The sequence below is a fragment of the Triticum urartu genome, chromosome 2, assembly GCF_003073215.2.
Source record: "Triticum urartu cultivar G1812 chromosome 2, Tu2.1, whole genome shotgun sequence".
NCBI classification, from domain to species: domain Eukaryota; kingdom Viridiplantae; phylum Streptophyta; class Magnoliopsida; order Poales; family Poaceae; genus Triticum; species Triticum urartu.
Window position 1 is genome coordinate 142,766,393 of NC_053023.1, and position 72,089 is coordinate 142,838,481.

Sequence of the window (72,089 nt, forward strand, 5' to 3'; positions counted from 1 at the left end):
GACTCCGTTTGATATGGATTTACTGCAAAACAAAAAACATGCAACAAACAGGAACTGGCACTGGGCACTGGATCAATATGTTAGTCCCAAAAATAGTATAAAAAGTTGCCAAAAGTATATAAAAGTTGTAGAATATTGGCATGGAACAATCAAAAATTATAGATACGACGGAGACGTATCACCTATTAAAGTTGAATAAAATACTATCACTTATAATGATCCTATTGTTCCTACTACTTATATTGAGAAACCACCTTTCCCAGTTAGAATAAAGGATCATGCTAAAGCTTCAACTGTGGTTCATAAGAGTAATACTAGAACACCTACTCCCTCTGAGCAAATTAAAGTTGAACCTATTATTGCTATGGTTAAAGATCTCTTGGCCGATAATATTGATGGGCATGTTATTTACTTCTGTGATGAAGCTGCTAGAATTGCTAGGCCCGATACTAAAAATAAACATAGACATGTTGTAGGCATGCCTGTTATTTCTGTTGAAATAGGAGATCATTGCTATCATGGCTTGTGTGATATGGGTGCTAGTGCAAGTGCAATACCCCATTCCTTATATAAAGAAATTATGCATGATATTGCACCTACTGAGATAGAAGAGATAGATGTTACAATTAAGCTTGCCAATAGAGACAGTATTTCACCAGTTGGGATTGTTAGAGATGTTGAAGTCTTGTGTGGGAAATTTAAATATCCTATTGATTTTCTTGTTCTTGGTTCCCCACAAGATAACTTTTGTCCCATTATATTTGGTAGACCCTTCTTGAATATTGTTAATGCTAAGATAGAATGCAATAAGGATATTGTTTCTGTTGGTTTAGGGGATATGTCTCATGAATTTAACTTTGCTAAATTTCATAGACAACCCCATGATAAAGAATTGCCTAGTAAAGATGAAATTATTGGTCTTGCTTCTATTGTTGTGCCTCCTAGTGATCCTTTAGAACAGTATTTGCTAGACCATGAAAATGATATGTTTATGAATGAAAGAAGGGAAATAGATGAAGTATTCTTTAAATAGGGACCTATTTTGAAATACAACTTTGCTGTTGAAATTCTAGGGGATCCTCCTCCACCCAAGGGTGACCCCGTGTATGAGCTTAAACCTTTACCTGATACTCTTAAATATGCTTACTTGATGAGAAAGAGATATATCCTGTTATTATTAGTGCTAACCTTTCAGAGCATGAAGAAAAGAAATTATTGAAAACTCTGAAGAAGCACCGTGCTGCTATTGGATATACTCTTGATGATCTTAAGGGCATTAGTCCCACTCTATGCCAACACAAAATGAAATTGGAGAAAGACGCGAAACCGGTTGTCGATCACCAACGATGGTTAAATCCTAAGATGAAAGAAGTGGTAAGAAAAGAAATACTAAAGCTTCTGGAGGCAGGGTTTTTTATCCCGTTGCTAATAGTCAATGGGTAAGTCCTGTCTATTGTCTCCCTAAGAAGGGAGGTATTACTGTTGTTCCTAATGATAAAGATGAATTGATCCCACAAAGAATTGGTACAGGTTATAGAATGGTAATTGATTTCCGCAAATTAAATAAAGCTACTAAAAAGATCATTACCCTTTACCTTTTATTGATCAAATGCTAGAAAGACAATCCAAACATACACATTTTTGCTTTCTAGATGGTTATTCTGGTTTCTCTCAAATACCTGTGTCAAAAGAGGATCAAGAAAAGACAACTTTTACTTGTCGTACCTTTTCTTATAGACGTATGCCTTTTGGTTTATGCAATGCACCTGCTACTTTTCAAAGATGTATAACTGCTATATTCTCTGACTTTTGTGAAAAGATTGTTGAGGTTTTCAAGGATGATTTCTCCGTTTACGGAACTTCTTTTGATGATTGCTTAAGCAACCTTGATCGAGTTTTGCAGAGATGTGAAGAAACTAATCTTGTCTTGAATTGGGAGAAGTGCCACTTTATGGTTAATGAAGGTATTGTCTTGGGGCATAAAATTTCTGAAAGAGGTATTGAAGTTGATAAAGCTAAAGTTGATGCTATTGAAAAGATGCCATGTCCTAAGGACAATAAAGGTATCAGAAGTTTCCTTGGTCATGCCGGTTTTTATAGGAGGTTCATTAAGGACTTCTCTAAAATTTCTCGGCCTCTGACTAATCTCTTACAAAAAGATGTTCCTTTTGTTTTTGATGATGACTGTGTAGAAGCATTTGAAATACTTAAGAAAGCTTTAATTTCTGCACCTATTGTTCAGCCTCCTGATTGGAATTTACCATTTGAAATCATGTGTGATGCTAGTGATTATGCTGTAGGGGTTGTTCTAGGACAAAGAGTTGATAAGAAATTAAATGTTATTCAATATGCTAGTAAAACTCTAGACAGTGCTCAAAGAAATTATGCTACTACTGAAAAAAGAATTTTTAGCAGTTGTATTTGCTTGTGATAAGTTCAGACCTTATATTGTTTATTCTAAAGTAACTGTTCACACTGATCATGCTGCTATTAAATATCTTATGGAAAAGAAAGATGCTAAACCTAGACTTATTAGATGGGTTCTCTTGCTACAAGAATTTGATTTGCATATCATTGATAGAAAGGGAGCTGAGAACCCCGTTGCAGACAACTTGTCTAGGTTAGAGAATGTTCTTGATGACCCACTACCTATTGATGATAGCTTTCCTGATGAACAATTAGTTGTGATAAATACTTCTCATATTGCTCCATGGTATGCTGATTATGCTAATTATATTGTTGCTAAGTTTATACCACCTAGTTTCACTACCAGCAAAAGAAAAAGTTATTATATGATTTAAGACATTACTTCTGGGATGACCCACACCTTTATAAAGAAGGATTAGATGGTGTTATTAGATGTTGTGTACCTGAGCATGAACAGGAATAGATCCTATGCAAGTGTCACTCCAAGGCTTATGGAGGACACCATGCTGGAGATAGAACTACACATAAGGTACTGCAATCTGATTTTTATTGGCCTACTCTCTTCAAGGATGCCTGAGGGAGTCCTGGATTAGGGGGTCTTCGGACAGCCAGACTATATCCTTTGGCCGGACTGTTGGACTATGAAGATACGAGATTGAAGACTTCGTCCCGTGTCCGGATGGGACTCTACTTGGCGTGGAAGGCAAGCTAGGAAATACGGATATGCATATCTCCTCCTTTGTAACTGACCTTGTGTAACCCTAGCCTCCATTGGTGTCTACATAAACCAGAGGGTTTTAGTCCGTAGGACAACATATAATCATACCATAGGCTAGCTTCTAGGGTTTAGCCTCTCCGATCTCATGGTAGATCAACTCTTGTACTACTCATATTATCAAGATTAATCAAGCAGGACGTAGGGTTTTACCTCCATCAAGAGGGCCCGAACCTGGGTAAAACATCGTGTCCCCTGCCTCCTATTACCATCCGCCTTAGACGCACAGTTCGGGACCCCATACCCGAGATCCGCTGGTTTTGACACCGACATTGGTGCTTTCATTGAGAGTTCCTCTGTGTCATCACCGTTAGGCTTGATGGCTCCTTCGATCATCGATAGCGATGCATTCCAGGGTGAGACTTTTCTCCCCGGACAGATCTTTGTATTCGGCGGCTTCGCACTGCGGGCCAACTCGCTTGGCCATCTGGAGCAGATCGAGAGTTACGCCCCTGGCCACCAGGTCAGGTTTGGAAGCTTAAACTACACGGCCGACATCCGCGGAGACTTGATCTTCGACGGATTCGATCCCCTGCCGAGTGCGCCGCACGGTCATGATGAGCATGATTAGCTCTACCATCGGACAGTGTTTAGGAGACCGCACCGGCAACCACTCCGACCCTCAATTCAGAGCCAATTGCGCCATCCATGGACGGGTGGATAGACCCCGCCACGGAGGCCGTATTCTCAGCGGCGATTGAGCCGAGTATCGACCTTACCCTTCACGGGAGCCGTGACACCGAACTACAAGATTCTTCCCCGGCCACGGACTCCGAACCGCCTGCGCCCGTGCCTATCGAACCTGATTGGGCGCCGATCATGGAGTTCACCTCCGCGGATATCTTTCAGCACTCACCCTTCGGCAACATACTGAACTCATTAAGGTCTCTCTCCCTGTCACGAGAGTCCAGGCCGAACTATGTTCGGCAGGATTGGGATGCGGATGACGAAGAAATTCGCTGCCCACCCACCACCCACTTAGTAGCCACTGTCAATGATTTGACCGACATGCTCGACTTCGACTCCGAAGACATCGACGGTATGGACGACAATGCAGGAGACGAACAGGAACCACTGCCCACAGGGCACTGGACGCCCACTTCATCATATGATGTATACATGGTGGACACACCCAAAGAAAACGACGACGAGGAACGGAAGGATGCAGCAAAGGGTTGTTTCGTCGAGAAGCAGTCAAAGCGGCGGCGTAAGCGCCGCTCCAAATCCTGCCTCGGCAGAAACAGCGATCATATAGACCCAGCGATAGAGCAGGGTGAACCATCGCCCAACCACGGCAACACGGAGAATCAAACCGAACAACCCGACTCCGTCGAAGATAACAGTCCGGACGACATCACACCGCACAGGCACCCGGAGCAACAGAATGCCCATCAAAGGCTTGTTGCCACTACGAGGAGTCTGAAAAAGCAGAAGCAAAGGCTCAAGGCTGCACAAGACACATTCAGAATCAGATGGAGTGAAGTACTCAACACTGCAGCGAAGTACGGCGGTAATCGCCACACCAAGAGCTACCTGAAGAGAAAGTTGCTACCTGAATTCGATGAGGAGGCCTTAGATCCCCCGCAACCAAGAAACAAAACGGCCATCCGGTCGGATAGATGACCTCGTGGCCAATATAGAGCGGCAAACGATGACGCACATAAGCCAGTATGCGATCCACGTGAGGGCTTGCATAAAAAGGACGGCGCAACCAGATCCATCTACGGGCCACGCAAGCGCGCTCCAGCATGCAATGCAACACAACAAACATCCCAACACCACGCTACACCCAAATACAGGGGTGCTGCACACCCCCTATGTTTCACCGATGAGGTGCTGGACCATGAATTTCCAGAGGGATTCAAACCCGTAAACATAGAGGCGTACGACGGAACGACAGACCCTGGGGTCTGGATTGAGGACTACATCCTCCATAACCATATGGCTCGAGGAGACGATCTCCACGCCATCAAGTACTTACCCCTCAAGCTCAAAGGGCCAACTCGGCACTGGCTTAAAAGCCTCCCCGAAAACTCCATTGGAAGTTGGGAAGAGCTCGAAGACGCCTTTCGGGCAAATTTTCAAGGGACCTATGTCCGACCACCGGATGCAGGCGATTTAAGTCATATAACTCAACAGCCCGGAGAGTCAGCCCGAAAGCTTTGGAACAGGTTCCTCACTAAAAAGAACCAAATAGTCGACTATTCGGACGCCGAAGCCTTAGCAGCTTTCATGCATAGCGTTCGAGACGAATGGCTTTCCAGACACCTCGGCCAAGAAAAGCCGAGAACAATGGCAGCATTAACAAGCCTCAGGACCCGCTTTTGCACCGGCGAGGACAGCTGGTTAGCCCGATGCAGCACCAGCGACCCAAGTACATCCGAAGTCATGGACGAAAACGGGAAATCACGACGCAACAAAAACAAGCGCCGGAATAAAGAAGACATCCCGAAGAGCACAGCGGTAAACGCCGGATTCAGAAGCTCTCGGCCAGGTCAGCAAAAGCTACCCTCCAAAGGCAACAGAGACAAACTGTCCAGCCTAAACAAGATTCTGGACCAAATATGTCAGATCCATAGCACCCCTGATAAGCCTGCAAATCATACCCATAGAGAATGTTGGGTCTTCAAGAAGTCCGGCAAGCTCAACGCCGAACATAAGGGGCAGGATACACCAAGCGAAGACGAGGACGAGCCTCACAAGCAAAGCACTGGGGAACAGAAGAAATTCCCACCAGAAGTCAAAATAGTAAACGTGTTACACATGACAAAGGGGAGAAACAAAGCGGCACTCCTAGAGACACATGCCCCAGGGCCTATCACCGTGGAGTTCTGCCACTGGTCGTCCCAACCGATCACCTTCGACCATCAGGATTACTCGGCAAGTATCTGGCGTGCAGGATGGGCTGCCTTGGTATTAGACCCAATAATTGATGGATACCACTTCACATGAGTCCTGATGAACGGCGGCAGCAGTCTAAACCTGATATATCAGGACACAGTCCGCAAAATGGGGATAGACCCAACAAAAATTAGCTGCAGCAATACTACCTTTAAAGGAGTAACGCCAGGCCCAGAGGCCCATTGCATGGGCTCCTTGCTACTAGAGGTTATATTCGGCTTTCCCGATAACTTCCGCGGCGAAAATTTAACATTCCATATCGCTCCGTTACAAAGTGGCTATCAAGCACTACTCGGAGCGAAGCTTTCGCTCGCTTTAACGCAATACCGCATTACACTTCTCTCATGCTTAAGATGCCCGGTCCATGTGGCATCATTACAGTAAAGGGAAATATTGAGCGCTCCTTGCGCGCGGAAGACCGTGCGGCTGCCTTGGCAACCGCACACTAAACGGCCTCACCAACTAAAGCATCTGACAGGTCGTTAAGACCACGGACGCGGTTGGACGAGTCCGGCGCAGCTATATATAATTAATACAGGTTTGATGGCTATACCCGTATTACAATACAAGGGGCTCAACGCGCGCAAAACAAGGGACAATTAGGCTCAACTTTACTCATTTTGAACTGCACATGGTTTATTTAGTATAACCTACCTTTTTACACGACAACTTGTCAACTAAGTTCCTCTTTTTTATAGATGACCATCGTGCTACACCCACCCAGGATATGGCACAGTGGAGACACAGGCGCAGACGTGCAGCAGGGACCGTTCTAAGGATTCTTTTTAGATTAAGACCCTACGTAAACCTTTTTTATTGTCACTTGTTGATACACATCCCCCGAATTCTCAGTACAATTGAGAAGGATGCTGACGTATTGGCATGTGGCCACGCCAGAATATTGCACGTACCTGGACACCAGGGGCTTATTACAAAGGGCACTACTTAAGCCTGGTTTACATCATAAAGACGGAATACCTTAGGGAGTGTTTGGCGTCGCGAGTTTGGCCTTATATGCATCAGCTCCGAATCATGTCTTTGGTCAAATGTTGGGTTTTCCCGGCTCCTGTGTTTTGCTGCCTTACGTTCCGCTCTATCGGCTAAGGAGGCACCAGGAGAACTACTGTGATTGTGCCCTGGTTCATCCGGACGAGCACCTCAGTAGAGAAAGCCGAAAACTGACTGTCATGATATATCGTGAGACTGGTCAACCACTTGATGACCTAGCGGAATCTTCGGGATTCCTTCGCCTTAACGAAGGGCCGTTTCCCGGCCAGGCATGTATGCGCCCCGAATCCGGATGAGCGCGGAGCCACCAGGGGCTATATAGTAGCCCCATTGTCAAACTCCTCTGGCTAAGTGAAAGTGTTAAAGCATTATAGTCCGGTTGCCTAGTTCGATGCGCTATCACCTCCTCAATGGACCAAGACGTTGGATCAAGTGTGAACATGCGTCTTCTGCGAACACCCCTGCATTATATGCGTGGGGGCTGAAGCCGACGAGTGCCATCTTTCAGGTTATATGCATATATACATAAACGGCCGCACAGGAGGCATCGTAGCACTTTCGGGCAAAAGTATAAATACAGCCTTGATAAATTCAATAAAACATTGTTTATACAATGGGACTACACATCACTGGAAAATAATATTCTTCGAGCACTGAGCCTCTATCAAACGAGTGCCTTCAAGGACTTCTTCAAAGTAGTGCTCGGCAGCCACTCGGCCTATGGCCGAACCCTGTGCCGCAACAGTGGTGGCCTCCATCTCCGCCCAGTATGTTTTGACATGGGCAAGGGCCATCCGCGCACCTTCTATGCACACTGATCTCTTTACAGCATCGATGTGTGGCACAGCTTCAAGGAATTGTTGCACTAAGCTAAAGTAGCTACTCGGCCTTGGCCCTCCCGGCCACAGGTGATCCACAACGGACCTCATGGCAAGTCCGGACAACCTATGGAGCTCGGCCCAACCGGTCAATCGCTCATTCAGCAGCAGTGAACGGACTGGAGCGTGAAACTGTGACCAGAACAGCTTTTCCACTTCGGGACCTTTCTGATCCTTGAAGTACTTGGCTGCATCAGCAGCACTTGCAGCCAAATCCATGTACGCGTCCGCAGAACTCCATAGCCGGTCTAGAGGAGCAGACTTCGGATCTTCGAACTTAGTCCGCAACAAGAAGGGCTTCCCAGACACGATATATGCAGCTTGATTCAGCTCCTCCTTTGTTGCTCTAATTTTGGAGCGGCCTTCCTTGGCAGCCACCCGGGCCTTCTCCGGGTCCTTCGCCTTCGCCCGGTTTTCCTCTTCAAGAAGCCGGTAACGGTCAGCAGCATCTTTTAACTCCACGGCCATCTTGGCAATTTTTTCTTTGCTCTCGCAATGTGCGGCATGTTCGGCCCTTAACTCTACGGCCGCCTGTAAAGCGGCCGCATTGCTACTCCTTGCTTGCTCCTTGGCTCGGGCAAGCTCCGCCAGAAGGGTCTCCATAGTGGCTGCTCCATCTGCAGTCACAACATATTAAAGATACTGGCATCATGCTGCTCTTATTATGTGATGATCACCAGAAAAATCACTCACCCTGTGCCTCGTCAAGCCGCTTGTTGACAAGCACAATGTCGGCATCTGCCGCATCCAGCTGCCGCTTTAGTTTGGCAAACCCATCAGTCCGGCTAGCCACCGGAGCTTCAACCACCTACACATAAATGCGGTCTGATTATTACCTGGGACTATGATCCTCTGTTTGCCGCCGTTTTCGACGACAACCAGAGTCTCAGGGGCTACTATCTGCACAGGCATACCTAACGTATGTGATACTATTAAAGGCATACATTATTTTACGTACCTCGAAGCCTTTCAGCAGACTCATAAAAGCTTCGTGCAAACCGCTTTCGGCGGATGAAATCCTTTCAATTACCATACCCATTAGCGTATGATGCGCTTCCGATATGACAGCTTTCCCCAGAAGATCCTTCAGTGCGTCCGACCGCATACAGTACGGACCCTTGCTGTCACTCTCCTTAGCAGCCGGATACTGGGGATGCCGGGCAGCCAAAGGGTTATCCTCTGGCGATATTGGATCCGGAGATACCCTTCACGACGATGCTTCAAGGTCGCCCGCTTCTTGAGCTGGGGAGTCCGGGGGAGGCGTTTCACTCTCCATCATCTCCGGAAGAAGATCCCCCGAAGATGAACTCTGTCGAGAAGGGCTACGATCCGGACCACAATTTACAAGCATCGGTTATTGTCTTCGGAAGTAAGGTAGGATATCTTCACTATTAAGTACTTTTTGATTACTTACAGCTCGGTAGAGGGCTGATCCCCGCGCGGACATTATGCGGCAAGAATACCCTCCGAGGCAAGACCCTCTGGCGGAGATTTCTTCTCCCGTTTGGAAGCCTTAGTTTCCGAATCTTCAGAGGTAGTCCTCTTCCTTCCCCAGGGAGAGAGAATGTCAGATTCTTCCCCTTGGTTATCCTCCCTCGCGGAGGCGCTCATTCCCTCGATTGGAATAGGTAGCGATGGAGGCCCGCTTTCGCCCTCTTTATTCCCCCCTTCATCTTCCTTTGAGGGCACTAGACAAGGTGCTGGCTCGAGCATCTTTTCCAGCACCGGATTGTCCAAGCCTTCAGGAAGGGGGGCCGAACACCGGATCATCTTCGCCTTTGTTATCCAGTCCTGGTCAAAGAGTGATTCTTCAGAATGATGTCATGATAAATAAAAGGACAGTGTGTTCGGCCATCGGATTACTTACTTGGGCCGCGGGGCGGTTGCAGCTCAGGCCCACGTCCTCGGTGGTGTCCGGACACTCTATTTGGGGTCCGAAGAACGATTTGTACATCTCCTCGTGCGTCATGCCGAGGAAATTCTGAATAGTGCGCGGTCCTTTCGGGTTGAATTCCCACATGCGGAGGGGCCGGCGTTTGCAAGGCTAAACTCGATGAACCAGCATAACTTGCATTACCATAACCAGACTGAAATCTCCCTCGAAGAGATCTCGGATACGGCTCTGCAGTATTGGCACGTCCTTGGCTAGACACCAGCTCAGCCCCCTGCTGATCCATGACATCAGTTGTGGTGCAGGGCCCGAGCGAAAGGTGGGGGCAGCTACCCACTTGGCACTTCGGGGAGCTGTGATGTAAAACCACTCCCGTTGCCACAATCCGGACACCTCTGGAAAGGAACCCTTTGGCCATGGAGCGTCAGCAATTTTTCTTATTAGAGAACCTCTGCACGCTGCGTACTTTCCGTCGACCATCTTTGGATTCACATCGAAGGTCTTGAGCCATAGGCCAAAGTGAGGGGTAATGCGGAGGAAGGCCTCACAAATGTGACGCCCTCGATTCAACCGTACACTAATCATACACGCAAATGTGTATGATCAAGATCAAGGATCACGGGAAGATATCACAACACAACTCTAGACACAAAATAAAATAATACAAGCTTTATATTACAAGCCAGAGGCCTCGAGGGCTCGAATACATAAGCTCGAACACACAAGAGTCAGCGGAAGCAGCAATATCTGAGTACAGACATGAGTTAAACAAGTTTGCCTTAAGAAAGCTAGCACAAAAACAACATCGATCGAAAAGGCAAGGCCTCCTGCCTGGGAGCCTCCTAACTACTCCAAGTCATCAGCGGCCGTTACGTTGTAGTAGGCACCCTCGGGGTAGTAGTAATCATAAGTGGTGTCGTCTGGCTCATGGGATCCGTCATCTAGTCGCAACAATCGGGTATGGGGAAAAGAGGTAGCAAAGCAGCCGTGAGTACTCATCCAAAGTACTCGCAAGACTTACATCAGATCTAAACTAAGTATGCATCTATATCAAAGGAAATGGGCTGTATCTGTGGACTAAACTGCAGAATGCCATAAGAGAAGGGGAAAGTCTATCCTATCGAAGACTAGCATCTTCAAGCATCTTGCAGCATATAGAAGAGTACAGATCAACATAATATAAAGTAGTAGTAGTGTTATCAACCTCGACCAGAGATCCTTTCGCGACTCCCTGCGAGAAAGCAATCCCAGAGCCATACTATCCAGTTCTCATTTCCATTTCTCATCACAATCCATTTCTCATCACCATCCATTTCTCATCACAAGTATCCAGTTCTAGTTGTATCGATCGGGATACAACTCCAAGTGTCCGTTACCGTAGGACAGGCTATCGATAGATGTTTTCTTCCCTGCAGGGGTGCACCAACTTACCCACCACGCTCGATTAACTCCGGCCGGACACACTTTCCTGGGTCATGCCCGGCCTCGGCCAAACAATACGCCGCAACCCGACCTAGGCTTAATAGAGAGGCCAGCACGCCGGACTAAACCTATGGCCCCAGGTTTCATGGGCCATCGCCCCGAGAACTCCTGCACGTTGCGTGGGCGGCCGGTGAGCAGACCTAGCTACCTCCTTCAAAAAGGCAGGTGCTTACGCAGTCCAACCCGGCACGCGCCGCTCAGTCGCTGACGTCTATTAAGCTTCGGCTGATGCATACGACGCAGAACGCCCATACTATGCCCACGTGATGGTTAGAGCTATCAGGCCAGAGGCCCCTCGGATCAAATATCCAAATCGTAGTGGATTAGGAACGCGCGGTAACAAGCAGAGACTCACGAAAGATGTGACCCCGTCGCCCCATCTTGAGTACTTGCGGCAAGGGCTAAGAATGCCCGGCCACGCCTTGTAAGTATCTCGCGGGCACCTTCCAGGTCAACCCGACTCCACATCACTCACTATTAAGCTCGTGCGAAGTCATAGTAACCATAGTAAATGTGTGTCTAACACCAAGGGGAAAACCCGAGGAATCACCCCCAGTGAATTCCACTCGATGTTGTCATCAAGGTGAACGTAAGATGATCCACCCTCGAGGTTCAGACTTGAGGGATTGCACGACAGGGCCGTAACAGAAGTGGTTAAGGAGGAAATCACCCTCGATGACCCCGACCGGATAGCTACACTACAGAGATCTCATCAGGAGTGATGTAAGAGGTTCCACCCTCGGCACTCGATGGTAACTCTCCAGAGTCGTACAACTAGGGGGGTGATGTGCGGTGTCGGGGCCTGGACATCGATCACGTTGATCGAGTCATCGAACATAAAGCGACGCAACTGGGACAAGGTGGGGTCACTGATGGATCTCTAACCAACCTATACTAAGCAGTTTAGGATAAGCAGGTAAGGTATGAAAGCAGGTAACAAAAATAGGCTATGCATCAAAGTAGGATCATACAGAAAGCAGTAGCAGTTCTAATGCAAGCATAACAGGGAAAGAAATGGGCGATATCGGAATGCTCAAGGGGGGTTTGCTTGCCTGGTTGCTCGGTCGAGAAGAAGGGGTCGTTGTCGACGTAGTCGATCACTGGGGCCTCAGCAGTGGTCTCGGGGTCTACCAGAGAGAAGAGGGGGAAGAAACAGTAAATACAGAGCAAGCAAATGCATAATAGGACAACAGGCAAAGCTAGACGTGTTCTAACGCGGTGCTACACGATACCGACGAAGGGGGATAATATCCGGGAATGCTTTTCGAAAGTTTGGCATTTTCGGAAAAATGAACCGGAGGGGGACGGTTCCAAGTTCAGCATACTAGGGGCATGTGACAGATGAACGGACTGCGTATTCGGATTCGTCTCGTTGTTCTGAGTAACTTTCATGTATAAAAATTTTTCATCCGAGTTACGGTTTATTTTATATTAATTTTCAAAGTCTAAATTAATTTTAGGAATTTTAAATAACTAAACCAAATAATTAGTAAATGCTATGGGTACATAGAAGTGTAGCCAACATCTCTTACTGTGTGCATTACAGGTGGGTCCCCAGTGCTGAGTCAGCAGCTGACTCAGTCAACCTTATCCACATGAACAGTACAGGTGGGTCCCACATGTAAGTGTCTCATCCTTATTATAATTATTTTTTTATCCTATTTCGTTTCTTTCTATCCTTTTTTTATTTGACCCGGCCCCATTGGCCAGGGGACAGCCGGCCACAGGGGGAACTCTACGCATGCACGTAGCGGGAACGGCGTGGCCAGCGGCGAGCCACGCCAGGGCTCGGTCAGGGGAAGGCTGGCGCTGCCCGGAGAGCCCAGGTAGGGTCGCGGGCGCGGCCAAGGGTGGTGGTAGGCGGCGACGGCCGCGGGGCCTGAGGGGAGCTGAGGGGCGCGCGCATCGGCAGCCACAGGGAGGCAGCGCGTGGCTTGGGGATTGGCGCGGCCTTCGCACCGGCAACTGCGAGCAGCTAGTGACGGCGGCCGGCGGGAGCTAGCGGCGCGCGGGGTTACAGGCGGGGCCAGTGAGCGGACCTCCAGGCGCCACGGCACTGCGAACGGGAGCCGGCGAGCGGCGGGCGTAGCGGCACTACGTTGCACCGATACGGCGATACGAGTACGGCGATACGGGATACGGCAATTTCTAGAAACAACATTATGCGATACGACAAGTATATATAAATAATTAATAAAATTACATGTAATAAAAACAAAAATAATAAAATGTGTGAGATGAGATCAAAATACCACCCCATTGGTTGCCTGACTGCCTCTTTTCTTTTCTAGTCTTGAATGATCATCCAGGTCCTCAACTCCTCATGGTGTATGCAAAATAGAAAATACATCAGATGATATTAGACTTGACAATAAATCATGACAAGTGGAAAGCAGTAAACAGGTTGGCTTGTAGCATACCAGATGAATATATTTCCAAACTTCCAAGTTCCAACAAGTTTCAATTCTAAATTCTCAATGGCCATAGAGAAACAATGCAAAAGTTCATGAAGATAACATGATAAATAGGAAGATCCATAGTCAAACAATCCATAATTGTGCATTACAACATAACAATAGCAAGATACAAGGCTCAAGTGGCCATAGATCCAAATTCAAGCAGTGCATAATTGTGCATTACAACATAACAACAACATAAACTAAACGAGACAGCTCAAGTGAGAGCATCCATAATCTCAGCCTCCAGTTCGGGTTCGGGTTCATCAAGTGAGAGCAGATGCCACCTTCTACTTCTATAGACAACAACAACATCAGCAAGTAATAATTTAATCCCACAAACATTAACAAGCAGCACCAGAGCAAGCATACACGGAATCCGGCAAGCAACCAAACATGAAGCATACATCAAGATCAAGCAGCCAAGCATACATTAGATCCAAAATAATATAGTAATACTACTACCTAATGAGAGAGTCTACTACTACGGTGTATGAAAGCCAGCAAGCAGCCAAGGATACATCAAGATCAAGCACACACACCAAGCACACATCAGTACATCACTAGGGGATCGAGGTAATTGCTGTTTACCTTCCGAGTTGCACGGCGGTGGAGAAGAGCAGAATATTAGAGGCGATTCCAGGCGGTGGGGGCGCCGGCGGTGAGCCGTTCTAGGCGGAGGAGGAGGCAGCGCCGAGACACTCCAAATTTTGGCGGCGGCGGCAGACCTGGGTCGCCCTCGAACCCTAGGTCCTGGTGTGGTCGAACAGAGAAGAGAGAATGCGAGAGAGGAATAGGTTTAGTGGTCGTGGCCTCGTTGGCTATTAGGCTCGCTCTCGGCTGCATTTTGTCGCTCGCCGTGTCCCAGCCGTATCGCTAGCGTATCCCAGGCGTATCTGAATTTTTTCTTTTTTTTAAATAAGAAAAGGGGATACTTCTGGGATACGCGTATCGGAGACGTATCAGACGTATCGGACTATTGGAGACGTCCTGAACGGCGATACGGCAACTTCTGAAGTATCGGTGCTTCGTAGCGGCAGCGGTGGGCGCCGGCGACTGCAGCAGGGGCGGCGATTAGTTGGGTCGTGGCCAGCTGCGCGGGCGAGAGAGGCGCCGTCGCAGGGCGGGCGCAGGCCAGGCGCGCAGGGGAGCGCGACCATGGGTGCGGCGAGCGTGTATGGGGGCGAACCCGGTGCGGTTGCGTCAGGGCTTCGGCCACGGTGGGCGCGAGCTCGCGGGGTTACTCTACGGCGACAGATCGACGGGGGCAAGGCCGGGAGTCGGAGAAGGAGCTCACAGGGGGGTCGTAGGAACTCAGGGGAGCCGGAGGTAGTTGGAGTAGAGGGGATCGACGACGAGGCAAAGGTGATGTCCGTCGAAGGGGATTGACATGGACGACGACGGTGTTGCCCCCCGGCTCCGATCCAGGGGCGTAGATGATGAAGATGACGGTTGCGGCTCTTCGGGACAACTCCACAGGCGTCGGGGAGCTCGTAGGCCGCGGGAACGGCGGCGACGGCGCAGTCACCGCTCTAGCTCTTGTGTCGTTTTCGAGCAGACGAGGAGAGACACGATGGGGGAAAGAGATGATATCGGTCGAGAGCGGACTAGGGTTCGCGTTGGTGCAGTTATAAGCCGAGGGAGTCGACGTGGAGGCCATCCATGGCCATGGCAGCCGTGGATGTGCGACACGCATGCCTCCTGCCTCCTGTACCTGAGGATGGAAGGAGAAGGCCCATTGAGTGGGTTGGGCCGCACTGTAGAACCAGGCTTAAAGTAAACAGTAGATTTTGTGTGTTTTCCCTTTCTTTTTCTATAAATCAAACAACTATATATTTGCAATTATTTGGGCTACTAAATGATTTTTGCAAAGTGTGAAACTTGGCACAAAATTCAAGCACAATATTACCAGGTTGCAGAAAAATTTTGGGCCCTTTTGGAGTTGTCTAACTATTTTTAGAAATTGAAAAGGACAATTTTAAATGCTGCTAGACCACTAAATAACTTCAGGGGCACTTTGGGAATCCAAAAGAGGTTGGTTCCAACATGAAAAATATCCAGGAATTGTTTGCCACACTTTGAACATTTTAGTTTTCATGTTTGACAAATTTGAATTTTGACTTTATAATTGAATTTGAGTTTGAACAGTGATTTGGATCAAGTGAAGATTAGAAACAGTAACATGGTGACATGGGACCATTAACAGGGGATTACTGTAGCATGACACTGGGGGTGTTACAAATCTCCTCTACTATAAGAAATCTCGTCCCGAGATTTAAGAGCTGAAGTAAGGGGGAAGAATTGGTTACGGAAGTTCTAACGAGTCTTCCCGGTCTTGGTTGCTCTTTGGAAGAAGATTTGATCCATTATGTTGATGTCTTCATTTCACTGCATCAGGGCATCATGATGAAGTCATTGTCCTCCCTTCAGGATCTTCACCATACTTACGAAAGGATGAGAGGGGAAACTCTATACGGACGAGTTTTAATAAGATTGAGCGTCGGACGATTAACTCGGGGGAAGAAGTATAAACTGTCTCTTGAGTTGATTACATGAAACACCTCGAAAGCATTATAGGGGGGTAAGAAACTTTCAAACGGATAAGCAATCGTTCGATGCATGAAGTAGAGTGTGAAGGGGAGGGGGGTTCAGAGCAACGGGATAAGTATTACATCTGATACCAGAATAGATCATGGTAAGGGAATTAGCTCGTGAATTACATATGAAGCCAAGTGCAAAGGATACTCCGGAATGAAGGTTGTACAGGAGAGTCAAGTTTCGATCCAGTGGAACTGTGGGTTATGGGCCCACCATGTGGGTTAAAAGTAGAAAGGGCGCTGACATCTTGCATGGTCATGATACCAAGGGCGAGGGACGAAGAGAACCATTTTCCTGCTCGTTGAAATGAGGCGGACCAATAGGCAAAGTTCTCGTCCATCGGTGGCTACCGGAATGTTATCAACAATAGTAAAAGGGTCTTACTGACAGAGTGATACAACGAGGTGTTTACATAAGCAGGGAAATATTACTGCTTATATAATATCGATCACAATAAGGTTTAAACAAACCAATGGAAAGGAAAATGTAATTGTTAGATTAAACAGAACAATGGAAAGGAAAATGTGTTTAAACACATATTTCAGGGGTATGTCCTTCCCAAGGACAAGCAGAGCATGATATCCATGACAGGATAGTAGTATAAAACCATTTAGGTAAGGGGAGAGAAATTTCATGACATTACCCATACAACAGTGTTTGGATAATTGATAAAATAAAAATAGTATCGTGCTTCAAATGTTCTTATTGATGTTTGAGTACCACAATCATGCTTCCGGATAGCATTGACATGGTCATTAGGTAAAGGTCGGTCCTTGGATTCACAAGAATCCATCGGGAATTTCTAGAACATATCATGTTATTTTATCAGGGAAAAGATGAGGAGGTGGCCGATGGGTTCAGTAGCAATCCATCGACATGTAAAAAAGGACGTATCCCCAAAATTAATATGATCAAGTTTGTGTTGGGGGGAAGACAAGAATGTTGTTGATGCTGACACAAACCATCGAGAGGCAAGGATGGTATTACTAGCCATGAATTCAATTAACCTCTTTGAAGAAGCCAAAGTGTTGATGGTGATCAAGACAAATTTTGTCGAGAGACTCTATGAAGATGCCATCGAGCAGAAAAGGAAGGATGAAGTGAAAGGCTATGAGAACCATGGATTCGACACAAGCTCAAAGTCAAGCTTGTTGTTCGAGGTGAAATGATAAGATGAGGAAGATCGACGTAAGCTTAGCTCATCGTCGGAAGTTGCTCCGAGCATAAGGACCAGGTAGCACAGTTAAAAAGTTGACAAGATAAAAATATAGCCAATCAGGCTAGGAATGATGTGATGGGGTATAAAGCTTCCCAATATCAAGTACTAGGTGTAATGCCAGAAGGTAAATCGGAGTAGAGGTTGGACAGGGAGAAAAGATTTGCAGAGGATAAGTAATTTTAACTTACCCAGTAAATGGGATCAAGGAGGAAATATGGTCGGGACCATAACTACAAGGGATCCAATTTACGATACCGGAAGAATATTCAAATGATTAAATATCCTTGCAAGAAGCTTTCATGATAAGTCCCACACCGTGTCCGTGGGCATGAACACAAGGTTCAGGGTCGACTCCCACTTCTACAATGCATAACCTTTCATTTTACTTCTCGCTCTTGATGAAGTTGTAGTATTGAAATTTTATCTGACGAAAAGCCAGTAGAGTATAACCCGCATAACTTTTGAGTTCACACAGATTAGGCAAGGCATATGTTCAACCCATCGGGGCATCTTAGGAACATATATCAAAAATTTCAAGAATAGATAACACAAGCTCGGTAGTGGAGCATGCTTGAGAAAGCAGAGGATACAATTTACCAAAAGCATTATGTATCCGAGGAAAGGCTCACAAGCTTATTGAATATGAAGAACGTTGTTGGACAAAATCTGAAAAAAGGTTCTGGTGGTCCACAAGGGATCTGATGTGAGCATCAGTATTCAACCAGAGGAAGAAGGGATGCAAAGGCATTGGCTTATAGAAACGTCTGAATAATTCGATGCTTGAGTACAAAGGAATTATGATTTCAAGACGAAGGATCAGAAGCAGAGGCTCTAATCAAAAGAATAGTAAGTTGAATAGACTTAGAGGTGCACCCGATCAAATCTTGATTTGGCAAGAACGAGCTCATATCCGGAACAATGTCTGAGCCGGAAAGAAAATTTCCAAGGATTAATTGATGATTGTGTGCATTCACACACATGCTGAATCAACAGTATCAGAATGTTAACCCCAAAGGATTTTAATGAATATCGCCAGACAAATGGAATTAACCAGAAAGCAAGTATGCAAGAATTCCAAGAGCAATAGGTTGTAGAGGATTTTTGAAAGATCAGATAGCATTTTAAGGTATTTTGGAAAGCATATGTACAACTGGGGATGAACGAACCCCGGTTAATTGAATTATCCGCAGTTCGAAAGAAGCTGCTAAGCAGAAGGCACAAAGGATTCTCGGAACAACGGAGAGTACTAGTGGTATCTTGTAATAATGGGAGCAACTAGGAATGAAGGTACAAGTGGCAAGGATGTTATTCAGGGGGATTATCGGTGGTCAGGAACTGCAAGGTAGTTGGCACAGGGTCTCGAGAAACATCGAGGAGTATCCGCAGAATCTTCTGGTGAAACAAGCGATCATCGATAATGTCGGGGCTCTCCAGGAGGAAGTGGGTATGAGAACCTAATGTCAGAGTTAGTAAAATGTTTAACCCGAATAGACGAGAGATCAAAGTCCCAGAGTATAGACGAGGAGTAAAAGATACTAATACCACCGAATGGCGTCGTGGGCCCGTAAGACACACAACCAATGTTAGTAAAAGTTTTTCAGTGACTAGACTCAACTTCGGCCAACGAGTTGGAAAGGGGGCTACCTACAGGCAGTCGGCTCTGATACCAACTTGTAACGCCCTCAATTCAACCGTACACTAATCATACACGCAAATGTGTATGATCAAGATCAAGGATCACGGGAAGATATCACAACACAACTCTAGACACAAAAATAAAATAATACAAGCTTTATATTACAAGCTAGGGGCCTCGAGGGCTCGAATAAATAAGCTCGAATACACAAGAGTCAGCGGAAGCAACAATATCTGAGTACATACATGAGTTAAACAAGTTTGCCTTAAGAAGACTAGCACAAAAACAACATCGATCGAAATGGCAAGGCCTCCTGCCTGGGAGCCTCCTAACTACTCCAAGTCGTCAGCAGCCGTCACGTTGTAGTAGGCACCCTCGGGGTAGTAGTAATCATCAGTGGTGTCGTCTGGCTCCTGGGATCCGTCATCTGGTCGCAACAATCGGGTATGGGGGAAAAGAGGTAGCAAAGCAGCCGTGAGTACTCATCCAAAGTACTCGCAAGACTTACATCAGATCTAAACTAAGTATGCATCTGTATCAAAGGAAATGGGCTGTATCTGTGGACTAAACTGCAGAATGCCATAAGAGAAGGGGAAAGCCTAGCCTATCGAAGACTAGCATCTTCAAGCATCTTGCAGCATATAGAAGAGTACAGATCAACATAATATAAAGTAGTAGTAGTGTTATCAACCTCGACCAGAGATCCTTTCTCGACTCCCTGCGAGAAAGCAATCCCAGAGCCATACTATCCAGTTCTCATTTCCATTTCTCATCACAATCCATTTCTTATTACCATCCATTTCTCATCACAAGTATCCAGTTCTAGTTGTATCGATCGGGATACAACTCCAAGTGTCCATTACCGTAGGACAGGCTATCGATAGATGTTTTCTTCCCTGCAGGGGTGCACCAACTTACCCACCATGCTCGATTAACTCCGGCCGGACACACTTTCCTAGGTCATGCCCGGCCTCGGCCAAACAATACGCCGCAACCCGACCTAGGCTTAATAGAGAGGCCAGCACGCCGGACTAAACCTATGCCCCCAGGGTTCATGGACCATCGCCCCGGGAACCCCTGCACGTTGTGTGGGCGGCCGATGAGCAGACCTAGCTACCTCCTTCAAAAAGGCAGGTGCTTACGCAGTCCAACCCGGCGCGCGCCGCTCAGTCGCTGACGTCTATGAAGCTTCGACTGATGCATACGACGCAGAACGCCCATACTATGCCCACGTGATGGTTAGTGCTATCAGGCCAGAGGCCCCTCGGATCAAATGTCCAAATCGTAGTGGATTAGGAACGCGCGGTAACAAGCAGAGACTCACGAAAGATGTGACCACGTCGCCCCGTCTCGAGTACCTGTGGCAAGGGCTAAGAATGCCCGGCCACGCCTCGTAAGTATCTCGCGGGCACCTTCCAGGTCAACCCGACTCCACATCACTCGCTATTAAGCTTGTGCAAAGTCATAGTAACCATAGTAACTGTGTGTCTAACACCAAGGGGAAAACCCGAGGAATCACCCCCGGTGAATTCCACTCGATGTTATCATCAAGGTGAACGTAAGAGGATCCACCCTCGAGGTTCACACTTGAGGGATTGCACGACAGAGCCGTAACGGAAGTGGTTAAGGAGTAAATCACACTCGATGACCCCGACCGGATAGCTACACTACAGAGATCTCATCAGTAGTGATGTAAGAGGTTCCACCCTCGGCACTCGATGGTAACTCTGCAGAGTCATACAACTAGGGGGGTGATGTGCGGTGTCGGGGCCTGGACGTCGATCACGTTGATCAAGTCATCGAACATAAAGCGACGCAACTGGGACAAGGTGGGGTCACTGATGGATCTCTAACCAACCTATACTAAGCAGTTTAGGATAAGCAGGTAAGGTATGAAAGTAGGTAACAAAAATAGGCTATGCATCAGAGTAGGATCATATAGAAAGCAGTAGCAGTTCTAATGCAAGCATAAGAGGGAAAGAAATGGGCGATATCGGAATGCTCAAGGGGGGTTTGCTTGCCTGGTTTCTCGGGCGAGAAGAAGGGGTCGTCGTCGACGTAGTCAATCACTGGGGCCTCAACAGCGGTCTCGGGGTCTACCGGAGAGAAGAGGGGGGAGAAACAGTAAATACAGAGCAAGCAAGTGCATAACAGGACAACAGGCAAAGCTAGACGTGTTCTAACGCGGTGCTACACGATACCGACGAAGGGGGATAATATCCGGGAATGCTTTCCGAAAGTTTGGCATTTTCGGACAGACGAACCAGAGGGGGTTGGTTCCAAGTTCAGCCTGCTAGGGGCATGTGACAGATGAACGAACTGCATATTCGGATTTGTCTCGTCGTTCTGAGCAACTTTCATGTATAAAACTTTTTCATCCGAGTTACGGTTTATTTTATATTAATTTTCAAAGTCTAAATTAATTTTAGGAATTTTAAATAACTAAACCAAATAATTAGTAAATGCTATGGGTACATAGAAGTGTAGCCAACATCTCTTACTGTGTGCATTACAGGTGGGTCCCCAGTGCTGAGTCAGCAGCTGACTCAGTCAACCTTATCCACATGAACAGTACAGGTGGGTCCTACATGTAAGTGTCTCATCCTTATTATTATTATTTTTTATCCTATTTCTTTTCTTTCTCTCCTTTTTTTAATTTGACCCGGCCCCACTGGCCAGGGGACAGCCGGCCATAGGGGGAACTCTACGCACGCACGTAGCGGGAACGGCACGGCCGGCGGCGAGCCACGGCGGGGCTCGGCCGGGGGAAGGCTGGCGCTGCCCGGAGAGCCCAGGTAGGGTCGCGGGCGCGGCCAAGGGCGGCGGTAGGCGGCGACGGCCGTGCGGCCAGAGGGGAGCTGAGGGGCGCGCGCAGCGACAGCCACGGGGAGGCAGCGCGTGGCTTGGGGATTGGCGCGGCCTTCGCGCCGGCGACTGCGAGCAGCTGGTGACGGCGGCCGGCGGGAGCTGGCGGTGCGCGGGGTTACAGGCAGGGCCAGGGAGCGGAGCTCCAGGCGCCGCGGTGCCACAAATGGGAGCCGGCGAGCGGCGGGCGTAGCAGCAGCGGTGGGCGCCGGTGACTGCAGCAGGGGCGGCGAGCAGTTGGGTCGTGGCCAGGCGCGCGGGCGAGAGAGGCGCCGGCGCAGGGTGGGCGCAGGCCAGGCGCGCAGGGAAGAACGACCATGGGTACGGCGAGCGTGTATGGGGGCGAACCCGATGCGGTTGCGGCAGGGCTTCGGCCACGGTGGGCGCGAGGGGGGGGTGGTCGTAGGAACTCAGGGGAGCCGGAGGTAGTTGGAGTAGAGGGGATCGACGACGAGGCAGAGGTGATGTCCGTCGAAGGGGATTGACGTGGACAACGACGGTGTTGCCCCCCGGCTCCGATCCAGGGGCGTAGATGATGAAGACGACGGTTGCGGCTCTTCGGGACAACTCCACAGGCGCCGGGGAGCTCATAGGCCGCGAGAACGGCGGCGGCGGTGCAGTCACCGCTCTAGCTCTTGTGTCGTTTTCGAGCAGACGAGGAGAAGCACGATGGGGGAAAGAGAGATCGGTCGAGAGCGGACTAGGGTTCGCGTTGGTGCAGTTATAAGCTGAGGGAGTCGACGTGGAGGCCATCCATGGCCATGGCAGCCGTGGATGTGCGAAACGCACGCCTCCTGCCTCCTGTACCTGAGGATGGAAGGAGAAGGCCCGTTGAGTGGGCTGGGCCGCACTGTAGAACCAGGCTTAAAGTAAACATTAGATTTTGTGTATTTTCCCTTTGTTTTTCTGTAAATCAAACAACTATGGATTTGCAATTATTTGGGCTACTAAATGATTTTTGCAAAGTGTGAAACTTGGCACAAAATTCTAGCACAATATTACCAGGTTGCACAAAAAGTTTGGGGCCTTTTGGAGTTGTCTAACCATTTTTAGAAATTTAAAAGGAAAATTTTAAATGTTGCTGGACCACTAAATAACTTCTGGGGTACTTTGGGAATCCAAAAGAGGTTGGTTCCAACATGAAAAATATCCAGGAATTGTTTTCCATACTTTGAACATTTTATTTTTCATGTTTGACAAATTTGAATTTTGACTTTATAATTGAATTTGAGTTTGAACAGTGATTTGGATCAAGTGAAGATTAGCAACAGTAACATTGTGACATGGGACCATTAACAGGGGATTACTGTAGCATGACACAGGGGGTATTACAACAAATGACAATAAATGACGAGATGTGAAGAAGGGAATCCGGGGCCAGATCGTGAAAATCCAGCCCCTAATAGAACATAAGACCCCTAACAAAGGGATCCAGAGCGAGGCCTAGTCCTTGGAGGAAGTGGGAGACGAACACAACGCTCTCGTTGGGTTCGGGAGTAGGGACGACCTGCCATCGGGCGGGCAGCCTATGCGAAATTTCGGCGGTCAGATATCTGGCCTCCCTCAACTTCTTAATGTCCCCCTCCATGACGGAGGAAGGCATCCACCAGCCTTGAAGGCTGGATCCGGACATGATTGAAGGTCCAAAGCACCTGACCTGGGCTTTGGGTGTTAGAACTCGAGGCGGGGGAAGGATTCGATTGAGCATGGGAGGGAAAAAAGAAAAAGCCTTGTCCCTTTATAAAGGGGATGAATATCAGGCGTCCTCCTTGTGGCTGTTCGAGACTTACCTAAAGATCTAGGAGTCATACCAACAGGCACGGTTGGGTTACCCACGTTTGTATTGATGAGAATCCCTTGATAAAGGGAACATGATCTCTGCTTTGACAAGACGTGTCAAGAAACCGCCTTGCGTTATGTGCGGGGCTGGTTAAAGAAGAAACGGTTCAAATAATTACCGGGCCGTGGCGTGATGTCATGCTGCCAAAACGTGTCAGCAGATTAGATTTGTGGAAATATTATTCTCTCTACGGTGGTATGTGAAACTTATTTTGCAGGGTCGGACACTATCCTTGTATTCAAACTCTTCCGTGGTGTATTCGGAGGAGGAACCCGCCTTGCAATGCCGAAGACAACACTGCGCGCCGGACTCATCGTCATTGAAGCCTGGTTTAGGGGCTACTGAGGGAGTCCTGGATTAGGGGGTCTCCAGACAGCCAGACTATTGGACTATGAAGATACGAGATTGAAGACTTCGTCCCGTGTCCGGATGGGACTCTACTTGGCGTGGAAGGCAAGCTAGGCAATACGGATATGCATATCTCCTCCTTCGTAACCGGCCTTGTGTAACCCTAGCCTCCTCCGGTGTCTATATAAACCAGAGGGTTTTAGTCCGTAGGACAACATACAATCGTACCATAGGCTAGCTTCTAGGGTTTAGCCTCTCCGATCTCGTGGTAGATCAACTCTTGTACTACTCATATTATCAAGATTAATCAAGCAGGACGTAGGGTTTTACCTCCATCAAGAGGGCCCGAACCTGGGTAAAACATCGTGTCCCCTGCCTCCTGTTACCATCCGCCTTAGACGCACAGTTCGGGACCCCCTACCTGAGATCTGCCGGTTTTGACACCGACAATGCCCGTAAGTTTGTTTTGTCTTGTGATGAATGTCAAAGAATTGGCAATATTAGTAGACGTCAAGAAATGCCTATGAATTATTCACTTGTTATTGAACCATTTGATGTCTGGGCCTTTAACTATATGGGACCGTTTCCTTCCTCTAATGGGTATACACATATTTTAGTTGCTGTTGATTACGTTACTAAGTGGGTAGAAGCTATTCCAACTAGTAGTGCTGATCATAACACCTCTATTAAGATGCTGAAAGAAGTTATTTTTCCTAGGTTTGGAGTCCCTAGATACTTAATGACTGATGGTGGTTCACATTTTATTCATGGTGCCTTTCATAAAATGCTTGCTAAGTATGATGTTAATCATAGAATTGCATCTCCTTATCACCCACAGTCTAGTGGTCAAGTAGAACTGAGCAATAGAGAGCTTAAATTAATTTTGCAAAAGACTGTTAATAGATCTAGGAAGAATTGGTCCAAGAAACTTGATGATGCATTATGGGCCTATAGAACTGCATACAAAAATCCTATGGGTATGTCTCCGTATAAAATGGTTTATGGAAAAGGATGTCACTTACCTCCTGAACTAGAAAATAAGGCATATTGGGCCATTAAAGAGCTCAATTATGATTTCAAACTTGCCGATGAGAAGAGGCTTTTTGACATTAGCTCACTTGATGAATGGAGAACCCAGGCCTGTGAGAATGCCAAACTGTTTAAAGAAAAAGTTAAAAGATGGCCTGACAAAAGGATACAAAAACGTGAGTTTAATGTAGGGGATTATGTATTGTTATACAACTCTCATTTAATATTTTTTGTAGGCAAACTCCTCTCTAAATGGGAAGGTCCTTATGTCATCGAGGAGGTCTATCGTTCCGGTGCCATAAAAATCAACAACTTCGAAGGCAAAAATCTGAGGGTGGTGAACGGTCAAAGAATCAAACATTATATCTCAAGTAGTCCCATAAATGTTGAAACTAATGTTATTGAAACCGTAACCCCAGAGGAATACATAAGGGACACTTTCCAGAACGTTTCAGATTCCGAAAAGGAATAGGTACGTGGTACGTTATGTAAACCGACTCCAAAATAGTTCTAATGGCAATTTTTCTCCGTTCTGGAATATTTAAGAAAATAGGAAAATAAGAAGTTGTCCGAAAAGGACACGAGGCTTCCACGAGGGTGGAGGGCGCGCTCTACTCCCCTGGGCGCGCTCCCTGCCTCGTGGGCACCTCGTGTGCTCTCCGGACTCCTTTTTCTTGCACGATACTTCTTTTGGTCGGTAAAAATTCGCTATATAATCTCCCGAAGGTTTTGACCACCATATCACGCAAATATCCTCTGTCTTTGTTTCGAGTTGTTTCTGCTGCAGATTATAGCAATATGTCATCCCAAGATTCGGAGGGAGAAAGTTATGTGGCTGATTACCTTGCAGATCATAAGGTCTACGGGGACTTGGAGCATTGTGGTTGGACCACGGAGGAAGCAGAAGATTGTGAGCCTAGGGGAAAGGAGGAGATGAGCTCAGATGAAGATGAAGTCCCATTACCTCAACCTGGGGACATGCATGTGGAGTTCAAAAAGTCAAGCCTCCCCAATAGAGCAAAGAAACCTAAGATCGAGTTTATCCCTTTTCATCTCTTGCAGGAGAACAAACAAGAACTATGCAAAAAGGTATTAAGCCTTGAGCGGGAGATCGAGGGCCTAATGGAGCAAAATTCTATCCTCAAGCGCAAATTAAGGAAGAAGCACACGCCATTAACAACTCCATCATCACCATCCCCGAAGAAAGAGATATAAACACATGGGTATGGGCACTCCCCTTGGCAATTGCCAAGCTTGGGGGAGTGCCCCGGTATCGTATCACCATCACACTTTTATCTTTACCGTTTTTCTTAGTTTGATCCTTTTAGTAATATCTTGATCTAGTAGAATAAAGTTTTAGTATGATCTAGTTTTGATTTTTGCTTTATTATCCTTCTATGTAATCGAGTCCGTGAGCTATATATAATAAAGATTAGTGTTGAGTCAAGGGCTTTGCCATCTTGCTATGATCTTGAGGGTATAAAAATAAAAGAGAAGACAAAGAATGAAAAGAAATAAAGAGATCATATGAATCTTATGGAGAGTAATGACTTCACATATAAAGAGTATGATGGATAAAAGTTGTTGAAAGTTGACAAAGATAGTTTTGGTCATCGTTGCAATTAATAAGAAGTAATAAATAAAGAGAGGCTTTCACATATAAATATACTATCTTGGACATCTTTTATGATTGCGAGCACTTATTAAAATATGACATGCTAAAGAGTTGATGTTGGACAAGGAAGACAACTTAATGGCTTATGTTTTCTTATATCCGAGATAAAGTATATTGTCATGGATCATTCAACATGTTGAGCTTGCCTTTCTCTCTCATGCTAGCCAAATTCTTTGCACCAAGTAGAGATACTGCTTGTGCTTCCAAATATCCTTAAACCCAGTTTTGCCATAAGAGTCCACCATATCTACCTATGGATTGAGTAAGATCCTACAAGTAAGTTGTCATCATTGCAAGAAATAAAAAATGCTCTCTAAATATGTATGACTTATTAGTGTGGAGAAAATAAGCTTTGTACGATCTTGTGATGTGGAAGAAATAAAAGCGACGGACTGCATAATAAAGGTCCATATCACAAGTGGCAATATAAAGTGACGTTCTTTCGCATTAAGATTTTGTGCATTCAACCATAAAAGCACATGACAACCTCTGATTCCCTCTGCAAAGGGCCTATCTTTTATTCTTGTCTATTACTTCATACAAGAGTCATGGTGATCTTCACCTTTCCTCTTTTTTATATTTTATCCTTTGGCAAGCACAATGTGTTGGAAAGATCCAGATATATATAGCTAATTGGATGTGAGTTTTCATGAACTATTATTTTTGACATTACCCTTGAGGTAAAAGGTTCGGAGGAAAAACTATAAGCCCCTATCTTTCTCTGTGTCCGATTAAAACTTCGTACCCATAAATATTGCGTGAGTGTTAGCAATTGTGAAAGAATAAATGATAGTTGAGTATGTGAACTTGCTAAAAAGCTCTTATATTGACTCTTTCTGATGTTATGATAAATTGCAATTGCTTCAATGACTGAGATTATAGTTTGTTAGTTTTCAATGAAGTTTCTGATTCATACTTGAAATTGCGATTGAATCATTACTTTAGCATAAGAAATCATATGACAATATATATATATTGTTGTTCTAAGAATGATCATTATGCTATCATGTCTGTATTTTATTTTTATCGACACCTCTATCTCTAAACATGTGGTCATATTTTTTGATTTCGGCTTTCGCTTGAGGACAAGCGAGGTCTAAGCTTGGGGGAGTTGATACGTCCATTTTGCATCATGCTTTTATATCGATATTTATTGCATTATGGGCTGTTATTACACATTATGTCACAATACTTATGCATATTCTGTCTTATTTTACAAGGTTTACATGAAGAGGGGGAATGCGGCAGCTGGAATTCTGGGTTGGAAAAGGAGCAAATATTAGAGACCTTTCTGCACATCTCCAAAAGTCCTGAAACTTCACAAGAGCACGTTTTAGAATATGTAAAAAATATTGGGTGAAAGAAGTACCAGAGGCGGGCCACCCACCATCCACGAGGGTGGGGGCGTGCCCTACCCCCTAGGCGCGCCCCCTGCCTCGTGGCCCCCTTGGCAGCCCTCTGATGCCCATCTTTGGCTATATGGAGTCTTTCGTCGAGAAAAAATAATCATAAGCAAGCTCACGGGATGAAACTCCGCCGCCACGAGGCGGAACCCTGGCGAAACCAATCTATGGCTCCGGCGGAGTTGTTCTGCCGGGGAAACTTCCCTCCGAGAGGGGGAAATCATCACCATCATCATCACCATCGATCCTCTCATTGGGAGGGGGTCAATCTCCATCAACATCTTCACTAGCACCATCTTATCTCAAACCCTAGTTCATCTCTTGTATCCAATCTTTGTCCCAAAGCCTCAGATTGGTACCTGTGGGTTGCTAGTAGTGTTGATTACTCCTTGTAGTTGATGCTAGTTGGTTTATTCGGTGGAAGATCATATGTTCAGATCCTTTATGCATATTAATACCCCTTTGATTATGAACATGAATATGATTTGTGAGTAGTTACGTTTGTTCCTGAGGACATGGGAGAAGTCTTGCTATAAGTAGTCATGTGAATTTGGTATTCGTTCGATATTTTGATGAGATGTATGTTGTCTGTCCTCTAGTGGTGTCATGTGAACGTCGACTACATGACACTACACCATTATTTGGGCCTAGAGGAAGGCATTGGGAAGTAATAAGTAGATGATGGGTTGCTAGAGTGACAGAAGCTTAAACCCTAGTTTATGAGTTGCTTCGTAAGGGGCTGATTTGGATCCATTTGTTTCATGCTATGGTTAGGTTTACCTTAATACTTCTTTTGTAGTAGCGGATGCTTGCAATAGGGGTTAATCATAAGTGGGATTCTTGTCCAAGGAAGGGCAGTACCCAAGCACCAGTCCACCCACATATCAAATTATCAAAGTACCGAATGTGAATCATATGAGCGTGATGAAAACTAGCTTGACGATAATTCCCATGTGTCCTCGGGAGCGCTTTCCTTTATAGAAGAGTTTGTCCAGGCTTGTCCTTTGCTACAAAAAGGATTGGGCCATCTTGCTGCACCTTATTTACTTTAAACTATTTGTTACCCGTTACAAATTACCTTATCACAAAACTATCTGTTACCGACAATTTCAGTGCTTGCAGAGAATACCTTGCTGAAAACTGCTTATCATTTCCTTCTGCTCCTCGTTGGGTTCGACACTCTTAGTTATCAAAAGGAATACGATAGATCCCCTACACTTGTGGGTCATCAGTCGTCGATCATTGAATTCAGCTCCGCGGACATCTTCCGGCACTCACCTTTAGGCGACGTGCTAAACTCATTAAAACCACTCTCCCTAGCGGGGGACTCACAACCGAATTATATCCGGTTTGAACTGGAGGCCGATGACGGTGAATTTCGCTTCCCACCCCCCCCCACTTAATAGCCATTGTCGAAGACCTAACTGACATGCTCGATTACAGCTCCGACGACATCGATGGTATGGATGACGATGCCGGAGAGGAAGAGGCCCAAAACCCACAGTTTACCGGACGCCGGACGGCCACTTCCTCGTATGACGTATACATGGTGGATGCACCAAAATAGAATAGCAGCGATGACAAGGAAGATCCGGTTGAGGATAAACCTCTCGAGATACAACCAAAGCATCGGCGTCAGCAGTACCGCTCTAAGTCACGCCGCGGCAAAGACAGCAACAACAACATAGGAGAAGATAACACTCCGGTCGGTGCCGAAGACAATGAAGACCCCATTCAGCCAACTTCCGAACAGGACCAACAGGAAGATGGGTGAGTCAGCCCTGACGAACAGGCCGTACACGAAGACTCGGAGGATAGTAATTACCTTCCACTCTCAGAGGATGAGGCAAGCCTCGGCACCGAGGATTTCATCGTGCCTGAGGAGCCCCTCGAGCAGGAGCGCTTCAAGCGCCGGCTGATAGCCACTGCAAGGAGCCTGAAAAAGAAGCAGCGACAGCTTCGAGCTGATCAAGATCTGCTCAATGACAGATGGACTAATGCCCTCAGCGCCGAAGAATAGGGCCTCAAGCGACCACTCAAAAGTTACCCGAAGCAGAAACTACTGCCTCAATTCGATGACGAGGCGCAAGAGCCCGTGCCATCAGTGCACAATATGGCCGACCGACCACCACGTGTCCAGGACAAAGCGGCAACACAAGCCGAACACCAGCCCGCCTTACCTCCCCATGAAGGCAGAGACAAAATCGCTCAGGAATACACGTATGATCTCCGGCAGGGCCTGAAGAATAAAACAGGTCCGGCTTGATCGATCGACGGATCACGGGGGCGTGCCTCGATGTGCGACAACGGCTATCAAGCCGAACATGGCAAGTACAATTACGTCTGAGCCGAAAGCCGCAGACGGACTCCATCCGAACTATGTCACGAACTTGGCCGATATAGAGGCGTTGCACACCCTCTCTGCCTCACTGACGAAGTCATGGAACATGAATTCCCAGAAGGATTCAAACCCGTGAATATCAAATCATATGATGGAACCACAGACCCCACGGTATGGATTAAAGACTTCATTCTCCATATTCATATGTTCGACCTCCGGATGCCGATGATTTAAGTCACATAATTCAACAGCCCGGAGAGTCGGCCAGGAAACTCTGGACTAGGTTCTTAACTAAAATGAACCAGATCGTCGAATGTCCGGATGCCGAAGCCTTGGCAGCCTTCAAACACAGCATCCGGGACGAATGGCTCGCCCGACACCTCGGCCAAGAGAAGCCGAAGTCCATGGCAGCCCTTACGGCACTTATGACCCACTTTTGCGTGGGCGAAGATAGCTGGCTAGCCCATAGCAATAACAGGACAAGCGAACCTGGCACTGCGGAAGCCAAGAATAGCAATGGCAAACCCCGACGCAACAAACACAAGCGTCGAAACTAAGGTGACAATACCGACTACACGGCGGTCAACACTGGATTCAGCGGCTCCAAGTCCGGCCAGCGGAAGAAGCCGTTCAAAAGGAACAATTCTGGCCCATCCAGCTTGGACCGCATACTCGATCGCCCATGCCAGATACACGGCACTCCTGACAAACCAGCCAATCACAACAACAGAGACTGTTGGGTTTTTAAACAGGCCGGCAAGTTAAATGCCGAGAACAAGGAGAAGGGGTCGCAAAGCGAAGACGATGACGAGGAGCCCCGGCCACCGAACACAGGGGGATAGAAGAAGTCCCCCCCCCCAAGTAAAAATGGTAAACATGATATACGCTACCCACATCCCCAAGAGGGAACATAAGCGCATGCTCAGGGACGTCTACGTGATGGAGCCAGTCGCCCCAAAGTTCAACCCATGGTCTTCCTGCCCGATCACTTTTGATCGCAGGGACCATCCGTCCGTCATGGCGGTTCAGCCGCACTGGTACTCGCCCCAATCATTGATGGATTTCACCTCACGCAAGTCCTCGTGGATGGTGGTAGCAGCTTGAACCTACTCTATCAAGATACAGCGCACAAAATGGGCATTAATTCATCAAGAATTAAGCCCACAAAGACTACCTTTAAAGGAGTCATACCAGGTGTAGAGGCCCGTTGTACGGGCTCAATCACACTAGAGGTTGTCTTTGGATCTCCGGACAATTCCTGAAGCGAAGAGCTGATCTTCGATATCGTCCCCTTTCGCAGCGGCTATCACGCACTGCTCGGACGAACCGCATTTGCACGCCTCAACGCGGTGCCACAATACGTTTATCTTAAGCTCAAGATGCCTGGTCCACGCGGCGTCATAACAGTCAATGGGAACACGGAGCGCTCCCTCCATACCGAGGAGAACACCGCCGCGTTAGCAGCAGAAGTACAGAGCGGCCTCCTCAAGCAGAACCTTAATTCGTCGGCCAAACTCCCGGACACTGTCAAACGAGTCCGGACTACTCTACATCAGGACAGCCCAGCTCGTCAAGAGCTCGACTAGCAACTCGGCCTCCATCCCTATCCCAACCAAGAAGTGGCATTCGTACCGCGCGTACATAACTACGCACTCAAAATACCATGGGAATAGACGGAGGCATAACTATTTTGTGATCCATAATATGGCTCGACCGCTCCTGGACACACACACTTCCCATTTTTATTCTTTATCCTTTTCGGGTCCTTTTTCCGCAGGTTTCTTCTAACGACCTGATCATCGGTCCTCTCGGCAGGATGGATACACCAAGATGGCAAGAAGCACTTGTGTACAAGGGAATTCTTAGATGGTCTCTTTAACAATCATTCTACCTGCCTTCAGGACCCGCGCGCAGCTGTCCCTTGGTTAGGGCATGTTAAATATCCCGGTTGCTTATCGCACCACTTGTACGAATACGCTTTGACGTATTAATCAAACTATAATGGAAACAGTTTGCGGGCCAACTTCTGCGGCACTAGCTTACTACCCTTTTTGCCCTTTTTCTTTGATGATTTTCTCAAAGTTGCGACCGTACACTTTGGTACGCTTTAATCTGCCAGGGACTTTATTACGCCCCACATTATGGCAACAAGTCTGAACACTTCTACAGTATAGTTCGGCACCCCGAATTTAGCATTGTATGCATTGGCTCTGAATCATGTCTTTGGTCAATAGTTGGGTTGCCCGGCTCCTGTGCTTACTACCTTACGTTCCGCTATATCGGCTAAGGTAGTAAAGGGAGAACTACTGCGATTGTGTCCTGGCTTATCCGGATGAGCACCTCAGTAGAGAAAGCCGAAAACTGGCTCTCACGATGCGGCGAGAGCCGGTCAGCTCTTTGGAGGTTTCAAATCTTTAGCGATTTTTTCCACATTATGCGACAAATCGGCTTTTTACCCGATCAGGTGGTTATGGTACCCTAGTTCGGATACTAGGGGCTGCGCCTAAATTTTCATTGTAGAACTCCTCTGGCTAAGTGAGGGTGATAAAGCCACATAGTCCGATTGCCTGGTTCGTTGCACTAAACACCTCCTTTAAGGACCAAACAAATTGGATAAAGAGTGTTTAGATTCCATCCCGAACACCCCCGTACTACCTACGTGGGGGCTGAAGCCGACGACTGGCCAACCCTCAAAATTTCATAAACATGGCTGCATAGGAGGTAAAAAATTAAGTCATTATATTGCATAGCCGAGCTTGTTTTTATAATACAGGGCGAGACAATATAGCAGTATTCATTCAAAGATTACATCCTTCATACACTATTCCGCCACAATGCGGGATCCCTCAAGGACTTCGCCAAAATATCGCTTGGGTGTGCGGTACTCCTTGCCCGCAGGCGGTCCTTCGGTCGCGACCATGGCATCGTTCATCTTCGCCCACTGCATCTTGACACGGGCGAAGGCCATCTGCGCACCTTCGATACAAACCGACCGCTTGATGACGTCAAGCCGAGGGCAGGCATCGACTAGCCGCTTCACGAGACCGAAGTAGCTGCTGGAGATAACTTCGGCTGGCCACAGCCGGACTATCAAGTCCTTCATGTCTAGTTCGGCCACCCTATGTAGTTCGACCAACTGTTTTAGCTGGTCGCTCAAGGGCACCGGATGTTCGGGTGTAAGGTATTCCGACCAGAACAGCTTCTCCATCGAGCTCCCCTCTCCGGCTCGGAAGAACTCAGCAGCGTCAGAAACGCTGCGCGGCAAATCCGCAAACGCCCCTGGAGAACTCCAAATACAGGTCAGTAGGAGATACCTCTTCTTCACTTACTTGCTTTGCATAATAAAAGGCTGACGTGTCGTGATCTTTTTGGCCTCCTGGATTTCCTGGAGGGCGCCTTGGGCTTCGGCTCGGGCCTCTTGTGCGCTCTGGTGAGCCTTCCCAAGTTCGGATTCTTGGTCTGCATGCTGACGCTCCAAGGACTCATATTTCCTCAAAGCGTCTTGAAGCTCCTGCTGGACCTCCCTAACCCTAGCCTCATGCTTTTTCTGGATGGCTTGTTCCTTCGCCGCCCTCTCCTCGACCTCGGCCAGTGCTTTTTTGAGGGTTTCAACCTCAGTCGCCGCTCCTACAAATATCACGGCACTACAATCAATATACATTGTTTATTCTTTCCGAACATATAGCAAGTCTCCACACACCTTGCTTGTCCTCCAGCTTCCTTTTCACAAGGCAGAGCTCTTCTTCACCCTGGTCCAGACTCTGCTTTAGTCCGGAGACCTCATCGGCATGAGAGGTGGTGGCCAGCAGCGATGCATGTGTTCATAAGACATATTTAGTTAGTTTCCTGTGAAAATTACTTGATCCTCCATCCGGCTTTTCTTTCTGAACACCAGACAATGTCTCAGGGGCTACACTGTCTATATTGGGACTTACTCTTTTACGTCGCTTACCTCAAAACCTGTCAGCAGGCTGTTACAGGCTTCGGTTAGTCTGCTCTTGATGGACTGAAACCTCTCAATCACTGATGTCTACTACACAACCTTCTTCTTGTAGACGTTGTTGGGCCTCCAAGTGCAGACGTTTGTAGGACAGTAGAAAATTTCCCTCAAGTGGATGGCCTAAGGTTTATCAATCCGTAGGAGGCGTAGGATGAAGATGGTCTCTCTCAAGCAACCCTGCAACAAAATAACAAAGAGTCTCTTGTGTCCCCAACACACCCAATACAATGGTAAATTGTATAGGTGCACTAGTTCGGCAAAGAGATGGTGATACAAGTGGTATATGGATAGTAGATATAGGTTTTTGTAATCTGAAAATATAAAAACAGCAAGGTAGTAAGGGATAAAAGTGAGCATAAACATAATTGGATCACATAACTATCCCTCAACATGCAACAAAGAGTCACTCCAAAGTCACTAATAGCGTAGAACGAACGAAGAGATTATGGTAGGGTACGAAACCACCTCAAAGTTATTCTTTCCAATCAATCCGTTGGGCTATTCCTATAAGTGTCACAAATAGCCCAAAAGTTCGTACTAGAATAACACCTTAAGACACAAATCAACCAAAACCCTAATGTCACCTAGATACTCCAATGTCACCTCAAGTATCCGTGGGTATGATTATACGATATGCGTCACACAATCTCAGATTCATCTATTCAACCAACACATAGAACCTCAAAGAGTGCCCCAAAGTTTCTATCGGAGAATCACGACGAAAACATGTGCCAACCCCTATTCATAGGTTCATGGGCGGAACCCGCAAGTTGATCACCAAAACATACATCAAGTGAATCACGTGATATCCCATTGTCACCACAGATATGCACGGCAAGACATACATCAAGTGTTCTCAAATCTTTAAAGACTCGATCCGATAAGATAACTTCAAAGGGGAAACTAGATCCATTACAAGAGAGTAGAGGGGGAGAAAACATCATAGGATCCAACTATAATAGCAAAGCTCGTGATACATCAAGATCATGCCAAATCAAGAGCACGAGAGAGAGAGATCAAACACATAGCTACTGGTACATACCCTCAGCCCCGAGGGAGAACTACTCCCTACTCGTCATGGAGAGCACCGGGATGATGAAGATGGCCACTGGAGAGGGATTCCCCCTCCGGCAGGGTGCCGGAACGGGTCTAGATTGGCTTTCGGTGGCTACGGAGGCTTCTGCCAGCGGAACTCCCGATCTATTATGCTCCCAAATGTTTTTAGGGTATATGGAGATATATAGGCGGAAGAAGTACGTCAGGGGAGCCACGAGGGTGGAGGACGCGCCCAGGGGAGGTGGGCGCGCCCCCCTACCTCGTCGCCTCCTCGAAGCTTCCCTTACATGGACTCCAAGTCTTCTGGGCTTCTTCTGATCCAAAAATAAGTTCCGTGAAGTTTCAGGTCAATTGTGTTGGAAATATGCCCTAGAGGCAATAATAAAAGGATTATTATTATATTTCCTTATTCATGATAATTGTCTTTTATTCATGCTATAATTGTGTTATCCGGAAATCGTAATACATGTGTGAATACACAGACACCAACATGTCCCTAGTAAGCCTCTAGTTGACTAGCTCGTTGATCAACAGATAGTCATGGTTTCGTGACTATGGACATTGGATGTCATTAATAACGAGATCACATCATTAGGAGAATGATGTGATGGACAAGACCCAATCCTAAACATAGCACAAGATCGTATAGTTTGTTTGCCAGAGTTTTTCCAATGTCAAGTATCTTTTCCTTAGACCATGAGATCGTGTAACTCCCGGATACCGTATGAGTTCTTTGGGTGTACCAAACGTCACAACGTAACTGGGTGACTATAAAGGTATACTACGGGTATCTCCGAAAGTGTCTGTTGGGTTGACACGGATCAAGACTGGGATTTGTCACTCCGTATGACGGAGAGGTATCTCTGGGCCCACACGGTAATGCATCATCATAATGAGCTCAAAGTGACCAAGTGTCTGGTCACGGGATCATGCATTATGGTACGAGTAAAGTGACTTTCCGGTAACGAGATTGAACGAGGTATTGGGATACCGACGATCAAATCTCGGGCAAGTAACGTACCGATTGACAAAGGGAATTGTATACGGGGTTGCTTGAATCCTCGACATCGTGGTTCGTCCGATAAGATCGTCGAGGAACATGTGGGAGCCAACATGGGTATCCAGATCCCGCTGTTGGTTATTGACCGGAGAGCCGTCTTGGTCATGTCTACATGTCTCCCGAACCCGTAGGGTCTACACACTTAAGGTTTGGTGACGCTAGGGTTGTATGGATATGAGTATGCAGTAATCCGAAAATTGTTCGGAGTCCCGGATGAGATCCTGGACGTCACGAAGAGTTCCGGAATGGTCCGGAGGTGAAGAATTATATATAGGAAGTGAAGTTTCGGCCATCGGGAGAGTTTCGGGGGTCACCGGTTACCGGGACCACCGGAAGGGTCCCGGGGGTCCACCTGGTGGGGCCACCCATCCCGGAGGGCCCCATGGGCTAAGTGGGGAGGGGAACCAGCCCATAGTGGGCTGGTGCGCCCCCCTTGGCCCACCCCATGCGCCTAGGGTTGGGAACCCTAGGGTGGGGGGCGCCCCACCTGGCTTGGGGGGCACTCCACCCCTTGGCCGCCGCCCCCCTAGGAGATCCCATCTCCTAGGGCCGGCGCACCCCCCTAGGGGCCTATATAAAGTGGGGAGGGAGGGCAGCCGCACCCTTGAGTCTTGGCGCCTCCCTCTCCCCTGCTACACCTTTCCCTCTCGCAGTAGAACGGCGAAGCCCTGCTGTGGTGACCTCTGCATCCACCACCACGCCGTCGTGCTGCTGGATCTTCATCAACCTCTCCTTTCCCCTTGATGGATCAAGAAGGAGGAGACGTCACGCTGACCGTACGTGTGTTGAACGCGGAGGTGTCGTCCGTTCGGCGCTAGGATCTCCGGTGATTTGGATCACGTCGAGTACGACTTCCTCATCCCCGTTCTTTGAACGCTTCCGCGCGTGATCTACAAAGGTATGTAGATGCAATCCGATCACTCGTTACTAGATGAACTCATAGATGGATCTTTGTGAAACCGTAGGAAAATTTTTGTTTTCTGCAACATTCCCCAACAGTGGCATCATGAGCTAGGTCTATGCGTAGTTCTCTTTGCACGAGTAGAACACAATTTGTTGTGGGCGTAGATGTTGTCAACTTTCTTGCCGCTACTAGTCTTATTTTGCTTCAGCAGTATTGTGGGATGAAGCGGCCCGGACCAACCTTACATGTACGCTTACGTGAGACCGGTTCCACCGACTGACATGCACTAGTTGCATAAGGTGGCTGGCGGGTGTCTGTCTCTCCCACTTTAGTTGGAGCGGATTCGATGAAAAGGGTCCTTATGAAGGGTAAATAGAAGTTAACAAATCACGTTGTGGCTTTCACGTAGGTAAGAAAACGTTCTTGCTAGAACCCTATTGCAGCCACGTAAAAACTTGCAACAACAATTAGAGGACGTCTAACTTGTTTTTGCAGCAAGTGTTTTGTGATGTGATATGGCCAAAGTTGTGATGAATGATGAATGATATATATGCGATGTATGAGATGTTCATGCTATTGTAATAGGAATCACGACTTGCATGTCGATGAGTATGACAACCGGCAGGAGCCATAGGAGTTGTCTTTATTTTTTGTATGACATGCGTGTCATTGAGAAACGCCATGTAAATTACTTTACTTTATTGCTAAACGTGTTAGTCATAGTAGTAGAAGTAATAGTTGGCGAGCAACTTCATGGAGACACGATGATGGAGATCATGGTGTCATGCCGGTGACAAGATGATCATGGAGCCCCAAGATAGAGATCAAAGGAGCTATGTGATATTGGCCATATCATGTCACTATTATTATTTGATTGCATGTGATGTTTATCATGTTTTTGCATCTTGTTTACTTAGAACGACGGTAGTAAATAAGATGATCCTTCATAATAATTTCAAGAAAGTGTTCCCCCTAACTGTGCACCGTTGCGACAGTTCGTTGTTTCGAAGCACCACGTGATGATCGGGTGTGATAGATTCCAACGTTCACATACAATGGGTGTAAGACAGATTTACACATGCAAACACTTAGGTTGACTTGACGAGCCTAGCATGTACAGACATGGCCTCGGAACACAGAAGACCGAAAGGTCGAGCATGAGTCGTATAGAAGATACAATCAACATGAAGATGTTCACCGATGTTGACTAGTCCGTCTCACGTGATGATCGGACACATCCTAGTTAACTCGGATCATGTTATACTTAGATGACTGGAGGGATGTCTATGTAAGTGGGAGTTCATTAAATAATTTGATTAGATGAACTTAATTATCATGAACTTAGTCTAAAATCTTTACAATATTTCTTGTAGATCAAATGGCCAATGTTGTCCTCAACTTCAACGCGTTCCTAGAGAAAACCAAGCTGAAAGACGATGGCAGCAATTATACGGACTGGGTCCGGAACCTGAGGATCATCCTCATAGCTGCCAAGAAAGATTATGTCCTAGAATCTCCGCTAGGTGACGCACCCGTCCCACAGAACCAAGACGTTATGAACGCTTGGCAGACACGTGCTGATGATTACTCCCTCATTCAGTGCGACATGCTTTACAACTTAGAACCGGGGCTCCAAAAGCGTTTTGAGCGACACGGAGCATATGAGATGTTCGAAGAGCTGAAAATGGTTTTCCAAGCTCATGCCCGGGTCGAGAGATATGAAGTCTCCGACAAGTTCTTCAGCTGTAAGATGGAGGAAAATAGTTCTGTCAGTGAGCACATACTCACAATGTCTGGGTTACATAACCACTTGACTCAGCTGGGAGTTAATCTCCCGGATGACGCGGTCATTGAAAGAATCCTCCAGTCGCTTCCACCAAGCTACAAGAGCTTTGTGATGAACTTCAATATGCAGGGGATGGAAAAGACCATTCCTGAAGTATTTGCAATGCTGAAATCAGCAGAGGTAGAAGTCAAAAAGGAACATCAAGTGTTGATGGTGAATAAAACCACTAAGTTCAAGAAAGGCAAGGGTAAAAAGAACTTCAAGAAGGACGGCAAGGGAGTTGCCGCGCCCGGTAAGCAAGCTGCCGGGAAGAAGCCAAAGAATGGACCCAAGCCCGAGACTGGGTGCTTTTATTGCAAGGGAAATGGTCACTGGAAGCGGAACTGCCCCAAATACTTAGCGGACAAGAAGGCCGGCAAAACGAAAGGTATATGTGATATACATGTAATTGATGTGTACCTTACCAGTACTCGTAGTAGCTCCTGGGTATTTGATACCGGTGCAGTTGCTCACATTTGTAACTCAAAGCAGGAGCTGCGGAATAAGCAGAGACTGGCGAAGGACGAGGTGACGATGCACGTCGGGAATGGTTCCAAGGTCGATGTGATCGCCGTCGGCACGCTACCTCTACATTTACCTACGGGATTAGTTTTGAACCTCAATAATTGTTATTTAGTGCCAAGTTTGAGCATGAACATTGTATCAGGATCTCGTTTAATATGAGATGGCTACTCATTTAAATCCGAGAATAATGGTTGTTCTATTTATATGAGAGATATGTTTTATGGTCATGCTCCGATGGTGAATGGTTTATTCTTAATGAATCTCGAGCGTAATGCTACACATATTCATAGTGTGAGTACCAAAATATGTAAGGTTGATCATGATAGTCCCACATACTTGTGGCACTGCCGCCTTGGTCACATAGGTGTCAAACGCATGAAGAAGCTCCATGCAGATGGACTTTTAGTCTCTTGATTACGAATCATTTGACACGTGCGAACCATGCCTCATGGGAAAAATGACCAAGACTCCGTTCTCAGGAACAATGGAGCGATCAACCAACTTATTGGAAATCATACATACTGATGTGTGCGGTCCAATGAGTGTTGAGGCTCGCGGTAGCTATCGTTATGTTCTCACCCTCACTGATGACTTGAGTAGATATGGGTATGTCTACTTAATGAAACACAAGTCTGAAACCTTTGAAAAGTTCAAGGAATTTTAGAGTGAGGTTGAGAATCAACGTGACAGAAAAATCAAGTTTTTGCAATCAGATCGTGGAGGAGAATACTTGAGTCACGAATTTGGCACACACTTAAGAAAATGTGGAATAGTTTCACAACTCACGCCGCCTGGAACACCTCAGCGTAATGGTGTGTCCGAACGTCGTAATCGCACTCTATTAGATATGGTGCGATCTATGATGTCTCTTACCGATTTACCGCTGTCATTTTGGGGCTATGCTTTAGAGACTGCCGCATTCACTTTAAATAGGGCTCCGTCGAAATCCGTTGAGACGACACCGTATGAATTATGGTTTGGGAAGAAACCTAAGCTGTCGTTTCTAAAAGTTTGGGGATGCGATGCTTATGTCAAGAAACTTCAACCTGAAAAGCTCGAACCCAAGTCGGAAAAATGCGTCTTCATAGGATACCCTAAAGAAACTATTGGGTATACCTTCTACCTCAGATCCGAAGGCAAGATCTTTGTTGCCAAGAATGGATCCTTTCTAGAGAAAGAGTTTCTCTCGAAAGAAGTAAGTGGGAGGAAAGTAGAACTTGATGAAGTATTACCTCTTGAAGCAGAGAGTAGCGCAGCTCAGGAAAATGTTCCTGTGGTGCCTGCACCAATTAGAGAGGAAGTTAATGATGATGATCATGATCAAGTTGCTACTGAACTTCGTAGGTCCACAAGGACACGTTCCGCACCAGAGTGGTACGGCAACCCTGTCTTGGAAATCATGTTGTTAGACAACGGTGAACCGTCGAACTATGAAGAAGTGATGGCGGGCCCAGATTCCAACAAATGGCTTGAAAGCCATGCAATCCGAGATAGGATCCATGTATGAAAACAAAGTATGGACTTTGACAGACTTGCCCGATGATCGGCGAGCGATAGAAAACAAATGGATCTTTAAGAAGAAGACGGACGCAGATGGTAATGTTACCATCTATAAAGCTCGACTTGTCGCTAAGGGTTATCGGCAAGTTCAAGGGGTTGACTACGATGAGACTTTCTCTCCCGTAGCGAAGCTGAAGTCCGTCCGAATTATGTTAGCAATTGCCGCATACTATGATTATGAGATATGGAAAATGGACGTCAAAACGGCATTCCATAATGGTTTCCTTAAGGAAGAATTGTATATGATGCAGCCGGAAGGTTTTGTCGACCCTAAGAATGCTAACAAGGTATGCAAGCTCTAGCGATCCATTTATGGGCTGGTGCAAGCATCTCGGAGTTGGAATATTCACTTTGATGAGATGACCAAAGCGTTTGGGTTTATGCAGACTTATGGAGAAGCCTGCGTTTACAAGAAAGTGAGTGGGAGCTCTGTACCATTTCTCATATTATATGTAGATGACATACTTTTGATGGGAAATGATATAGAGCTTTTGGACAGCATTAAGGCCTACTTGAATAAGAGTTTTTCAATGAAGGACCTTGGAGAAGTTGCTTATATATTAGGCATCAAGATCTATAGAGATAGATCAAGACGCCTCATAGGTCTTTCACAAAGCACATACCTTGATAAGATATTGAAGAAGTTCAATATGGATCAGTCAAAGAAGGGGTTCTTGCCTGTGTTGCAAGGTGTTAAATTGAGCTCAGCTCAATGTCCGACCACGGCAGAAGATATAGAAGAGATGAGTGTCATCCCCTATGCCTCAGCCATAGGTTCTATTATGTATGCGATGCTGTGTACCAGACCTGATGTAAACCTTGCCGTAAGTTTGGTAGGTAGGTACCAAAGTAATCCCGGCAAGGAACACTGGACAGCGGTCAAGAATATCCTGAAGTACCTGAAAAGGACTAAGGAAATGTTTCTCGTTTATGGAGGTGACGAAGAGCTCGTCGTAAAGGGTTACGTCGACGCTAGCTTCGACACAGATCTGGATGACCCTAAGTCACAAACCGGATACGTGTATATTTTGAATGGTGGGGCAGTAAGCTGGTGCAGTTCCAAGCAAAGCATTGTGGCGGGATCTACATGTGAAGCGGAGTACATGGCAGCCTCGGAGGCAGCGCATGAAGCAATTTGGGTGAAGGAGTTCATCACCGACCTAGGAGTCATACCCAATGCATCGGGGCCGATCAAACTCTTCTGTGACAACACTGGAGCTATTGCACTTGCCAAGGAGCCCAGGTTTCACAAGAAGACCAGGCACATCAAGCGTCGCTTCAACTCCATTCGTGAAAATGTTCAAGACATAGATATTTGTAAAGTACATACGGACCTGAATGTAGCAGATCCGTTGACTAAACCTCTCCCTAGAGCAAAACATGATCAACACCAGAATTCCATGGGTGTTCGATTCATCACAATGTAACTAGATGATTGACTCTAGTGCAAGTGGGAGACTGTTGGAAATATGCCCTAGAGACAATAATAAAAGGATTATTATTATATTTCCTTATTCATGATAATTGTCTTTTATTCATGCTATAATTGTGTTATCCAGAAATCGTAATACATGTGTGAATACACAGACACCAACATGTCCCTAGTAAGCCTCTAGTTGACTAGCTCGTTGATCAACAGATAGTCGTGGTTTCCTGACTATGGACATTGGATGTCATTGATAACGAGATCACATCATTAGGAGAATGATGTGATGGACAAGACCCAATCCTAAACATAGCACAAGATCGTATAGTTCGTTTGCTAGAGTTTTTCCAATGTCAAGTATCTTTTCCTTAGACCATGAGATCGTGTAACTCCCGGATACCGTAGGAGTGCTTTGGGTGTACCAAACGTCACAACGTAACTGGGTGACTATAAAGGTATACTACGGGTATCTCCGAAAGTGTCTGTTGGGTTGACACGGATCAAGACTGGGATTTGTCACTCCGTATGACGGAGAGGTATCTCTGGGCCCACTCGGTAATGCATCATCATAATGAGCTCAAAGTGACCAAGTGTCTGGTCACAGGATCATGCATTACGGTACGAGTGAAGTGACTTGCCGGTAACGAGATTGAACGAGGTATTGGGATACCGACGATCGAATCTCGGGCAAGTAACGTACCGATTGACAAAGGGAATTGTATACGGGGTTGCTTGAATCCTCGACATCGTGGTTCATCCGATAAGATCATCGAGGAGCATGTGGGAGCCAACATGGGTATCCAGATCCCGCTGTTGGTTATTGACCGGAGAGCCGTCTCGGTCATGTCTACATGTCTCCCGAACCCGTAGGGTCTACACACTTAAGGTTCGGTGATGCTAGGGTTGTATGGATATGAGTATGCAGTAATCCGAAAGTTGTTCGGAGTCCCGGATGAGATCCCGGACGTCACGAAGAGTTCCGGAATGGTCCGGAGGTGAAGAATTACATATAGGAAGTGAAGTTTCGGCCATCGGGAGAGTTTCGAGGGTCACCGGTATTGTACCGGGACCACCGGAAGGCTCCCGGGGGTCCACCGGGTGGGGCCACCCATCCCGGAGGGCCCCATGGGCTAAGTGGGGAGGGGAACCAGCCCATAGTGGGCTGGTGCGCCCTCCTTGGCCCACCCCATGCGCCTAGGGTTGGGAACCCTAGGGTGGGGGGCGCCCCACCTGGCTTGGGGGGCACTCCACCCCTTGGCCGCCGCCCCCCCTAGGAGATCCCATCTCCTAGGGCCGGCGCACCCCCCTAGGGGCCTATATAAAGGGGGGAGGGAGGGCAGCCGCACCCTTGAGTCTTGGCGCCTCCCTCTCCCCTGCTACACCTTTCCCTCTCGCAGTAGAACGGCGAAGCCCTGCTGCGGTGACCTCTGCATCCACCACCACGCCGTCGTGCTACTGGATCTTCATCAACCTCTCATTTACCCTTGATGGATCAAGAAGGAGGAGACGTCACGCTGACCGTACGTGTGTTGAACGCGGAGGTGCCGTCCGTTCGGCGCTAGGATCTCCGGTGATTTGGATCACGTCGAGTACGACTTCCTCATCCCCGTTCTTTGAACGCTTCCGCGCGTGATCTACAAAGGTATGTAGATGCAATCCGATCACTCGTTGCTAGATGAACTCATAGATGGATCTTGGTGAAACCGTAGGAAATTTTTTGTTTTCTGCAACGTTCCCCAACAAATTGGACTCCGTTTGATTTTCCTTTTCTGCGATATTCTAAAACAAGGAAAAAAACAGAAACTAGCACTGGGCTCTGGGTTAATAGGTTAGTCCCAAAAATCATGTAGAATAGCATATAAATGCATGTAAAACATCCATGGTTGATAATATAATAGCATCGAACAATAAAAAATTATAGATACATTGGAGACATATCAGCATCCCCAAGCTTAATTCCTGGTCGTCCTCGAGTAGGTAAATGATAAAAACAGAATTTTTGATGTGGAATGCTACCTAACATATTTATCCAAGTAATTCTTATTTATTATGGAAAGAATATTCAGATCCGAAAGATTCAAGATAAAAGTTCATATTGACATAAAAATAATAATACTTCAAGCATACTAACTAAGCAATCATGTCTTCAGAAAATAACATGGCCAAAGAAAGTTCATCCCTACAAAATCATATAGTTTAGTCATGCTCCATTTTCGTCACACAAGAATGCTCTCATCATGCACAACCCCGATGACAAGCCAAGCAATTGTTTCATACTTTAGTAATCTCAAACCTATAAACTTTCACGCAATATATGAGCGCGAGCGATGGACATAGCACTATGGGTGGAATAGAATATGATGAGGGGGTGATGTGGAGAAGACAAAAAAGGAGAAAGTCTCACATCAACGAGGCTAATCAATGGGCTATGGAGATGCCCATCGATTGATGTTAATGCAAGGAGTAGGGATTGCCATGCAACGGATGCACTAGAGCTATAAATGTATGAAAGCTCAACAAAAGAAACTAAGTGGGTGTGCATCCAACTTGCTTGCTCACGAAGACCTAGGGCACTTGAGGAGGCCCATTGTTGGAATATACAAGCCAAGTTCTATAATGAAAATTCCCACTAGTATATGAAAGTGACAAAACAAAAGACTCTCTATCATGAAGATTATGGTGCTAGTTTGAAGCACAAGTGTGGCAAAGGATAGTAGCATTGTCCCTTATCTCTTTTTCTCTCATTTTTTTGGGCCTTCTCTTTTTTATGGCCTTTCTCTCTCTCTTTTTTGGACCTTCTCTTTTTTATGGCCTTTCTCCCCTTTTTTTTATTCCTCACTTGGGACATTGCTCTAGAAAATGATGATCATCACACTTCTATTTATTTACAACTCAATGATTACAACTTGATACTAGAACAAAGTATGACTCTGTATGAATGCCTCCGGTGGTGTACCGGGATATGCAATGAACCAAGAGTGACATGTATGAAAAATTATGAACGGTGGCTTTGCCACAAATACGATGTCAACTACATGATCATGCAAAGCAATATGACAATGATGAATGTGTCATGATAAACGGAATGGTGGAAAGTTGCATGGCAATATATCTCGTAATGGCTATGGAAATGCCATAATAGGTAGGTATGGTGGCTGTTTTGAGGAAGATATAAGGAGGTTTATGTGTGAAAGAGCATATCATATCACGGGGTTTGGATGCATCGGCAAAGTTTGCACCAACTCTCAATGTGAGAAAGGGCAATGCACGGTACCGAAGATTCCTTTCACTGTAACCGACTTTATGTAACCCTAGATCCCTCTGGTGCCTATATAAACCGGAGGGCTAAATCCTTAGAAGAGGACAATCATAATCAGATAGGCTAGACTTCTATGGTTTAGCCATTACGATCTCGTGGTAGATCAACTCTTGTAACCCCCATACTCATCAATATTAATCTAGCAGTATGTAGGGTTTTACCTCCATCGAGAGGGCCCGAACCTGGGTAAACATTGTGTTCCCTGTCTCCTGTTAGCATCAACCTTCGATGCATAGTTCGGGACCCCCTACCTGAGATCCGCCGGTTTTGACACCAACAACTAGGTTAATAGGTTAGTCCCAAAAATCATATAAAATAGCATGTAAATGCATATAAAACATCCTAGATGGATAATATAATAGTATGGAACAATAAAAATTATAGATACATTAGAGACGTATCAAGACGACACCGTATGAATTGTGGTTTAGCAAGAAACCTAAGATGTTGTTTCTTAAAGTTTGGGGTTGCGATGCTTATGTGAGAAAGTTTCAACCTGATAAGCTCAAACCCAAATTGGAGAAGTGCGTCTTCATAGGATACCCAAAAGAAACTGTTGGGTACACCTTCTATCACAGATCCGAAGGCAAGATCTTTGTTGCTAAGAGTGGATCCTTTCGAGAGAAGGAGTTTCTCTAGAAAGAAGTGAGTGGGAGGAAAATAGAACTTGATGAGATAATTGTACCTACTCCCTTATTGGAAAGTAGTTCATCACAGAAATCAGTTCCAGTGATTCCTACACCAATTAGTGAGGAAGCTAATGATGATGATCATGAAAACTTCTGATCAAGTTACTACCAAACATCGTAGGTCAACCAAAGTAAGATCCACACCAGAGTGGTACGGTAATCCTGTTCTGGAGGTCATGTTACTTGACCATGACGAACCTACGAACTATGAGGAAGCGATGATGAGTCGAGATTCCGCAAAATGGCTTGAGGCCATGAAATCTGAGATAGAATCCATGTATGAGAACAAAGTGTGGACTTTGGTGGACTTGCCCGTTGATCGGCAATCCATTGAGAATAAATGGATCTTCAAGAGGAAGACGGACGCTGATAGTAGTGTTACTATCTACAAAGCTTGAATTGTCGCAAAAAGTTTTCGACAAGTTCAAGGTGTTGACTACGATGAGATTTTCTCACTCGTAGCAATTCTTAAGTCTGTCCGAATCATGTTAGCAATTGCCACATTTTATGAAATCTGGCAAATGGATGTCAAAACTGCATTCCTTAATGGATTTCTTAAAGAAGAGTTGTATATGATACAACAAGAAGGTTTTGTCAATCATTGATACGTCTCCGTCGTATCTACTTTTCCAAACACTTTTGCCCTTGTTTTGGACTCTAACTTGCATGATTTGAATGGAACTAACCTGGACTGACGCTGTTTTCAGCAGAATTACCATGGTGTTATTTATGTGCAGAAACAAAAGTTCTCGGAATGACCTGAAACTTCACGGAACGTATTTTTGGAAATAATAAAAAATCCTTGCAAAATATGAAGACCAGGGGGCCCACACCCTAGCCACGAGGGTGGGGGCGCGCCTACCCCCTTGGGCGTGCCCTCTTACCTCGTGGGCCCCCTGGAGCTCCTCCGACCTTAATTCCAACTCTATATATTTGCTTTCGGGGAGAAAAAAATCAAGGAGAAGGATTCATCGCGTTTTATGATACGGAGCCGCCGCCAAGCCCTAAAACCACTCGGGAGGGCTGATTTGGAGTCCGTTCGGGGCTCCGGAGAGGGGGATTCGTCACCATCATCATCATCAACCTTCCTCCATCACCAATTTTATGATGCTCACCGCTGTGCGTGAGTAATTTCATCATAGGCTTGCTGGACGATGATGGGTTGGATGAGATTTATCATGTAATCGAGTTAGTTTTGTTAGGGTTTGATCCCTAGTAGCCACTATGTTCTGAGATTGATGTTGTTATGATTTTGCTATGCTTAATGCTTGTCACTAGGGCCCGAGTGCCATGATTTCAGATCTGAACCTATTATGTTTTCATCAATATATGAGAGTTCTTGATCCTATCTTGCAAGTCTATAGTCACCTACTATGTGTTATGATCCGGCAACCCTGAAGTGACAATAATCGGGACCACGGTGATGACCGTAGTTTGAGGAGTTCATGTATTCACTATGTGTTAATGCTTTGGTCCGGTACTCTATTAAAAGGAGGCCTTAATATCCCTTAGTTTCCGCTAGGACCCCGCTGCCACGGGAGGGTAGGACAAAAGATGCCATGCAAGTTCTTTTCCATAAGCATGTATGACTATATTCGGAATAAATGCCTACATTACATTGATGAATTGGAGCTAGTTCTATGTCACCCTAGGTTATGACTGTTACATGATGAATCGCATCCGACATAATCCTCTATCACCGATCCATTGCCTACGAGCTTTCCATATATTGTTCTTTGCTTATTTACTTTTCCATTGCTATTGTTACAATCACTACAAAATACCAAAAACATTACTTTTACTACCGTTACTTTTGCTATCGTTACCACTACTATCATATTAATTTGCTACTAAACACATTGCTGCAGATATTAAGTTTCCAGGTGTGGTTGAATTGACAACTCATCTGCTAATACTTGAGAATATTCTTTGACTCCCCTTGTGTCGAATCAATAAATTTGGGTTGAATACTCTACCCTCGAAAACTGTTGCGATCCCCTATACTTGTGGGTTATCAAGACTATTTTCTGGCGCCGTTGCTGGGGAGCATAGCTCTATTCTTTGAGTCACTTGGGATTTATATCTGCTTATCATTATGAAGAATTTAAGAGATCCAAAAACCAAGATTTATCCCTCAACTACGAGGGGGTAAGGAACTGCCATCTAGCTCTGCACTTGATTCACCTTTTGTTTTGAGTAAGCTTGCAACACCTAAACCTGCTTCTGTTATTCGTTCTGATCTGTCGCATGTTATTGATGATGCCACTTCTGCTATGCATGATACTTATGATGAAACTACTTCTATGCTTGATACTACTGTGCCACTTGGTGAATTTCTTGATGAACAACTTGCTAGGGTTAGAGAGAATGAAATTATTGAAACTGATAATATTGATGAAAGGGATGATGAAGATTCTCCCCCTAATAAATATGAATCGCCTATTGTTCCTGAGGGTTATGTTTTGGAAAAAGAAGCTGCTATAGCTATTTTAGCTTGCAAAGATAGATACGAGCTCAAGAGGTTATTCGCTAAATGGAAGCAGCAATCTCTTAATGCTAGAATGAAACCTGACCCTGCTTTTGCTACTTCACCTATCTGTGTTACTGATAAGGATTATGAATTCTCTGTTGATCCTGATATAATTACTTTGGTTGAATCTAATCCTTTTTATGGCTATGAATCTAAAACTGGTGTGGCACATCTTACTAAATTAAATGATATAGCCACCCTGTTCACTAATGATGAGAAATCTCGCTACCTTTATATCCTTAAAATATTTCCGTTCTCATTAAAGGGTGATGCTAAGATATGGTTTAATTCTCTAGATCCTGGTTGTGTGCATAGTCCCCGGGATATGATTTATTACTTCTCTGCCAAATATCTCCCTGCTCATAAGAAACAAGCTGCCTTAAGGGATATATATAATTTTGTGCAAATTGAAGAAGAGAGTCTCCCACAAGCTTGGGGGAGGCTTCTCCAATTACTTAATGCTTTGCGTAATCATCCTATTAAGAAAAATGAAATACTTGATATCTTTTATAGTGGACTAACCGATGCTTCCAGAGATTACCTGGATAGTTGTGCTGGTTCTGTTTTCAGGGAAAGAACACTAGATGAAGCTGAAATTCTATTGAATAATATGTTGACAAATGAAAATAATTGGACACTTCATGAGCCAGCTCCTGAGCCTATTCCTAAACCAACTCCGAAGAAAAGAGGTGTTCTATTTCTCAGTCCTGAAGATATGCAAGAGGCAAAGAAATCTATGAAAGAAAAAGGTATTAAAGCTGAAGATGTTAAGAATTTACCTCCTATTGAAGAAATACATGGTCTTAATTTACCGCCTATTGAAGAAACATATGATCTTAATCCATTACCTATTGAAGAAATACATGGTCTTGATAACCCGACACAGGTAGTAAAGGTAAATTCTCTCTATAGTTATGATAAAGATGAAATCCCTCTTACTAAGTTTGCTAGCCAATGCTTAGATGAGTTTGATGATTTTATGGTGAAGCAAGAAGATTTTAATGCTTATTTTGGTAGAAAATTGAAATACAATTCAAATATGCTTGAACACTTGGGTGATTATATGGCTAATGTCAAAGGTGAACTTAAACTTATTAGTAAACATGCTTCTATGGTTACCACTCAAGTAGAACAAGTACTTAAGGCTCAAAATGATTTGCTAGTGAATTGAATAGTAAGAATAATGATTATGCTATTAGAGTGGCTACTAGAACTGGTAAAATGACTCGAGAACCTCTGTATCCTGAAGGCCACCCTAAGAGAATTGACCAAGATTCTCACAGAAATGATATAGATGTGCCTAGTACTTCTAAAAGGAAGAAAAAGAAAAATGATAGGAGTTTGCATGCTTCTAGTGAACCTATTGCTGAAACACAATGAGAATCCAAATGATGTTTCTATTTCTGATTCTGAAACACAATCTAGTAATGAACCTGAAACTAGTGATAATGTTAATGATAATGTTCATGTTGATGCTCAACCTAGCAATGATAATGATATAGAAATTGAACCCGCTGTTGATCTTGATAACCCACAAGCAAAGAATCAACGTTATGATAAGAAAGACTTTGTTGCTAGGAAACACAGAAAGGAAAGAGAGCCTTGGGTTCAGAAACCCATGCCTTTTCCTCCCAAACCATCCAAGAAAAAGGATGATGAGGATTTTGAGCGCTTTGCTGAAATGATTAGACCTATCTTTTTGCGTATGTGATAAACTGATATGCTTAAAATGAATCCTTATGCTAAGTACATGAAAGAAATTATCACTAATAAAAGAAAGATACCGGAAGCTGAAATTTCCACCATGCTTGCTAATTATACTTTTAAGGGTGGAATACCAAAGAAACTTGGAGATCCAGGAGTACCCACTATACCATGCTCCATTAAAAGAAACTATGTTAAAACCGTGTTATGTGATCTTGGAGCCGGTGTTAGTGTTATGCCTCTATCTTTATATCGTAGAGTTGATTTGAATAAGTTGACACCTACTGAAATATCTTTGCAAATGGCTGATAAATCAACTGTTATACCTGTCGGTATTTGTGAGGATGTGCCTGTTGTAGTTGCAAACATTACTATTTTAACGGACTTTGTTATTCCTGATATTCCCGGGGACGATAGTATGTCTATTATTCTTGGAAGACCCTTTTTGAATACTGCAGGGGCTGTTATTGATTGCAACAAAGGCAATGTCACTTTTCATGTCAATGGTAATGAGCATACGGTACACTTTCCGAGGAAACAACCTCAAGTTCATAGTATCAACTCTATTGGAAAAATTCCATCGATTATTATTGGAGGTTTTGAATTTCCTCTACCTACTGTCAAAAAGAAATATGATATTCTTATTATTGGGGATGTGCATATCCCCGTTGAGGTAACATAGTGTTATTCGAAATTTCTCCGGTTCCATGTTATTCGGAATGAGTTTGTTAACAACACTTGATCAACCTTGTTAGTGGATTCCTTTTGATGAGCATGAGATGGATGAAACTAGAAGGCACAACCTTCTGTACCCTCTCTCTACTTTCTGTTATTTAATTAAAATAAAGTAAAAATAGTATTTTCCTGTCTGTTTTCTGAATTATCCATGCAATATAAAAATACCCCAAAAATAAAAGTTCTTCTAATGCCCTAAAATTTAAATATGATTTTTCTGAAATATTTGAGAATATTTGGCACTGAGAACATAGCACAGGGGAATCCACCTGGCCACGAGGGTGGAGGGCATGCCCTACCCCCCTGGGCGCGCCCCCTGCCTCATGGGCCCACGGTGGCCCCCTCCACTTATTCCTGCACCCACACACTTCTTCTTCTTCCCAAAAAATCACCATCCAGCTCAAGCACGAGTTCTAGCTCATTTTGCTGCGATTTTCAATCTCCTTGCTCAAAGCACCTCTCACAAAACTGCTTGGGGAATTGTTCCTTGGTATGTGACTCCTCCATTGGTCCAATTAGTTTTTGTTCTAGTGCTCTATTCATTGCAAATTTGTGCTGCCTAGGTGACCATGTTCTTGAGCTTGCATGTCAAATTTATATGGTTCCAAGTAGTTCTAATGCATGATATAGGCTCTAGGCACTTGTAGGAGTTGTTGCTATCGATTTTGTTGAGCTTGTCTCACTTTTATTTGAAGTTACTAAAAATTTCAGATTATTTCATAAAATAATGAAGAGATTTTTGAGGGACTCATCGAGCCGAAGCTCGATGGAAAAGCAAAATAAAAAAGCAGAGAGGCCCAAATATAATTTGCCTCGCACCGCGGAGGTTCGGCCGTGTGAATGGCCTTCCGATGATTTCTTGAGAGCAACCGGGATTTATGATGATTTTTATGAATTGGCTGAGAATGCAGGCCTCACCACCTTCCTCCATGACCAACGCGAACAATATCTCTTACTCACCAATATCTTTGTGCAAAACTTTCATTTCCATGCTAGGAGCTCACCACCTACGGTGGAGTTTTATTTATATGATGAACATAAGGAGATGTCACTTTATGATTTTTGTCGGGTTTGTTTGATCCCTTTCGAGGGCACAATAGAGGAACCACACCGTGGTGATGTGGATGGGTTTATTCATACCATCACTGTAGGGGAAACGAGGAAGGTTTCCGATGCACGAATCACTAGCATACATTTTCCCGTTTTACGCTACTTTGCAATATTTGCTAGTCGTTGCTTAATTGGTCACGGAAACTGTGGAAACCTTAGTGTTCCTGATATTATTATTTCATTCCACGGTTTATTCTGTGACAACTCTGTTAGTATGGGCGGTATTATTGCTAAATGGTTAAGTCTGAACCGTACAAAGGGCCCCATCTTTGGAGGCATCTATGCTTCACGCCTAGCTGCACATTTTAACATACCTATTAGGCATTATGATAAGGAAGAAAAATTGCTACCCCTATTTATTTAGATTATAAGCAGGGGCGGAGCGAGCGCCCAGCGACCTGGGCACTTGCCCGGGCTCGCTGGCTACTTGACAACGTATGGTGACTTGTCACAACGGGGCAAATCCTCCTTCACATCGTGGTTTACCCGGGCAAACTGTGTTGGGCTTCCTTAAGTAGTGACCTATAAGCAAGAAGTTTAGCAGTTACGACCCAGTTAATTTCTAACACAAGTACTCTAAGGAACACAAACAGTACACAACCTCGTTCATCACTTGGACTATTCGTTACCCCTCAAAAAAATGGGAGCCTGGGATTGATCGTTCCTCACCTATCGTGGAGCTGATTGGCGGCACGCGGCGGCTGGACTGGGCACGCGGCCGGTGGCTTGCAGAGCTGGTGGGATCCATCCCAGGAGTGGCTTGCATCCTCAGCTGCTCATCATCTCCTTCCTGATGATTTGGTAAGATTGCTAACTAATTGAGGATTGAAAGACCTAGGCTTAAATTTTGAGATCCGGGCATGGGGAATTGACCATTGGGGATGATCACAATTTCAGTCTTTGATTCAGGATTTATTTAAGGTAACTGAATGTCATTTTTTTAAATGATAAACTGGCAGGAGCACCGCCTATTCATTTAGTTGAAAAGAGGGCTTATGTACATGAAGTGATTATTTTTTGACAGGAACTCAACGAAACACCATAAATAAAATCAAAACTAGTTCTGAGCTAACCAATCCCCTTGCTTTGTCTTGCGCTAACAAAAGCCATGTCCCATTGTTTAACGTACTCCAAGGCCAGAGTGGCCACTTCGATGTGGGTGAGAAGGATCTTGTTAAAGATGCGGTGGTTGCGATCCTTCCAGATATTTCATATCGTGTAGAGCCATCTCCCACTTTGACGACGCTCAACATCCTTGGATACAAAGGCAACCACGGACTCCCACCAATCCGAAACCCCATGGGAGTTAAAGCTATCGTTGGAGACGGGATGGTATCACCCGTCCATCCCGTCATATGACCCCCAGGCTACCTGGGAGAAGGGATAGTCCTTACAAAGGTGTGCAATGGTCTCAGGCGTGCAGCGCCGACATAGCTAACATATCACGTTGTGCGGCCACCCAAAAGTGGCAAGTATCTCGGGAGGAGGATTTCTCCTACAAAGGACAAGCTAGGCGAAAAATTTGCATTTTGGCATGGCATGTGAGGACTAAATCTTCGTGGTGGGAAACATGGGATATGATCCATGGAATTGAACTGCTTAAGCAGAGGCCATGGGGTGGATACCGTCGGTAGTCCACTTCCAACAGGTATTGTCCACTTCTTTTTACAAGGAAGGGCCTCTTCACTAAATTTTAAATCATTAAATTTCACTTCAGAATTTTACTTAATAGTTAAAGTGAATTTGCGATTCGAAAGTTTGGTTCTATTTTATATTGTGTATATTCAAACAGACAATTTTTAATTCTTAGGTTACATACTTAGACTGACATTTGCCCATGCTCCACAAAAGTTCTGGCTCCGCCACTGATTATAAGAGTATGGTGGCACACAATTTTATTGTTAATAATAGGGAAGGGGAGCTTAAATACAAATTGCTCTTTGATAAACATCATCCTGAGACTATTACCCTGCCTGCTCCTTCCTTGTTTGATTTATCTATAGGCAAGTACCTTGTTCCGTTAGAGGCTATTCACACCTATCGGAACCCTACATCAGCCATAGAGCCAGAGACGGAACCACAAGTTGATCCTTCACAACAGTCTAATTACCAGTGGGATCCAGAGATGATTGCCAACCAGTGGCATTCGGAGTCTTCTTCTTCGCAGTACGACCCCAACTATTACGATGGATATCCGCCAGGACAGCCGTGGCCATAGACCAACTTACGACAAAAGCCTAAGCTTGGGGGAGTACGTATTTCCCACCAACATTACATTTATGTTCACACACCCATTGCTAGATGTCGGTGCTCATACTTTTTCATTGTATCATCCATGCTAGTTTATTTTCTCTTTTTATGCTTTCTTCTTGTGTGTTTAATAAACCTTAAGAAAAACCAAAAAAAAATAGTTGTAGCTTTTAGCTATTTTTAATTTCCATGCTTGTAGTAGTAATTAAAAAGAAAACCCAAAAAGATTTCCTGTTCTTATTTTGCTTGTTGGGAGCTTTCCCGTGTAAATAGTTTTATTTCTTTCCTTTTCTTTGGGGGTCGATAGGAGAAGACCATGATTAAATTGTTGAAGTGGCTCTTCTATGCATTATTGTTGATTTAACCAAGAGCCCGTATTGCCTTGTCTTCTCCTGTTTATTGAATGCTCGCAGATTCCAGCTTAGTCCAATGCACGCGCACTATTATTATTATTCACATCATTCAGTCGTGCAAGTGAAAGGCAATTATGACGATATATCATGGACTGACTGAGATGAGAAAAGCTGGTATGAACTCGACCTCTCTTTTTTTGTAAATATGATTAGTTCATCGTTCCTGATTCAGCCTATTACGAATAAACATGTTTGCAATGACAACTAGATATCATAGTTTCTTGTGCCATGCTTGATTAGCTAGGAGCTTATAATGGTTTACCTTGCGTGCCAACATGCTATTAAAATGGTTGTGATGTGGTATGATAGGGTGGTGTCCTCCTCTGAATGATTTAAGTGACTTGACTTGGCGCATGTTCACGCATGTAGTTGAAACAAAATCAACATAGCCTTCATGATATTTATGTTCATGGTGGATTATATCCTACTCATGCTTGCATTTGGTGTTGATTAATTTTAATACATGTTCATGACTATTGTCGCTCTCTAGCTGGTCGCTTCCCAGTCTTTTTCTAGCCTTCACCTGTACTAAGCGGGAATACTGCTTGTGCATCCAACTCCATAAACCCCAAAGTTATTCCATATGAGTCCACCATACCTACCTATATACGGTATCTACCTGACGTTCCAAGTAAATTTGTATGTGCCAAACTCTAAACCTTCAAATAAATATCATGTTTTGTATGCTCGAATAGCTCATGTATCAACTAGGGCTGTCCGTATCTTCCATGTTAGGCGGGTTATTCTCAAGAGGAGTGGACTCCGCCCCTCACTCACGAGAAAATGGATGGTCATCGGGATGCCCAGTCCCATGCTTTATGCAAATCAAATCAAAATAATTGCAAACAAAACTCCCCCTGGGACTCTTGTTAGTTGGAGGCACTCGTTGTTTCGAGCAAGCCATGGATTGATGCTTGTTGGTGGAGGGGGAGTATAAACTTTATCATTCTGTTTGGGAACCGCCTATAATGTGTGTAGCATGGAAGATATCGCCATCTCTTGGTTGTTATGTTGACAATGAAAGTATACCGCTCAAAATATTATTCACCTCTATTTCAAAACCGAGCTTTGGCACCTCTACAAATCCATGCTTCCCTCTGTGAAGGGCTGAAAGGATCGAGAAGAGGTGTCTGGAGTGGGGGTGATTAGACACTAGGTGCTAAAAGTTGCAGTTTTTAAATTCTTTAGGTTGAAGTGGATTTTTGGCACAAGTTTAACAAACACAATACATATCAAGCAAGCATGCATGCAAAGAGTATATGAGCAGTGGAAAGTAAAGCATGCAACTTGCAAGAATGTAAAGAGAAGGGTTTGGAAGATTCAAACGCAATTGGAGACACGGATGTTTTTGTCGTGGTTCCAACAGGTGGTGCTATCATACATCCACATTGATGGAGACTTCAACCCACGAAGGGTAACGGTTGTGCGAGTCCACGGAGGGCTCCACCCACGAAGGGTACACGAAGAAGCAACCTTGTCTATCCCACCATGGCCATCGCCCACGAAGGACTTGCCTCACTAGCGATAGATCTTCACGAAGTAGGCGATCTCCTTGCCCTTACAAACTCCTTGGTTCAACTCCACAATCTTGTCAGAGGCTCCCAAGTGACACCTAGCCAAACTAGGAGACACCACTCTCCAAGAAGTAACAAATGGTGTGTTGATGATGAACTCCTTGCTCTTGTGCTTCAAATGATAGTCTCCCCAACACTCAACTCTCTCTCACAGGATATGGATTTGGTGGAAAGAAGATTTGAGTGGAAAGCAACTTAGGAAGGCTAGAGATCAAGATTCATATGGTAGGAATGGAATATCTTGGTCTCAACACAAGTGTAGGTGGTTCTCTCTCAGAAAATATAGGTTGGAAGTGTAGGTTTGTTATGATGGCTCTCTCCATGAATGAAGAGGTGGTGGAGGGGTATATATAGCCTCCACACAAAATATAACCATTACACATAACTTTCCAAACTCGGTGGGACCGAATGATTAAACTCGGTCGAACCGATTCAGCAAAGCTAGTGATCGTTAGGGTTTTCGGTGGGACCAACATGCACTCGGTAGGATCGATATGATTAGGGTTAGGGCATAACGTAATCTCGGTGAAACCGATTACACAAACTTGGTGAGACCGATTTTGGTAATAAGCTAACCAGAGAGTTGGTCAGGTAAACTCGGTGGGACCGATCGCTCATTTTGGTGAGACCGAAATGTTACAAAAGGGAACCAGAGAGTTTACATTGCAATTTCGGTGGGACGGGTCGCAAGTTTCGGTGAGACCGAAAGTATTGCAATAGGCAACAGAGAGTTTGCAATCCCATCTCAGTGAGACCGAGATCCCTATCGGTGAGACCAATTTGCCTAGGGTTTGTGGCAGTGGCTATGACATTTGAAACTCGGTGGCGCTGGATAGAAAGAATCGGTGGGGCCGAGTTTGACTTTTGGTTTGGGTCATATGTGGGTGTGAGGAAGTAGTTAAGGGTTTTGGAGCATATCACTAAGAATTTTGAGCAAGAACCTCATCAAGCAACACCTCATCCCTCCTTGATAGTATTGGCTTTTCCTATAGACTCAATGTGATCTTGGATCACTAAAATGGAAAATGTAGAGTCTTGAGCTTTGAGCCAATCCTTTTTCCTTAGCATCTTGAAGGGGTTTCACATCCTCTAGTCCATGCCACTTCGCTGTTGAACTTATCTGAAACATACTAGATAAAAATGTTAGTCCAACAAGAGATATGTTGACATTAATTACCAAAACCACCTAGGGAGCACTTGTGCTTTCAATCTCCCCCTTTTTGGTAATTGATGACAACATACATCAAAGCTTTAGATCAAGATATTAAGAGTAGTAAGTAAAGCTTTGGAAAGACATGTAACTTGCATAGGCTCCCCCTACATGTATGCAATCATGTGAATATGGAATATAGGAGCATGTGAATGCATAAACATGATAGAGTAAGCAATGTGTTACATGTATCTTGGCTATATGCATCAGAGCAAATGATGAAAATATGAGAAATGTACTTTCATGCTCATGAGTCCTTCTTGCAAATAGTATGTACATCAGCAAGAAATTCTCATTCACATGACTGTGATGCATATACTTACCTTGTGGTCTTGAGTTGGCTTAGGATGGGATGAACCTGCGTAAACAAGGTTAGATAACACAGATACACCTATTGGCCAGAGCAACCAAGAGAAACCACAAGAGTACCAAGACTGTGATGACATGTAGAGTGAGTACTAAGTACCACATTGGATAAAGACATGTCCCCAAAGGTAAAGATGTGCAATAAATTCAAGGATTTACTTCCCTTAGATGTCTTGCTCCCCCTGAGTCTAACATGGGATATTGGGAGAAGATAGGGAACAGAAAATCAGAGCTCAAAGGAAATAAACAGAGCTAATGCAATCGAGCAAACATGAACATGTCTTTCCCTTCTTGAAGACATGTGACTTCTCTCCTCTTGAACACCGAGCATCTGGGGTCTCTTTCTTCCCTAGAGTATTCACTCCACTATAGATATGATTAAGCTTTGATGTGATGGTCTCTCTCTCCCCCTTTGACATCAATTTCCAAGAAGGGTTCTTCTGGATTTTTTTTCATGATGGGTTTGGTCCTTGAGTCACAGAGCAAAGCAGCAAGTTGAGTAGGATGCTGGTCAAGGACAAGATTCATTGAGTGAAGTTGGATTAAAAAGAACTCAGAAACAAGTGGCAAGATGTTTTTCCTGCAGTGAAATCGGTAGCACCGAGTTTGGTTTTCGGTGGCACCGAAAGGGTTTGGTTGGACCAAAGTAAATAGCCCGGTGTGACCGAGTTCATCACAGAGAAAACACTTGACACCTCAGCTCACTAGACAAGCAAGATCTCACAAGGATTTGCAAGGAATTTAATGCATAAGATGTAGAACAGAAAATAAAAGAGAAGAAACTAAAAATAATCTAGATGAATTTAAAGAGGGAAACAAATATGCATGAGACAAATGCAAGAGCACAGAAAAGAACACAAGATAACTTCATCTAGAATTGGGCGGTGACAAAATCACCTATGTTAGAGTATATTGACTTAGGAGTCAAGTGAGATCACTTGATCTTTGGTCATACTCATCGTTTAAGCTCAAAATGGGGTTACCATTTTTCGTGAAAGCATCTTGATGTATTCACATCTTGTTGAGTTGCTTTATCCCATGATTTGGAGTAAAGCTTCTCTAAAATGGAATAACATACCTTGGGTGGTGGTGTTGATCATGATCATGTAGTTGAACTTGTGTGGGTTGCTCAAGGTTGATGTAGCTCATCAAGAGTTGGGAGCATCACTTGAAGTTTGAGTTCATCTACCTACATGGGTTAGTTTTTGCAAGGAAGAGCACTTGTGTGTCCAAAGTGACAATCATGATAGAATTTGTCAAAGGATATGTTTGAATGGTTGCATGCTTCCTTGTCTTCATCCACCATTGTGTAGCAACTTGGTGATATAGAAATTGCTCAAGATGTGAGTGAGTTGCAATCTCATAGATTTCGATTCATCCAAATACCTACACGGGTTAGATAGCATGCAAGGTGCAAATATATCCAAGACATAAGATAGTCAACATAAGAGAAATATCAAGGATTAGTCATAAGCGCATGCCTTGCATGTATTAAATGGAGTTCCTACTCCAAGTTTGAAGCATCAATGATGTTCAATTCACCTCTTAACCTGCAAAACACTTTCTCATCGAGTGGTTTGGTAAATATATCCGCCAATTTCTTATCGGTGCGAACATGCTTAAGATTAATGTCCCCTTTGGCAACATGATCTCGAATGAAATGATGACGAACTTCAATATGCTTAGTTCGAGAATGTTGCACGGGATTGTGAGCAATCTTAATAGCACTTTCATTGTCACAAAGCAATGGAACATGTTTCACATTGATCCCATAATCTTTAAGAGTTTGGGTCATCCAAAAGTAATTGAGCACAACATGATCCAGCGACAATATATTCCACTTCGGCGGTGGATAAGGATACCGAGTTTTGTTTCTTGGAGGACCAAGAGACAAGAGATCTACCAAGAAATTGACAAGTACCCGAAGTTGACTTTCTATCAACCTTGTCACCGACATAGTCCGAATTGGAGTAGCCAACAAGATCAAAGGAAGCCCTCTTTGGATACCAAATGCCAAAATTTGGTGTATGGATTAAGTATCTCACTATCCTTTTCACGGCCTTAAGATGACATTCTTTAGGAGCAGCTTGATATCGTGCACACATGCACACACTTAGCATAATATCGGGACGTGAAGCACGTAGATATAACAATGAACCAATCATAGAGCGATAAACCTTTTGATCAACCGGTTCACCATCTTTGGTTAAATCAAGATGTCCACTAGTAGGCATGGGTGTAGTCATACCTTTGCATTCTTGCATATTGAACTTCTTGAATAAGTCCTTGGTGTACTTTGTTTGAGATACAAAGGTGACTTCCTTAGTTTGCTTGATTTGCAAACCGAGAAAGAATTTGAGTTCACTCATCATCGACATCTCAAACTTCTTCGACATTACCTTTCCAAACTTTTCACTAAAATGAGGGTTAGTTGATCCAAATATAATATCATCGACATAAATTTGGCATACAACTAGTTCTCCATTAATCCTTTTAGTAAAAAGAGTAGAATCTATTTTTCCAATTTCAAACCCTTTTTCAATAAGAAACTTGGTCAAGCATTTATACCATGCTCTAGGAGCTTGTTTAAGACCATAAAGAGCTTTGTGAAGTTTGTAAACATGATTAGGTTTCTTAGGATTGACAAATCCAGGAGGTTGCTTAACATAAACTTCCTCCTCAATTTCACCATTCAGAAAAGCACTTTTAATGTCCATTTGGTATAAGGTGATATCATGATGATTAGCATAGGCAAGTAAGATGCGGATGGACTCAAGTCTAGCAACGGGGGCATATGTCTCACCATAGTCCATACCTTCGACTTGAGTGTAGCCTTGGGCGACTAGGTGTGCTTTGTTGCGGACAACTTGACCATCTTCATCTTGCTTGTTGCGAAACACCCATTTGGTACCAATGATGTTTTGGTTGTTGTCGGGCTTTTCAACCAATTTCCACACTTGATTTCTCTCAAAGTTGTGTAGCTCTTCATGCATAGCGTTTATCCAATCTGGATCTTCCAATGCTTCTTCAACCTTCATAGGTTCAATGCGAGAGATGAATGAGTAATGTTCACAAAAGTTAGCTAAACGAGTTCTTGAGCGAGTGATTCTCCCGGTTTGGATATCATTGTAGATTTGCTCGACGGGATGATCTTTAGCAATTCTTGCTCGAACTCGTGAAAGCTTTTGCTTGGATCTTGGTTGAACATCTTCTTCATCTTGTTCTTCTTCTTGGCCTTCTTAATTGTTGACATTGTCATTCTCTTGTCGTGGTGGAGAAGGAGGTTGTTGGCGTTCCTCTTGATGCACTTCCTCGTTTTCTTCATCTTGATGTGTCCCACTTGTGGATGCTTCCGTATCAACTCTTGGTTCACCTTGTCGTGATGTAGAAGCTTCCACTTGGACGGACGAGGTACTCTCCTTCACCTCCGTTGGACGAATCTTGCCAATAGACAAGTCTGGGATTGCTTCCGAAGGGTCTTTGTCTCCTACATCAATTCGCAATTGCTCTACTTGCGAGCCGTTAGATTCATCAAACTTCACATCTACCGTCTCTTCAACCTTTCGGGTGAAATTATTGTAGACACAGTATGTGTGAGAGTTTGAGCCATAACCAAGTAGAAAACCTTCATGAGACTTAGGAGCAAATTTAGAACGACGATGCTTATCAAGAATGTAGCACTTTGAGCCGAATACTCGAAAGTATCCAACTTGTGGTTTGTTACCGGTGAGGAGCTCGTATGTCGTCTTGCCGAGTAGCTTGTGAAGATACAAGAGATTTTTTGCATGACAAGCTGTCTCAACCGCTTCCGCCCAAAAGTGTTTTGGCGTCTTGTACTCATCAAGCATCGTTCTTGCCATCTCAATAAGAGTCTGGTTCTTCCTCTCAATGACTCCATTTTGTTCAGGTGTGTACGTAGCCGAGAAATCATGTGAAATCCCTTCTTCGTCAAGAAAGGTATCCACATTTGCATTCTTGAACTCTGTTCCGTTGTCGCTTCGAACCTTCTTGATCTTCACGTCAAATTGATTTTGGGCCTTCTTAGCAAAGTTTTTGAAGATCTTTTGGACCTGCGATTTGTCATCAAGAAAGAACACCCACGTAAATCTTGAAAAATCATCAACTATGACTAGTCCAAATGAGTTACCACCGAGACTCTTGTAGGCATTTGGACCAAAGAGATCCATGTCAAGTAGCTCGAGTGGTCTTCTCGTGGTCATGATGTTCTTTGCATGATGACTTCCTCCAACTTGTTTCCCCTCCTGACAAGCACTACAAAGTCTATCCTTGTCAAATATAACATCTTTTACTCCAAGGATATGATCACCTTTAATAAGCTTGTCAAGGTTTCGCATACCAACATGACCTAATCGTCTATGACATAACCAACCTTTAGAAGATTTAGCAATTAACCAAGTTCTAGGTTGAGCCTTTTTAGTGAAATCAACAATGTAAAGATCGCCTCTACGTATTCTGGTAAAGACCATTTTACGATTGTCTCTACGAAACACTTGGCAATCTACTTCAGTGAATAGGATATTGAAACCGAAATCAGCAAGTCTAGATACTGAAAGTAAATTGTACCCAAGAGATTCAACGAGCATGGAATTTTGTATGGAGCTATCATGTGAGATGGCCACCTTACCGAGGCCAACCACCTTACCCTTTGAGTTATCACCAAAGGTGACATATTTTCGAGGGCCGCCGTTTTCAGCAAGCTCACGGAACATATCTTTATCTCCGGTCATATGATCAATACATCCACTATCATTAGTCACTATCATCATCATCCTCACCAGAGTATCCATGTTCAACATCATCTTGTGATTGATCAATTCCTAGAGAGGGTAATTCATTAGATAAATGATCATTTCTATAGTTATCTTTATGAATTCTAATAGCTCTGGAAATGATATTGCTAATAATTCCAACATCTCCTTTGGCACTCGTAAGATTAGTGAGCTCAAATAAGCAGTCACCAAAATTGGGATCATTGGAATTCATCTTAATCAAGGCAATGGATTTATGGAGAATTTTATCTAGATCTTTCAAGGAATAATTTGGAAAGAGTTCCTCAAGAAATTTCCATATGGTGTAGGCACACTTAAGAGTAGGCAAACATCCAATCAAGTTTCTAGGCAAGCCTCTAGTGATAAGATTAACAGTTCTAAGGTTGCGGATCATGTCAATAGACTCATCAAGGGTAGGATGCAAAGGATCAACATGAGGTGCACAAGGGCTAGTAATGTACTTGTTCAAATGATATTCATTGAAAATCTCAAGTATTTCATTTTTCCACTCATGAAAATATTCTCCATCAAGAATACGCACTCTACGTCTAAGACTCCCCAAAGTAGACTCATCCATCTTCCTCCAATGGTGTTTAAACCAAGGCAATGGAGACCAATGCTCTGATACCAATTGAAAGGATCGAGAAAAGGTGTCTAGAGGGGGGTTGATTAGACACTAGGTGCTAAAAGTTGCAGTTTTCAAATTCTTTAGGTTGAAGTGGATTTTTGGCACAAGTTTAACAAACACAATACATATCAAGCAAGCATGCAAAGAGTATATGAGCAGCGGAAAGTAAAGCATGCAACTTGCACGAATGTAAAGAGAAGGGTTTGGAAGATTCAAACGCAATTGGAGACACGGATGTTTTTGTCGTGGTTCCGATAGGTGGTGCTATCGTACATCCACGTTGATGGAGACTTCAACCCACGAAGGGTAACGGTTGCGCGAGTCCACGGAGGGCTCCACCCATGAAGGGTCCACGAAGAAGCAACCTTGTCTGTCCCACCATGGCCATCGCCAAGGAAGGACTTGCCTCACTAGCGGTAGATCTTCACGAAGTAGGTGATCTCCTTGCCCTTACAAACTCCTTGGTTCAACTCCACAATCTTGTCAGAGGCTCCCAAGTGACACCTAGCCAATCTAGGAGACACCACTCTCCAAGAAGTAACAAATGGTGTGTTGATGATGAACTCCTTGCTCTTGTGCTTCAAATGATAGTCTCCCCAACACTCAACTCTCTCTCACAGGATATGGATTTGGTGGAAAGAAGATTTGAGTGGAAAGCAACTTGGGAAGGCTAGAGATCAAGATTCATATGGTAGGAATGGAATATCTTGGTCCCAACACAAGTGTAGGTGGTTCTCTCTCAGAAAATATAGGTTGGAAGTGTAGGTTTGTTCTGATGGCTCTCTCCACGAATGAAGAGGTGGTGGAGGGGTATATATAGCCTCCACACAAAATCTAACCGTTATACATAACTTTCCAAACTCGGTGGGACCGAATGATTAAACTCGGTTGGACCGATTCAGCAAAGCTAGTGACCGTTAGGGTTTTTGGTGGGACCGACATGCAACTCGGTAGGACCGATATGATTAGGGTTAGGGCATAACGTAATCTCGGTGAAACCGACTACACAAACTCGGTGAGACCGATTTTGGTAATAAGCTAACCAGAGAGTTGGTCAGGTAAACCCGGTGGGACCAATCGCTCATTTCGGTGAGACCGAAATGTTACAAAAGGGAACCGGAGAGTTTACATTGTAGTTTTGGTGGGACGGATCACAAGTTTCGGTGAGACCAAAAGTATTGCAATAGGCAGCAGAGAGTTTGCAATCCCATCTCGGTGAGACCGAGATCCCTATCGGTGAGACCGATTTGCCTAGGGTTTGTGGCAGTGGCTATGACATTTGAAACTCGGTGGCGCCGGATAGAAAGAATCGGTGGGGTCGAGTTTGACTTTTGGTTTGGGTCATATGTGGATGTGAGAAAGTAGTTGAGGGTTTTGGAGCATATCACTAAGCATTTTGAGCAAGAACCTCATCAAGCAACACCTCATCCCTCCTTGATAGTATTGGCTTTTCCTATAGACTCAATGTGATCTTGGATCACTAAAATGGAAAATGTAGAGTCTTGAGCTTTGAGCTTGAGCCAATCCTTTGTCCTTAGCATCTTGAAGGGGTTTCACATCGTCTAGTCCATGCCACTTCACTGTTGAACTTATCTGAAAGATACTAGATAAAAATGTTAGAACAACAAGAGATATGTTGAAATTAATTACCAAAACCACCTAGGGAGCACTTGTGCTTTCAAGGGCCTATCTATTTACTTTTATGTTGAGTCATCATCCTCTTATTAAAAAGCACCAGTTGGAGAGCACCGCTGTCATTTGCATTCATTACTGTTAGTTTACATTGACTATGACTTGACTGGATATCTTTTACCATGAATTACAATGTCTAGTCAGTCCTTGATCTTTGAAGGTGCTCTGCATTTATGTTTTGCGGTTTCAGAAAGGGCTAGCGAGATACCATCTTGTTATATCATATTATGATTGTTTTGAGAAAGTGTTGTCTTCTGAGATTTATTATTATTGCTCGCTACTTGATTATGCCATTGATATGAGTAAACATGAGACCTAAGCGTTATTGTGAATATGGTTAGTTTATAATCTTTGCTGAAAATTTGAATGTTGGCTTTACATATTTGCAACAACAAGAGCAAATAGAGTTTGTAAAAGTTTTTCTTCATCACTTTCAGTTTGTCAACTGAATTGCTTGAGGACAAGCAAAGGTTTAAGCTTGGGGGAGTTGCTACGTCTCCGTCGTATCTACTTTTCCAAACACTTTTGCCCTTGTTTGGACTCTAACTTGCATGATTTGAATGGAACTAACCCGGACTGACGCTGTTTTCAGCAGAATTACCATGGTGTTATTTATGTGCAGAAACAAAAGTTCTCGGAATGACCTGAAACTTCACGGAACGTCTTTTTGGAAATAATAAAAAATCCTTGCAAAATATGAAGACCAGGGATCCCACACCCTAGCCACGAGGGTGGGGGCGCGCCTGCCCCCCCCCCTGGGCGCGCCCCCTACCTCATGGGCCCCCTGGAGCTCCTCCGGCCTCAACTCCAACACTATATATTTGCTTTCGGGGAGAAAAAAATCAAGGAGAAGGATTCATCGTGTTTTACGATACGGAGCCGCCTCCAAGCCCTAAAACCTCTCGGGAGGGCTGATCTGGAGTCCGTTCGGGGCTCCAGAGAGGGGGGGTTCGTCGCCATCATCATCATCAACCTTCCTCCATCACCAATTTTCATGATGCTCACCACCGTGCGTGAGTAATTCCATCGTAGGCTTACTGGACGGCGATGGGTTGGATGAGATTTATCATGTAATCGAGTTAGTTTTGTTAGGGTTTGATCCCTAGTATCCACTATGTTCTGAGATTGATGTTGCTATGACTTTGCTATGCTTAATGCTTGTCACTAGGGCCCGAGTGCCATGATTTGAGATCTGAACCTATTATGTTTTCATCAATATATGAGAGTTCTTGATCCTATCTTGCAAGTCTATAGTCACCTACTATGTGTTATGATCCGGCAACCCCGAAGCGACAATAATCGGGACCACTCCCGGTGATGACCGCAGTTTGAGGAGTTCATGTATTCACTATGTGTTAATGCTTTGGTCCGATACTCTATTAAAAGGAGGCCTTAATATCCCTTAGTTTCCGCTAGGACCCCGCTGCCACGGGAGGGTAGGACAAAAGATGTTATGCAAGTTCTTTTCCATAAGCACGTATGACTATATTCGGAATACATGCCTACATTACATTGATGAATTGGAGCTAGTTCTATGTCACCCTAGGTTATGCCTATTACATGATGAACCGCATCCGGCATAATTCTCTATCACCGATCCCTTGCCTACGAGCTTTCCATATATTGTTCTTTGCTTATTTACTTTTCCGTTTCTATTGTTACAATCACTACAAAATACCAAAAACATTACTTTTGCTACCGTTACTTTTGCTATCGTTACCACTACTATCATATTACTTTGCTACTAAACACTTTGCTGCAGATATTAAGTTTCCAGGTGTGGTTGAATTGACAACTCAGCTGCTAATACTTGAGAATATTCTTTGGCTCCCCTTGTGTCGAATCAATAAATTTGGGTTGAATACTCTACCCTCGAAAACTTTTGCGATCCCCTATACTTGTGGGTTATCAATCCTAAAGGTGCTAACATAGTGTGCAAGCTCCAGCAAACCATCTATGGACTGATGCAAACATCTCGGAGTTGGAATATACGCTCTGATGAGTTGATCAAAGCATATAGTTTTATACAGACTTGCGGTGAAGCCTGTATTTACAAGAAAGTGAGTGGGAGCACTACAACATTTCTGATAAGTATATGTGAATGACATATTATTGAACGGAAATAATGTAGAATTTTCTAATAAAGCATAAAGGAGTGTTTGAAAGGAGTTTTTCAAAGAAAGACCTTGGTGAAGCTGCTTACATATTGAGCATCAAGATCTATAGAAATAGAACAAGACACTTGATAAATTTTTTCAATGAGTACATACCTTGACAAGTTTTTGAAGTAGTTCAAAATGGGACAGTCAAAGAAGGAGTTCTTGCCTGTGTTGCAAGGTGTGAAGTTGAGTGAAGACTCAAAACCTGACCATGGCAGAAAATAGAAAGAGAATGAGAAGTCATTCCTTATGCCTCAGTCATAGGTTCTATAAAGTATGTTATGCTGTGTACCAGACCTATTGTGTACCTCACCATGAGTTTGGGTACAATTGTGATCCAGGAGTTGATCACTGAACAGCGGTCAAAATTATCCTTAGTGGAATAAGGAAATGTTTCTCGGTTATGGAGGTGACAAAGAGTTCATCGTAAGGAGTTACGTCAATGCAAGCTTTGACACTGATCTGGATGACTCTAAGTCTCGATCTAGATACATATTGAAAGTGGGAGCGATTAGCTAGAGTAGCTCCGTGCAGAGCATTGTAGACATAGAAAATTTGCAAAATACATACGGCTCTGAATGTGGCAGACCCGTTGACTAAACTTCTCTCACAAGAAAAACATGATCACTCTTTGGGTGTTAATCACATAGCGATGTGAACTAGATTATTGACTCTAGTAAACCCTTTGGGTATTAGTCACATAGCGATGTGAACTATTGGTGTTAAATCACATGGCGATGTGAACTAGATTATTGACTCTAGTGCAACTGGGAGACTGAAGGAAATATGCCCAAGAGGCAATAATAAAGTTGTTATTTATATTTCCTTATATCATGATAAATGTTTATTATTCATGCTAGAATTGTATTAACCGAAAACTTAGTACATGTGTGAATACATAGACAAAACAGAGTGTCCCTAGTATGCCTCTACTTGACTAGCTCGTTAATCAAAGATGGTTAAGTTTCCTGACCATAGACATGTGTTGTCATTTGATGAACGGGATCACATCATTAGAGAATGATGTGATGGACAAGACCCATCCTTTAGCTTAGCATAAATGATTGTTTAGTTTTATTGTTATTGCTTTCATCATGACTTATACATGTTCCTCTGACTATGAGATTATGCAACTCCTGAATACCGGAGGAACACCTTGTGTGCTATTAAACGTCACAACGTAACTGGGTGATTATAAAGATGCTTTACAGGTGTCTCCGATGGTGTTTGTTGAGTTGGCATAGATCGAGATTAGGATTTGTCACTCTAATTGTCGGAGAGGTATCTCTAGGCCCTCTCGGTAATGCACATCACTATAAGCCTTGCAAGCAATGTGACTAATGAGTTAGTTGCGAGATGTTGCATTACGGAACGAGTAAAGAGACTTTTCAGTGATGAGATTGAATTAGGTATGATGATACCGACGATCCAATCTCGGGCAAGTAATATACCGATGACAAAGGGAGCAACGTATATTGTTATGCGGTTTGACCGATAAAGATCTTCGTAGAATATGTAGGAGCCAATATGAGCGTCCAAATTCCACTATTGGTTATTGACCGAAGATGTGTCTCGATCATGTCTACATAGTTCTCAAACCCGTAGTGTCCGCATGCTTAACGTTCGATGACGATTTGTATTATGAGTTATGTGATTTGATGTACCGAAGGTTGTTCGGAGTCCCGGATGAGATCACAGACATGACAAGGAGTCTCGAAATGGTCGAGACGTAAAGATCAATATATTGGAAGGCTATATTCGTGTTGGGGAACGTAGTAATTTCAAAAAATTTCCTACGCACATGCAAGATCATGGTGATGCATAGCAACGAGAGGGGAGAGTGTGATCTACGTACCCTTGTAGATCGACAACGAAAGCGTTTGGTTGATGTAGTCGTACGTCTCCACGGCCCGACCGATCAAGCACCGAAACTACGGCACCTCCGAGTTCTAGCACACGTTCAGCTCGATGACGATCCCCGAGCTCCGATCCAGCAAAGCGTCGGGGAGGAGTTCCGTCAGCACGATGGCGTGGTGACGATTTTGATGTTCTACTGTCGCAGGGCTTCGCCTAACCACCGCTACAATATGACCGAGGTGGAATATGGTGGAGGGGGGCACCGCACACGGCTAAGGAACGATCATGAAGATCAACTTGTGTGTCTGGGGGTGCCCCCCTGCCCCCGTATATAAAGGAGCAAGGGGAGGAGGCCGGCCGGCCCTATAGGCGCGCCAGGAGGAGTCCTCCTAGTAGGAGTAGGACTCCTACTAGGAGGGGGAAAGAAGTGGGGAGGGAGAGGGAAAAGGGGGGGGCGCCGCCCCCCTCTCCTAGTCCAATTCGGACCAGGGGGAGGAGGCACGCAGCCCACCTCTGGCAGCCCCTCTCTCTCTCCACTAAGGCCCATATGGCCCATTACTTCTCCCGGAGGGGTTCCGGTAACCCTCCGGCTCCCCGGTTTTCTCTGAAATCACCCGGAACACTTCCGGTGTCCGAATATAGCCGTCCAATATATCAATCTTTATGTCTCGACCATTTCGAGACTCCTCATCATGTCCGTGATCACATCCGGGACTCCGAACTAACTTCGGTACATCAAAACTCATAAACTCATAATATAACTGTCATCGAAACCTTAAGCGTGCGGACCCTACGGGTTCGAGAACAATGTAGACATGACCGAGACACGTCTCCAGTCAATAACCAATAGCGGAACCTGGATGCTCATATTGGCTCCTACATATTCTACGAAGATCTTTATCGGTCAGACCGCATAACAACATACGTTGTTCCCTTTGTCATCGGTATGTTACTTGCCCGAGATTTGATCATCGGTATCTCAATACCTAGTTCAATCTCGTTACCGGCAAGTCTCTTTACTCGTTTCGTAATACATCATCTCGCAACTAACTCATTAGTTGCAATGCTTGCAAGGCTTATGTGATGTGCATTACCGAGAGGGCCCAGAGATACCTCTCCGACAATCGGAGTGACAAATCCTAATCTCGAAATACGCCAACCCAACATGTACCTTTGGAGACACCTGTAGAGTACCTTTATAATCACCCATTTACGTTGTGACGTTTGGTAGCACACAAAGTGTTCCTCCGGCAAACGGGAGTTGCATAATCTCATAGTCATAGGAACATGTATAAGTCATGAAGAAAGCAATAGCAACATACTAAACGATCGGGTGCTAAGCTAATGGAATGGGTCATGTCAATCAGATCATTCACCTAATGATGTGATCTCGTTAATCAAATAACAACTCCTTGTTCATGGTTAGGAAACATAACCATCTTTGATTAATGAGCTAGTCAAGTAGAGGCATACTAGTGACACTCTATTTGTCTATGTATTCACACATGTATTATGTTTCCGGTTAATACAATTCTAGCATGAATAATAAACATTTATCAAGATATAAGGAAATAAATAATAACTTTATTATTGCCTCTAGGGCATATTTCCTTCAGTCTCCCACTTGCACTAGAGTCAATAATCTAGATTACACAGTAATGATTCTAACACCCATGGAGCCTTGGCGCTGATCATGTTTTGCTCGTGGAAGAGGCTTAGTCAACGGGTCTGCAACATTCAGATCCGTATGTATCTTGCAAATCTCTATGTCTCCCACCTGGACTAGATCCCGGATGGAATTGAAGCATCTCTTGATGTGCTTGGTTCTCTTGTGAAATCTGGATTCCTTTGCCAAGGCAATTGCACCAGTATTGTCACAAAAGATTTTCATTGGACCCGATGCACTAGGTATGACACCTAGATCGGATATGAACT